Raw genomic sequence first — 72089 nt, 5'->3', positions numbered from 1 at the left:
TTTTCCTTGATTTATACATTAAACACCAATTATATTCAAAATTTGAAGATGTCTGCTGTAAGTGCCTTAGAGTTTGATGATGATGTCAGTGATTGACAAAATTAAGAAATTTTACTAGTTATATGTCTAAAAGAATAAATATACCGTGTCCATCAAACCCTGCTTGGTATCTGAAAATCTAGGCTATTAAATCAACAACGGTGGTCGAAAATGGCTTGAACTGCTTCGAGAAAAGAATGAGCACTGCCGTTCCCCCAGATAGTATCTAAAAAGTGAACTCATATTCTACTTAATTAAAAAGATGTTCTATGTGATTTGTTTGACGACAACAACGTTAGGAGGAAAACAATGATTGATCTTTGATAATTTAATAATACATTTGACCGGTCATGTGTGATAACGGATACTTATCTTATAATTTACGCAACACAAAAGAAAGGAGGACGACCAGTACATAGATGGGAAGATGATACAAGGAGAGCAGCTAACACTATGGCTTCGATAAGCTATAGAGGATGTTAGAGGAGGCCTATGGCCAAGACGAGGGTGTAAAATAGAAATTAACCGGCTTGCCGATTAGTTATTAGTTTTTGTTGTACTTCAAATTTTGATGTACAGCAATAAAGGCTATAAGATATTATTATTATTTATTACACTTATAAGTAGTATCTGAATAGCACAATACTTAAAATTAACAAATCACTAAATAGCCAAATCCAAAGTACTCAAAGACATAACTTTCTTAGAATAATGATTTATGATTTCATGCGGATTTGGTAAGTTGGATCAAAGGACAATCAAAACAAAATATTTATAAAATAAGTAATAATGGAATTAAAAAAAAACATTCAAACATTATCAAGAAGCTTATAAAGAAGTTAATTTGAATAATGCTTGCTGTCAATAAGTCGACCACACCGTACTACCATCATTTAGTGAAAAATAAGTCAAGTATAATCAAATGGCAGTTTCTCGTAATTAATACAAATAATTGAATTCAAAATAATGTGTTGGTGGAAACAGAAGGTTTTACACATATTTTTTTTGTTTTCTTTCCAACAATAACCAGTAGAATAGAAACTTGAATAGTTTTCCTATTCCTTGAATATTCTAGAGTATTGAATGAATGTTGAAATGTCACACATTTTATTTTAATTTGATCAACTATCAATGGTTGGTTATCTGTTAGTCCGCGTCAATAGAGAATGTCGGGTGAAATATATTGAAACGGCCACAGTTGTATTATGGACAATACACAAAGAACAGTTCGGTTGTTGCTAAACACTTTTAACTTAAAAACTAAATACATTAACGCGAATAAATTGTCTTAAGGATAAAATTAGTATAGGATAATATACTTTGTTAGTAATACTTTGACTTGAAACAGTTCACAATACGCACCAACACTCACTAAAACAAAAATAATATTGAGGATGTAACTAATTAATAAAATTGGCAGCAATGTAACCAAATTCAAGGATACTGCAAAACCCAAGTGAAACAAAGAAGCAAACGAAACATCAGACGAACGGCCGATTTAAAATTCTCACGAAATTCAAAATTTATAAAATAAAAAATGTATTTCTAACAATTCATTAAAGGTGTTTTTTAATTTGATAAATCACTTATTTTTGATTTACTTTAAGAAATATCTCGTACTTTATCTGGCCAAGTACTAGATAATGTAATTCGCTGTTCAATAACAGTTATAAAGATAAGTTATATATTAAAGTATTGTAGACACAGATTGTAGTGTCTTACACTTGAGCATTCGGTGTCTAGGAGTCAAAGTCAAAAATCATTTATTCATATTGGTAACACAATATACATTTATGAACGTCAATAAAAAAGAAATACACATTAAATGCTTCTAATTTTAGATTTACTGCCAGTTCTCAAATCAAGGGCGTAGAACGGGAGAGAAGAACTGGTAAGAAACGCTCCGCCACTCTTTTTAATCGCCAAGTTCTTTTTGTATTACACAACGTTTGTAAGGAGCTGCAACCATAACACCATATTCCACATGACATCAGCAGGAGGCATGGTGAAATAGGAGCACGCACTTGCATTCACGTGGGAACAACACGCTAATACATAGTCAAAATTAACTAACATCACCGCATACACGAATTCAAGTACGACCAGTCACCACAAGTAGCACCCGTTCACGAGTATCATGCATGGCCAGCCATCGGCCTCCTCGCCATATTTTACGGAGAGAGAGAACCCGACGCATGGACAAGGATTTCAGGACATCAAGTTAAGTTCCAAGCCACGACGGCGTATTTATTTACATAAATAAAAATAAACTAAAATAGCATTTATCAAGTAATACATATCAGTATAATACTTAAATATGTAATATATAATCAGGATAACATTAAACCTATGTCGATATGGTTAACAGTCTTGCACTTGCCTTTCATCCTCGCCACCGTTTTCCAATCCTTCTCCGCTATACCTATTATTCCATCTTCCCAGGTTTCTGCTGATTGTCCTCTCTTTTTTCTTCCAACTGGGCCATACCTATTGAGAGTCTTTTTGATCCATGCATCACAAAAGCCAGTCCATATCCACTTAAACTTTTTGTATGTGTTATCTATGACTGTGTTTTGTATGACGTCTGTTATCGTCTTCGTAACTTTTAACCTAAGAATAGAACGCTCTATAGCCCTTTGGCATCTTAGCGCATTATTGTAATACATATTTGTATAAATGAGACGTTCAAACTGTTCGTACTTAAACTGTGTTCGTTTGATGTAACTGGACTTATTAATAGGATTGGTTCAGCACTACAGTTTCTCCATCATTGTTAGAGCGCTTTCAGTTGGCTTAAATATACTGGAGAATTCTCGAGGCCAATTTTGGCATCCACGTGCATGCCTCTATCGCTATGGGTATATTTTACTTTGATAATATATTTGGCCTATATTGCTTTAAGATATTTTAATAATATTATTACATTATAACTGAACATAATATAAGTACTAAAAACACGAAACAAAAACAAAATTAACTAATTTTATATGCTTACAAAATACAATAAAACATGACGTTACAAATTTCACACACATACAATCAATTATCTTAATATATAAAAATTACGCGTCACGTTGTATCTCCTCCATGGACTTCTAAATTACTTAAGCGATTTCAATGAAATTTGCGTATGCAGTTTGATCTAACTTAAAAGATAGGATAGCTTACATATATATATATGTAAGCTATCCTATCTAAAATTCTACTGTACGTCTATATGTCACTGAAATCCATTCTGGACCGATTTGGATGACTTTTTATGTATGCGTTTAGGTGGAGCCCTGGATAGTTTAGATTCACAAATCAGCCCGGCAGGTGGCGCTACAGTCGGTACTTTCATACTTTGTTTAATATCCTAATCGCTTGAGATATCGCAGGGCAATGTATAATGTTTAAAGAACTTTATTTCCCATTACAAAATTGTATTTTATTTACATGAGAAACTTAATATTATGTATATACGAGCGAGATACACGTCCCAATTTTAGTCCACTAGATTCACTCTGACATGTATTTTTAATGCCCTTTTGAATTTGTTAAACGCGCTAATATTGCTAATTTTAGGTGGTAATTGATAAAATTGTTGCAGACCCTCATACCTAATTGACCTCTTATGTATGTGGGGTCCGCTAGTATTATATAAAAATTACATACAAAACATATATAAAAAAGAAAAACATTGTTAATGAAGTAATTGTCATTTATTGTGTTATTAGCGAACAGTTACTTTGATTAAAGTTATACCCGAAAGTCACCGCAAAAATCCACACAGTTCTGATTTTTATTTACTAACACCGTTTCGGTTATACACTTTAGCTGTATATATAGTACAAATAAAAGTATAGGGAAATAACAGATAAGAACCAAAAGTGCAAAACTACATAAGATATATAGTTATTTATACAAAACGAATAAAACAAAGTAAATAAATTATAACATATGTAAGAAATGATAGGGACAATTATAAAAATACATTTTTTTCAGTATCTTTTAAAAGTCTTCAGTTATTACGTAATTAGGTAAATAAATATCACAAGTATTTTATGTTTTAAATAACATTGTTTTGGCCTATTCGAAGCTTTTGTCTGCGAGAAGTCCTTTAGACTTTTGATGATCGGTCAGTTAGTCACTGACAAAATTAAGAATTATCACTAGTTATTATTCTTAAACTACTGGTACAAATTGAAATTTGAACAAACTGTTGATTTTATAAAATATTTTCTTGGTAACTGAATTGTTGAATTCTAACTTCTAAGTCAGCCAATTTTAAATTTAAACTAAATGTATTGATTTGTGGTTCATCAAATAATTCATATTTTTAAATATCATAAATGTCGCGGGACACAGTCGCCATATAGTTGAGTTAAATTATCAACTAAGTAACACCAACATGAAATAATCATCTCTTTATTCTAAGTATATTTGAGTGTTGGCTTCAGCGTCTGTCTTACATTCCCGAGGTCGTAGGTTTGAACCACAGCTGTGCAATAATGGACTTTCTGACTATCTCAATTTTATTTATATAGAAATATAATTTATGTACTATTTAGATTACAAAAATAAGAGTCCCTTAACAATTCTTATATTAAGTTGAATTAAATACGAAATATATTTGTTTAACTATAATTTAATCAGGAGGTTCGATACAAAACACAGTTCCCTAGTCCAGATCGTCTTATTAATATTTATTAGGATAATAATAAATATAGTTTGGTAACTAACAAATATAATATATTGCAAAAACTTTAGTTATAATTGAATGTGTAATGAAGTGAATAGTTTCAGAGTTTTGTTCAGTGAATCGAATACACTTTGAATAGTGTGAAACTGTGAGTCATTGGACCATTTCAAAGTATTAAAATTAACGGAATGTCTCAGGGCTTGGGGATAAATATAGTTAAGCAACTCCTGCTTTCATTCAAAATCATTTATTCATTTTGGTAACACAATGTACACATAGAAATACATAGGTCAGGGGTTTGACGTAGAGGGATCTTCCCAAAGCTATCGGGCATCACCACGATAATTAAGTGCTTGAAGGAGTCTTGGCCACTTTGAGAGGAAGCTAGAAATGAATAAGACAGATAATTATTTCTAATTATTATATTCATTGCTCTTACATATTAATTACGACTACACATATATAAAACACTGTACATATATGAAACATGTATAAAATATTGGAACAACCGCGTACCGCCGTATCAGAGATTGGTCCATGTATGATTAAATGAAGGAATTTAGTTTAAAAAAATCACAAAGTGTTAAGTTTGTATGGTGATTTCGTGGTGTTAGACGAAGGAAGCTTCGTAAGGCTTACAGTAAAACAGCGGCGCTACAACTCTATTTACGTCTCTGCCTCAGATTTCTGTATCGGTTTTTGACAAATAGTCAATCTTAAAGGCAAGTTAGTGATCAGTGCCTGACATTCGTCATCGACTTTAAGGGTCTAAGGCAAGCCGGTTTCCTAACGATGTTTTCTTTCACCGTTCGAGCGAATGTTAAATGTGCATATAGAAAGAAAGTCAATTGATGAACAACCGGGCATCGAATCTACGACTTCAGGGCTGAAGCCACTAGGAGAGCACTGCTATCTTTGGTTTGCAGCGTCCACAAGTTTTGAAAGCCGTTCATTCTGCACAAACGCTGTTAAAGATGATAACGGCTAGATTTCATAGTTCATACCTATTACCTATCCAGGCTTTCAACTAGCATTAGGCCACGTACATAATGACGTCACGTGCGCGCATTCAAAGACCCTAACTTATGAACAGTAATCCTCCCATTTTGGGACCCTGTCTGAATTTTCTTAGGAATTTATTTGAAAAATCTCTTTGGAACAATACGTGATCGGCGTTTTGATTTGTGAGGTGTGAAAATCAATTATAAAACGGGGTTTACCCTAAAGGAACATTCGGCTCAAATCCAATTTTGGGAGTCATATTTAGTGATAAGACTCCATATATCATCTTTAAAGCCTAGTATATTATTATTTTGCGTTGTATTAAAAATAGAAGTGAAACGTGGGCGGACGCTTATTTTCTTAGAAACTCATTACAGCTTCTTATTTCTAAGAGAGTTTCGCCATCGTACATCGGGGTAGAATAAGAAATACCAACCGTATCACCTCGATCCGTCGTTCCATAACTGAGAGTTTTTTTAAGGCTGTTTATGCCGCGCACCACCACTATATAGAACCAGCTGCCCAATAAGGTATTTGCGAACCAATTTAAACTAAACTAATACCGGCAACGTACTCGCGAGCTCACTGGCATTGAGGGTGTCTATGGGCGGTATATCTAATCATTTTAATGTTTTTAATCTCTTCAAAAATGTACTTGCTTTTTTGTGATTCTTATCGTACGTTTATTTTACATTTGACATACGTCGAAAGGGAACTCTCAATTGTACAAGCGAAACCTAGGTTCACATGAGCACTACAGATATTAAATCAACTACATCTAAGTAGATTAAAGTAGTCGGAGTTGGTACCGCTATATACAATACCGTGGCACGTAGTAAACACTCCAATAGTTCAATTTTCATGTGTAGTAGTATATACATAGTATTGTCTTTTGTTAATACAGTGTCACCGTGACCACGCACGCTGTAAAGCATGCGAAACGTCGGAAAGAAAATATTAGGTATACTAAAACTTATAATTATTATAAGTTTATATAATATATACATAGCTTCAATCCAGTTAAAAAGTGTTTTCTTTCAATAGTATATACATGTTATTTTGTTTATAACACATCGACACTTTTGATCGACATCTATTTATCGTTACTCGTACGTAAGTTTGCGTGCATGCAAGTAACCTGGGAGTGGTACGTTTAGTCAGTGCGCTTGGTGGCTCATTAGGATGCACGTATGTTAAATTCCTTATATTATTTTGTAATCATATCAAAACATAAAATTAATTTTAAGTCATGGCTATTGAATCTACCATACATGTGTGTATGTGAGAATCTTCTTGGTATCACAGAATAGCATCAATAAGAAGCACTGAAATTTGATGTAATTACTTAGAATCGCTGTAAAAGAAAAGCCTTCATTATAGAGGCCTTTAATGAGGATACTGTAATGCTAGTCTCAAATGGCCTACATGGATACAGTAACTGGATAGGTTTTCATTTTTTTCATTTATGTTACAGGAAGCAGTCGGGCGGGAGGCTAGTCTGATGTTATGTGAGACCGCCCATGGACATTTACATTCCCAGAATGCACGCAACTGCATTGCCAGCCTTTTAAGATTTGGTACGTTTTTTTCTTGAAGGACCCTAAGTCAAATTGGTTAGGAAATACTTCAGTGGTCAGCTGGTTTATTTTGTTTTTGTATCTGCTCGATGTCCATGCATGTCAAGAATTATATTCAAATATTTCGCTTCTTCAACCATACATACACACATCATAATACAATACTATACAGTATACTTTGTTACTTTTAAAATCAAGCACTGTATACAAATATTATGAGCACTTATAGGCAAACACAAATGACATAAAAAACATCGATTCAGAAATTATAAAAAAAAGAATTTATTGAGGGAAGCAACTATGGATATCCAGATCTAGCTCGTTTATCTGAATGCTCAATCTTGTTATCGGTGAGCTTCGGCCAAAACACGATTTTCTGAAATAAGCACGTGATTCTAGCAATGAGCATGTTTGTTTCGAGGGAAATCGAACCCAGTATCAGTTATCTATAACAGCTAACTATAAAGATCAACTAATTAATATTTTACCCTAAACAGAATTGTTCCTGAAGATAAACTTCAAAGGCATTTCAGTTGTTTCATATTTTAAAATGTTTACACTCCACTCAAAACAGAAAGTTTTGTTTCAAATACTCAAGTACGTACTTGAGTCAGAGATTTCCTGTTTTGGAGTGAATTATGTACTAGCCGGAAGTTTTTGTTAAGTTTTTCAGTGGAGATTTATTTAGACATTATAATGAAAATTACTAAAATTAATTATTAAGGTTAAAACGGGAAGTAACTAATAAAACGACCGTCTCTTGTCTGTTTTCTTTTAAAGTACTTTAATCTAGAATTAATTAATTTGTCTCATTGTATCAAATAAATACATATTTTAAAGCATAGCCTGGATAATAAGCCTGATTAGGAATTGATTAAGTCAAAATTAAATACGTAAAGTGTAACCTTTAAGGTATTCTATAAATAGTATTTATAGAAAGCTCCTAAAGCGTATTGAGATATAGTAGACGTTGCACAAAGTTGTGGTGTTAGAAAACCAATAAAAAAAACGATAAGTATTTGTGATCGATTAAACTTACACATGGTCAAGAACAACGGCTGGTCTGAAAACCCTGATGCCTGGACAGGCTAGTAAAGATAGATTACATTATATACGGTTGCCAGATGAATGAGATATTTTAATAATTAAGTTTATAACCTCAAAGGTAATACAATAAAGGTATAAAAGGTATACCTTTTACTCTACATACACTCACGCACTACGGATTATTGAATGATATTAAATGAAATGTCTTTTAATAATGGTACAGAGAATGCCAGTTGGCATGAACACAAAAATATTGGTGGTTCGTTCTGTGCTTCCATCACATAACTTGTACAACATTTGATTTGTGATTGTACAACGTATCACAAGCTTTCAAATATAAACGTAGAATGGAGAAGATCTTAGCATGACTAGACTTCTCTTTCTTCGCCACTCTTGTGAGTTAAAAGACATGTACATTTTTATCTTTGTTTGAGTTAACTGTGTTAATGTATGCTTTCTGACTATTTGGCTCCCTTTATATAATAATTGTTTTTTAGTAATGAACAATTCGAATAAGCTCTTGTAATACAAATGAAATAAATAGTGATAAATCTTTTGCTCTGTAGCTGCTCGCAACGAGATGCAACAATTACACCATGTTCTTTTTTAATGGAATGAAACCTCGGCTTGGGCCGTGGTGGGGTGTTCGTGTGGGGGGCAGGACGGGAACTCACTGGAGTGAGCGAGGTCTTCTACTTGGTACTTGTTGTTTTTTAATGTTATTTGAATTTAGATATTTTCTAATAGCTTAAATTTTCCATTAGCTAACATGGGTGGTTCATTCTACAGGCTTCTGTTGCTGGGAAGGCGTAGTAAATGATGCTTTTATCAACGGGTTAGGATGGCTTCGACGAAGTGGAAGCCAACTTTATTAATCGGGCTTTAGTAGAAGTCATTTCTAAAACGAATAAATCTCATAATATACGTACAGCCACAGGGTTCACAATTTTAATTAATACAATACGAATTCAGTCATTATTATTTATCTAGTTCACGTAAATTAGATAACATAAATTATTAAGGAATCATCGGACGGCCTTTTCGTTGCAAGCAACCACTTCCAGGCAAGTATGGAAAAAGAAAAAAGATACTATCGATAAACAAAAAACTAAATAACGGATAACACTTTAGAATTATACAATTACAAAACTAACATCTTAAAAAAACTAATAACTAATTTTAAGAGTCGTGAACTTTGTTTGGTTCATAATGCAGAAAAAAATAGTGTAATAACAAGTCACGGTCGGCAATGCACTCGCGAGCGTTCTGGCAATGTGTGTCCATCGGCGGAACGGTACCATTTATCAGATGAGCCTGAGCTGCCTTTTCTGCTTTAACAAAAAACTGGTTAAAAGATGTTGGATTTCTGGATTTCTGCCACCTGTATAAAGGTATCTATTATAGCGTGGGTGAGTTTAGACCTTAAGTTTTAAAAACAATTGTAAAAAACTGTTATTATGATTGTATGATGATATTTTTATATGGCTGAGTGTGGGGGGTTTATCGATCTGAATATAACAGTGTTTTTGTATATAAACTTTGCATAATGATTTTGAAAACAATACTGACTTCGTATTATCGCAAATAATTATGAGGATATGACGAAAATAACAAAAGCGCATCTAGTAATGTTTGTCAACGTAAAAGGACTTAATAGATGTAATGGTCGGTGAAACGTTTAGCTATTCCTTCTTTTGCAATTACAGTTGTACTAAGAAAGATTTACTCTAAATAAACAATTTGACTACGAAATCTAGAAGAAAATCTTTTTCTATTTGTTAAAGAATGCAAAACAAAAACTAAATTTCAGAATTAAATCTCCAGACAGTCACGACCGCTGTAGTCATATAGTTTTATAAAAATACAATCAGTGGTTACTGTATATTGATCATTTGTCATAGAAGGGAATTACATGAACAGCCTGTGATTGGCACACGACGACGCCTTTGTAACTACGGCAAGCCGGTTTTCTAACGATGTTTCTCGTCGCCGTTCGAGCAAATCTTAAATGCGCACCTTGAAAGAAAGTTCATTGGTACACAGTCGGGGACTGAACCTACGATCTCAAGGATGAGAGTAGCACGGTGTATCGACTAGAGTAACACTGCTGCATTATTAAACAGCAATTTATTTTACCAATAATATCAATAAAATAATTAACGAGTCACGGCAAACAAATTTACTTGACAAAATATTATTTGACTTTGATAGGGATATTTTTAAGTACATTTTATCATGATTTGACAAAATACCAATGTTGCTACGAGTTGTAGAAAGATTCGTTACAAGTTCGTTAGAAATAGTATCTAATATGATGTGTACAAAATTGGAGGCGGCTTTCTCTACGACTGAGGACCCATCTCAAAATAATATAATAGTATATATCATTCTTTATATTTAAACTAAATGTAGAAAATGGCTTAAATGATTACCTATTATTATTAATTAATTCTGGGATGTATGCATGAACGCTTATAATGATAATAATTTATTTATACAATCTGAAGTTTGCATATTATGCCACACATAATGGCTTGCAAAATCGTCTTAAAAGATAGAATTCTAAATAGAAGTCACAATAACATTATGAGTCACAAAATTATAGTCAATTCTTATATTATCTTATGACATTATTAAAATATATTGTACGTTTCTAATGAATATGAATTATTCCTAGGTACCTCGTTAATCAGAATAATTTTTGGGGCACTTTTAGCTGTGTTTAATATCAACTATGCATTTTACAAAACCTCATTTTGAACAGCGCACCCAAATTTAAGCCTTGACTTGTTAGGGCTATCGCGGAATATGCTTATGAGTCTTCAGAATATCCAAAGCGCAAAATCATCTGCATCATATGCTCATCACCTCAGACTTTCACATCATAACACAGCACAGCCGCATTAGGTATTACGTAATTAATATTTTTTATTGATTACACCTTTAAAGTAAAACTGCTTGCTAAGGCCTATTACAATACAAATGAATATTTAAACGATCCTAGTGCTTGGAGGTGAAATGCTCCAGTATAAAGGTGTAACACGACTGAATCTCTCAGCTGCATTTCCAGACTCTGGGGCGATCGTCAACATCCACGACTGTATTAATGTAAAGTGGGAACAAACCGTGATCCATGTGGTATCAAATTATTTCAGTATAATTAGTATTATTATTATTTTCTTATGTAGCCAAGTTTACATTTCAAGGATCGTCATGCTCGCTTTAATGTCATTGAATGTGGCGGCGTCCATGCCACGGGTTGTCTCTCTCCCTAAAATATGGCGAGGGGGCTGATGGCTGGCCATGCGTGATACTCGTGAACGGGTGCTACTTGTGGTGATTACTCGTACTTGAATTCGTCTATTCGGTGATATGTGTTATTTCGATTACGTGTTCGCGTGTTGTTCCTACGAGAATGTAAGTGCGTGCTCCTATTTTACCATGCCTCCGACTGATAGAGGATCTTTGACAATCTGAGACAAATTTGTTACGATGTCATGTGGAACATGGTGTAATGGTTGCAGCTCCTTACAAATGTTGTTTAAAAGAAAAAAACTTGGCTATTAAAAAGATTGGCGGAGAGTTTATTGCCAGCTCTTCTCTTCCGTTCTCGTTAATTGTAAAATTAGAAACATCTTATATATACATTTATGTCTTTAACGTTTATAAATGTATATTGTGTTACCTATATTAATAAATGATTTTGAATTTTAGTCGTCTATTTTTAATTTTCTGCCCAGTAATCGAACCGAGACAAACACACTGTTTTGGGAACCATTTACTTTATCGTAAAAATTTAAGTTACATCGTTATTTGTATACTAAAGTAATCGATAGGCAACGCCATTACTAAGGCATTTAATGTATATATTATTTTTTTGGACGTTCATAAATGTACATTATGCTACCTATATGATTAAATTATTTTTGACTTTGAATTTTCAGAAATATTCGTTTTAATATATTATGTTTTCGATCTTAGGCTATATGTGTAGTAAATATGTATTTTGGGGTATATAATTTATATTAGCTGTTGGGACATGAAATAATAATATGTAAGGAATATTCTTTGTCTCGAATTCACATATATTTTTAAAGGTCTTCACGCACTGATTCACAAAGGTGTCTTTTGTATTTAAGGCCTAATATTTCACTCACACAATTCGTACCGATTTAACTTTAACGGAGAAAAAGGCCTAGTTAATAACGGCGCAGTGTGACTTTTATTTAGTTGAGGGATTCCGTAGCTGATATATTTCTCTGGGAAAGTAAAAGATGATTATATGATGCCATCTAAGAACAAAACTTCGATAGAGTAAATTTCATTTTTTACATGACGTGGAACGAAAACTCCATAAAGAAGTTGAATTTTGAATTAAAGTTACAAATGCATAAAACATGTTTCCTACAAAAGCAAAGTTTAGGCAATAACGAAAGTGTAATAAGTCGGAGAAGTGGCCGGCTTCTTTCATTAAATTTTATTTATTTTTCAAAATTAGGGTATTAGCTTAGTACTTCAAGGATAGTGTTATTATTTCTAAGAGTAAATAAATAATTATTTTTTGGTTACGAAAATCGAAAGGAAGCCGTATTGAAGTTTTTGGTCAACCTCTTTAACCAAGCTAAATCAGAGTCGCGTGTAATTCTCATTGAGTTTCCTTCTCTTCTTAAAACGAGTTTTCTTTTGAACATCAGCTTTTATAACGGGTCCCCAAAAACACTCCTTTGTGCTCCTCTGAAATATTAATAACTTCAAAGTTTCGAAGCCCTTCGCATGAATCCGCAAGTTTATTAAAAACGGGGGCCGAAACGAGATTTTTGACGCCATACAAAAATGGGTTAGCTTTGAATAAATAATTACTCTGAGACTTTAAAAGTGTAATTATATTTGTTATAAACCATTTACATTATATTTGAGTGATGTTTAAGAGCTCGAACCTACAATATCTTACTCGTATAGAGAAATAAAAATGGCGAGGACACCGACCGATGTGTCAGGCACAGAAGAACTTCTTAACTTTAGTAAGCAAAATAAGTAATAAGGTAATAAATAGGTATTAATACCTGCACTTTTGTAAAAAATATTGTACGTATCCTTATTTTCTTAGCGAATCAATTTTACACGAATTTTTATTTTATATAGTTTATTTTCTAATAATTTGATAACACCATGTACACAACTAACTTATCTTAAATTTTCTCTCAGTGAACGTAGTTCTTTGAGAAATAAAGTGTCTTTGAACAGAAAAGGCATTAGTAATAAAATTTAAAAAAGCGAATTTTTCCTTTCGAATAGTAAATAAGTTTACATTGAAAATGGAGAAGTAAAGAACTAAAGAACTAAAACTTTTTTAAGAACTATTGATTACTAGTGAACTAAAAGTGAATGATACCACTATGTGGAACCAGCTGCCCACTGAAGTATTTCCGAACCAATCCGACTTAGGGTCCTTTAAGAGAAGAGATCAGATGCGCCTCCTGCCTATATAAAAAAAGAAGTTACTTATTTTCACTTTGAAATTGTTGACATAAATCAAGAACGGCGAACGCTTACAAAAATTATGAATAAAATAGGAATATAAAGTTCAAACTGAATTTAAAATTCTTTAATCCATTCAATAAAATTTCCAGAAATAACTGAAAATACGGAAGTCGATATAGAAATATTGAGACTAATCTTATAAATGGGCCCTATAAAAATAGATTGCGATACGATAGGATGAGATTGCTTGACCGCGGGAAAGGAATTTAGAATAGAAAAGTTATTTTAAAAATTTTCCCTGCCACTGGTAACTTTAATATAAATATAAGTATTAGTTTGTGTGCTTATTTTCAAAACCTAGTCGTTGGTTCGGTACTCGTACATGCTCTGTTTAAGGTCGCCCCCCCCCCCTACTATGAGCGTGCTATAAACGTGTCAGGCACGTAAAGGAACCGTAATCCGCATGTCGTCATGTACAGATTACAAATATTTTTTTAGATATCATTTGATAAATAATTGGGATCAATGGGTAATTACACGCCAAACTCGTCAAGCGAGTATGCTTACCTTACCGTAACCACGTACAAATTACTTAAAGAGGTCTATTAAGTATGAGGGTTTGCTATTAATTAATAAATGATCGTCGAAAATTTGTAATACTAGCGTGTTTAACCAATTTAAAGGCTTCAGAGTGAGACTCATCTCTGGCGTCTCTGGGATCGTCTGTTCGATCCTCGGCTGTACTCCAATGGACTTTCTTTCTATGTGCGTATTTACAATACGCTCGAAAGGTGAATGAACGACAGTTGACAGCGTGTGTCAGGCACAGGAGGATCACTTGCCTATTAGATTGACAAAAGGTCACAAAACAGACACAGAAATCTGAGGACCTATAAAGGTTGTAGCGCCACCGACTTTTATATTTATTTAATAAACTTTTATTTTTTTATTATTATTGTAACTGTATGTACTGTATAATAATATTTTTTATTATTATTGTAAACTGATAGATTCTACTATCTATCTACTTCTATCAATACTAATACTAGGAAAGTCAGTTGTCAGTTTTAAATCAAAAGAACACGTTTAATAGATTATAAGCAAATATCCTCCGGGATCGAATCTACGACCTCAGCCTATTATCTCCCAGGGAAGGACCCCCACAGGGACACCGGTCTTGTGAAGAGGACCATGAAAGACTTCCAGCCGTCAAGGTGCTTAGTGTTATGCCGTCTTCACGGTCCGGTCTTACAATGTACGCCACGCTTGAAGCCTTCGTAAGAAATACATGTTTTTGTTCATAGATATCTTAATCTTATTAATAAAAGCAAAAATTAACAAAATAAGAACCTTCTTTGATTATTGTCAGTAATTCAAAGGCGTTCTATTTCTATACTAGACATTTATGAATTTTTATAAAAGGCAACACAGCTTTTATTAAAATACTTTTTTACCAATTACTGGTGTGTACCAAGCGGAGCCACGTGCCAGGATAAGGGCATAAACAACGGTGACCCGTATTAGCTGGGACTATGCCAAATACGCAATAAGCAAAGTTCGCCTATTTGTTTACCATAGAAGAATTGTAAACAGTTGCTCCAATTCTGATTATAAGAGGTAAAAATTAAAACTAAAAAGTATTTAAGACATCGTTAACTTAAGCGAATTGAATATTTATTAAATTATTTAAAAAAACAAATTCAATTTTATCCATTTTTTTAAACAAGCAATATTTATTTACTTAAAGTAGTATATCTCATAAACTAATCGTACGATAGTTGTCAAATATATACAATATACACGTTACTTTTGAAGGTTAGGACTAACTAAAAACCATATTAATTTAATACTAGCAGCGCCATCTCTGTGTCAGCCTACGAACTTTACAGCCCACCTAATACATATTACACGTAACAATATTGATATGACAAAAATATTAGCTATACTATTTTAAAATTCAAGGTTTTTAGATTCAATGAATATTGATACTGTGTAAACATATTTATTATTATAGTAGTTATAGCATATACAATTATGCCTGCGATTCATTTTACCGTTTCGCCTTATTTTCACCGTTCACGCATGAAAAGTAAAGTGTTTTACGTATGGTATGTATCAAGGCCCTATCCCAGCACGAATTGCTGTGTCAGTGTCTCGGGGTGGAGTGCGGTACGCAATGGAGAGCTAGAGCGCTGAGGCGCGCCGGCCCGTAATAACAATTAGTTATGTAAAATATTAAATTAATGTAATTTTATCAATTTTTTTTTCTGAAATGGATTACTTGGCTTGCGATAAAATATCGTGTAAATTTCAAAATCGTGTTCTATATATAGATTTTCGTCATAAAATGAATTCAAAGTGTCAAAAATTCGCAATGTTTGTTGTTTTTCTATCGAGGGAAGTTATTTAAATCGTGTATCGATCTTTCAAAATGGATACATAAACTACTCAACTCAAACTCAATATTACAATAAATGGAAAGAAACAATGTACTTTTTTGGAATTACCGACCGGCCGACCGGCCCGTAACAAACAATAATAAGGTAATTTTAACCATTACATTTTAATTCAATAATTAATTAATAACAATATTTCCAGTCGTTATGTCAATTTTATTAATTAATTCCTTTCCAGAATCACTACATAAAAATCTGACTAATACCTTAAAAGCTTCTACATTCTTTATTTGTTTCTTCTTTTATTTTATATCGCACAAGTAACAAATATAATGATAACTTTAAAGATGCTTGTCACGAGCATCAATAACAGGATCGTACATTTTTACCTATCACCATCACCTTCATTATCTTCTCTTTATATTTCATTAGTTAACTTCCATTTCGCCGCTTCGGTGGGCGGAGAAATTGTGTTCCTCCGTAACATATATTTTTGTATCTTAAGTTTAAAAAATAATGGTTGTTTGTAAATTCGTTTACGGACTATAGTTTAACACAAAGAAGGATTGAATCTTCGAACGCATAGGCCAATCGAGTCGAAGACAGGTAGATGCGGCGCAAGCGTACAATAAGCGTAACGGGACGATGAGCGTAACGTAAATTACTTTAAATGTTTGCGGTATTAAAGATATCCGAGGCCTTTTTAAGCGTTAAAGGTTACTGTCAGGCGTTTAAATATCTATATACCGTTACTATTATACTGTATTTGTCAATAATTGTGCTGTAGCTCGAACTAGTTGTTCATTTCTGGGTTATAATTGTTTAATTAAAGATATAATAAGCAAGTTTGTTTGCTAATTAAATTCCTTGATTAGGAGTTAGAACACAAAGTGCGACGGCGAAGGCCTAGGTTATTTGCGATACTAAGAGCAAGAACCAGTCTGTTGCACAGATCCCCGTTATCAAAGACGTCGTGCCTAAGGAATATATTTTATTTAATGTTTCTCCACTTTATCGTATCGGCATAGTCTGTAAGGATAATGTATGTGTTTCTGTAATAAATATATAAAATATTATTTACAATATTTCGTAACTGTAATTATCAGGAACGAGAAGTTTACTTGAAGTTCTCGATAAACTAAAACTAAGTCTGTAGGTACTTATACAACTTAATAATTTGTTTAAAATACTTATACATATTGGCAGAGATTTCATGGAAGTTCTAGATTTGACGAAAAATTATTTTCAATAAAAAATCATAATGTATTTAATAACGTTTTATCATATATTCGTATTATTTACATTAATTACATTTTTCATTAGTCATGAGTAACAAATCTTAAACTGTTGGCAGTAAACCCCAACGTTACAAACTTTTAAGTCTGGGCCTCAGATTTCTGTATCTGTTTCGTGACCTTCAAAAGCGATCAGAAACGTTTTCACCAACACGCCGTCGATTTTTGGGTCTTAACCATAGTTTATCTATCATGTTTTCCAACTGTACGAGTGCGTGTTAAATGCGCACGTAGTCTATTGGTGAACAGCCGGGGTTCAGAACTACGAACTCTGAAATGAGCACGCTGAACTAGGCCAACACTGCTGGCATTATACTTAAAAAGAATAGGCTAGGTATATCATATGAAATCGAGTCAATTGTATTCTTAATACACTTCGCAAAGGTAATTTAGTTCTACTAACAGATTTCAGTCTGTTAGTTGAGCTATTTGGTTTAAATTTACCCGTCAAGCAATTTAAATGTGTGTGGACACAGTCGACACAGACACGTTAGACGCTCCTGGTTTCACTGTCATCTTCTCCTCTCTTGGGACACGTTTGGGGCTGAACCAGATCTTCTGTAAGGCGCACGCTGGGGCTTCAACAAATAGATGGAGTGGTAATGATGCAAGATACGTGGTGCATACGATGCCTGCGTATAGCATAATCTGAAAATTGAAAATATCATATGTAGATGTATAATTACAGTCGTACCTCGATTTACGATCGGCTGCTCGTGTGTATCTCAAAACACTACGAGCAGCCGAGCGAGCGATATTTTGGTTTGAGATGAGAGCAAGAGTTGAGATAAGAGGAATCACACTACACAAACAGTTTCTCTCACTTCAGACTAGACCTCAGTGTATTTGTTTATTTCCTATGTTCTCGAAGCATTTTTGATAAGTTGCGATCGCGTTTTTAACTTTTTGTAATGTGTGTAAGATGGGTCCGAAGAAGATGATGTCTATTACAAGCCTGACAACATTTTCTTATTCCAAAACACTTATAAAAACAACAACTTGTGAGGTGGTGTTTTAGCAGCTGGAACAGATTAATGGCATTTCGATTAACTTTAATCGGGAAAATTGCTTTGAGATCCGACCAATTCCACGCACGAGCAAAGTTACGAAACAAAATAAACACGTATGTCGAGCTTCCACTGTATGTACATATTTACGCCTGTTTACAAGTCACTGACCGTAGAAGATGGGCACAGATATACTCATAGATATGTCAGGGAATATTCGGATTATCAGGAAATGATTTGATCCATTCAATTGAGCGTTAATTTTTAGTGTGGCTTTGGTTAGTAATTGAGATTTCTTGTATTACCTTTAAGAATCATAATATATTTTGATTAAATTTGTTTTGTTATTACTTAATTGTTTCATAGTTTGGAATCATTACTTAACAAATAAAAATACGAATATTTTTACGACTAATCAAAGCAGACCAAATGCCTCAAGTGGGGCATTGACTTTAGATGGTGCGTTCAGGGATCTCAGGGCAGTTCTGATTGAGTATTTAGTCGAGCATTGTGGTGATGAGATTTTAGATCGAGATTGTGATTCAAAGAAATAAAGGTGCCCTTAACCTAATTGTTATTCCAGATTTTTTTCTCGCACTCTTGACGCCCACTAAATTCACTAATGACGATTGATGGAGTAACAATATTTCTCCGATATGTAAAATAGTTTATAATAATTTATTTGACTTCCTCGAAAATAAATCGATTTCGTCAAAGCACTTATACTGGGTACTAATTCTTCACTTCAAGATTCTCAAGACCACGAGACTTCTCTTTGTTGCGATTTCTAGTTGATGCAAGAATTCCTGCAAGACTGATCAAAATAAAATAAAGACATTTGTGTTTAAATATAATTAATTATTGAGAAACTGCAACCCGAATCCAATCACTTTCGTAGCTAAGCGTTTGAAGTCTTCAACTTTAAGGCTAAAGCTGTGACTCCGGGTAAGGCAATAACATATTATCACTCACATTATTTAGAAGTGCAATTAACATTTATAAATATTGTGTCAACTGCACGTAAAAACGTTCATTTCTTTTTTTTATATATACTATACTAGTTTTCATTCTGTGTGTATAGCATGCTGTAAATTGTGTTTAAAGTAAATGCATAACAAATATTAGATGTCAAATAACAGTGGTTATACTTCAAGTTAAATTTGAAACCGTAAATATGGATGTAAAATTAGGTGGGTTTGCAAAAATGGAGACGACAATAGCAATTTATTTAATTATGATAGGCCAAACCATTACACAAATCATACTTAAACAAAACGCAATTTCTTTTAAATTAATGTAATGATATAACTTTTTATTTAGAACACCATTGAATTGGGATGATACTAATTGTGTGGACACGTTAGCCCAGCCATAAAATAATAAACGGCTCAAATATAACAGTCATTCCAACATTGATTTTGTTCCCTTTGTGGTAGAGAGACACTTGGGCCCTGGGGTTCAAATGCGCTTAGTAAAGATTAAAGTTGGTGCCTGGTATATAGTATCGGTGACCGCAGAGCTGGTGCTTTATTCGTTGAGATAAGTATCGCAATATAGCGAGGAAATGCTGCTAGCGTTAAAGGTACACTGCCACAGGGACAATTTTTTTTAATTTGTGTCAATTTCCCATTCACATCGTTCATGATTAATTCCTATCATATCACTCAATGGACAAAATACCTAAATAGAAACGCTCAAAAGTGAAGTTCATTCAGTCAACTTTAATCTTATCCCGACATCAGAAATCTTGAATCGCTCCCTCTCGGGAGTTCTATTCAGCGAATAACCATCTTATTTGCGTATTGTATTGCTTAAACATTGTATTATTAAGATGGTATCAGATTTCTCGGTTTAAGAATTGTATTCTTAAATCTTTCCGAGGAATGTTATTTAAAGTTTTCCAGATTTCTAGTAATGGAGTACCCATTAGAGAAGGATTAAAGAGAAGTTAGAGTATTATATTTATTGTCCTTTTGAATTTTTTAAATGCCTTGTTGAACCCCGAAGGCCTATCTTAAGGGCGTGTGAAGGGCTGTGGTGTTTTTAGTGGGTAGGGTCTATGCATAGCAGTAGGCTTTAAGTGTAAACCCAGCCCCACAGGCCCCGTGTCAAGCTCGGTAACGATGGCGAAAACCTGCCTAAGCGCATTCTCACTTCATTAAAAAAAATGCTTATAAATATATTTATTGTAAATTATGTCTATATAATGTCTGAAGAAACTAAATATAACATAATATGGAAAAGATGAAAATACGGAAGAAAATAAATATAATACAACTATATGGAAAAGACTAAGGTGAAGAACATAAGTTAAGATATAGAAGCAAACGAATCGAGAATGAAATCCATATATTGAGAGGTTTGGAAGAAACTGGAGGAGGTCTTTACCAAGTAGGAGTTCCGATCAATAGTACTATAGAAAGTTACTGCAACTACTAATAATATACTCTAAACAATTGATTGGAAATAAACAGGCGTTATTTTTACTATTTAAGCGTAACAAAAACATTAGTAAATAATTGTATTAAAACTAGTACTACTTTCTATCACTCTTACTTCGAAGGCTTTTCAACTATGGTATATGGTATATGGTACTATGTTCAAAACGAACAAACAACTTTCCTTCTCAGTGAATACATTTCCGTATCTTTCTACGAATTCACTACATCCGGCTGCATCTGCCCTATTCTTGTGTACTATCTGGATGTTTTTTATTTAATTTCTGTTCCTTTGTTGACCACATCATATATAATACTATATCTATGGTACGTAACAAACTCTTTTATCTAAAATATATGACAATTTAGGTGCAACATAAATCTCACAAAAAATCATACATACAATTTAAATATGAACAAGATTAAATTAAATACCAGAAATTTTTGGTAAGCAGGAGAAAAGCTCCCAGCAAAATAGTGGATAAGGTACTTAGGTGGATAGACAGGCACTTAATAACGCCAACTTCAAAACAGTCCAGTACCGAATATATCCAGCTCCGGATACGTAATGTTTAATCCGTTATAATCGCGAAGAATTCGAAAGAGAGATGCCTGAACTTCTAAGCTGATTTTGCAGACTGAATTCAGAAAAATTTGCTAATTTTAGACCTTGGTAATAAGTGAGGTACAACAATTTCAATGTCTCATAAGAGGGCACTGTTCAGGCACGGCTTTGATATGAGTTGAATTGACTTGCGAACCGGTAGTAAATGTAAATTTAGAATCAATTTAACATTTTTTTTGTTGACGTTCATAAGTGTACTTGTTTACTAATAAAGTTATTTTGATTTTAGGCGCTTTAGGTAACTAAGTAGACTTCTTTAACTTACGGCGGTATAGTCTGTGGCGTAAAAGGAGCGCCTCATTTGACCGCCATAGGTCCTTAGTACAGTAGCGTGGACCAACATAGCGCAGTAAGACATTCTGCCGAGTGGCTGCAATGGACCCCATTCTACGGAGCTAACGTAGATCTCTGAAAATAGTTGAATTAGTTGGTGAATATACAATTAACTCTGATATAAGAGCCAAAAGACTTCTTGGTTATACAGAAATAATTTTAAACATTTAAGGTATAATCTACATTTTAAATTTGAAATGTGTGTGTGTTGATATTGTAATTGGCCTTGGCTCATCATTATGATGAGAAACAAAATAATTAAATAAACACTAAACAAGGCATTCATAGAACAAAAAATTACACGTCAATTGGCTCCTCCTTTTTGAAGTCGATTAATAAAAGCCTTTAAATTTCCTAAACATTGTTAAAACCGTTTCCCAGTTATTAAGGCCTCGACCAAAAGCAATTTATTTTACTTGTAAATAAAAAATGGGATTTATTTGGTGAACTCAGAGCTCTGCGCGAAATAAATAAACGCGTTAACATACAAGCTGAAGACACAGGGCGTGTGAATACGTTAAACGAACGCGGACGAAATTAGGGTGGTTATAGTCTAGACGTTTCCAAAGCGTCACGAAACTTTGTTCAAAAAGTTAAGGATAAATGAATCAATCTAATGTCTCATCGTATTTTTTTTACGGCCATTGCTTTTTTTAAAGTTATAACAACATTTTTCTTTTTCAGTCTTCGTTGTCCCATTCACTGTTTACTTATATTTAAATACTTTTGCTTTGTTCCATTAGTTTTGTCTATGTAACTATATGTCTCATGTAATTTTGCTCTTCAGGCACATTAAATCACTCGTGTATTTGAGACAAGCTTTCGTTTTTTTAGGTGTAAAGCAAGCCGGTTTCCTCACGATGTTTTCCTTCACTGTTGGAGTGAATGTTAAATGTGCGCATCGACAGAACCTCGTCCTCAGCGGTGACAGTCGCACGCTGAAGCGACCAGGCCAACATTGCTCTATAAGTTCAATAAATAATTTCATCAACATTTTCTGCAATTAATTTTAAAACATCGTTTTTGAGCCTAGTTTACAACTACCCTAGATGCATTGAACGCAAGACCGAAAATCCTTCGTCCGCATTTTTATTGTTATCCAGGATCCCGAGTAATCCCGCTATCTTTCGCACGGGAATCGAACCCTTATGTTAAACGGTACGTGTTTGAGGCTAATATAAATTGCTGTATTATGTCAGTTAGGGCGTGGATTTACTGAATAAGATTTAAGGGAATGTACTGAACCGTGTTCTATGAGCTTAAAGTGAAGCTGATACGAAAAGTTTAGTAAAAAGAAAGCTAGACTAGGCGGTCATATTTTAATTCTTTTCCAATATTTCATTATATGGGACTTTCCTATGTAAAGCCAGTCCAAAAGTATTGCCGTATAGTGGATAACCTTTAAAACTAATATATTGTATATTTAAGATGTCAACCATCAAATTGGTGTCTATTCGATTACGCGTTGTCAAATTCCTGGATATTGTGAGTGTAAGTTAAAATGACGAAAATTTATTTTTGTATATAACTACACTTAAATAAGTAAATATAGGCTTTATTGACAATCTTGTAGGTTACATTTTATCTTATTTCTACTTAATTATTAACGAAATTTTGTTAAAGTAAATGTAAATATTATCATATTATTTCCTATTAGACACCGGTTTCTTGATCGTCTTACTTTCAGCATAGGCCTCCCCAAGTGTTCTTCACCAAGTTCTATCTCTTGCTTTCCTCATCCATGTCGCTCCTGCCACCTTTTTAATATCATCTTACCATCTACGATGTTGTCAACCTTCACTTCTCGTTTTATGTCTAGGGTACCATTCCATAACTTCTTTGGTCCATTTTTCGCATTACTTCGTATTTATACATTCATCATACATTTCCATTTTAGTTGTATGATTCGGTATTTTATATCTATAATTTTAGTATGTTTTCTTATTGTTGATAATCGAATATATATCGAGTAGAAGAAGTATTTCTTTCCATTCGGTGTTGACAAGTTTCTAGTGTTTGAATATTTTTGTTTGTGGAACTCCATGTCTGATATCAGTAAGTCATGGCAGGCAATACATTTTATACATGTATTAAATATTTTCTTATTGGTTTTGTTTGTTATAATCGGGTTTTTCATGATCTCTATAATCTAATACTAGACTTAGACTAACTATACTTAGTGTTGCTTAAATCAGTTATATAGCACTCCCGCAGCAGATTTTTTTTTACGTAAGTAATTTGATACTTCACTGTCCCAAATAAAAAGCTTGTAACTGCTTGAAAAATGTCGTTTTATTTTTCGGGGAATTAATATACTATATGTGCTTATATAAATAGCTGCTTTTAGTAAAGATTTCTCAAAATAATTCAACAAGCGCTTTATTTACAACACTATTCAACAATGTGACTAGTGTCTCAATTTCTAGACATAATATTAAACGTACAAAATTTTGTCGTTGGTTTTCGCAAATAATTCCATATTTTAATTATTTAATAAAACATAATCTAAGATATAAAGCGCAATTTTGAATGTTGCATATTATTTTATAAATTTCTAGGAGGGTGATTCATAATAGACTCGGCAGATCGTGACATTAGATTCTCTTTTGTATCGCTTAGGTTATGCTAGAGGCATTTTGATTAGATTTTTGCCAATTTTATTTGTAACATTATGGGCCTTACCTGGCTTATTGTTCCCATACTAATTCTCTTTATCCTTACGACATACAATTGAGAGGCACACAATTCATATTCAGGATATATTGCGGCGAGGTATGTACGCAGGGATTATTATGTTCTTTGTGTTAATTTTTTTGTTATATTGTCTTTTTATATTTTAAGTAAACCAATTCCACTTAGCTCCCGTCAATAAAAGAGCGTTCAGTATTCAGAGTGATCGTAGGGAGCGGCATCACTTAGTGAGCCGAGTGAGACTGTAAAAAAATTACGTTAAATTATATTAACAATTATTTTATATACTTACTGTTACATTTATAGAAGCATCCGATAATGAAAATGCATATCGCAAACGCAAAGAAGTTCTGATTCAAAGCGTTAAAAATGGCCGATTCGAAAGCGGTCGCCTCTCGGTGATGGAGATCCCAGCCCATCAACACCGTCCCAAATGCAATGGGAATAGAGATGAAGAACAGGGCCTTTAGAAACTGGAAAATTTTATTTATTATGTTTTTATGTATGTGTTGGAGGTTCAAGCATAGCTCCTTCCACCTGGATGGTCAAGGTGTTTAAATTGAATTTTGGCATCGTTCTCAAAAATAGCCTAGAAAGATCTTTATATTCCTTTTTACTTGATACATTTAGATTACCTTGACTATCTTGGATTACCAAGGTCAATCCATAATATTAAAACGTTTGTATATTTTAGTACATATTAGTTTATTGTGGTACATTCATAGGATGGTATCTCAGAGATGGGAGAAGAATGCCATCACATAACTCTTTCTTTGATTAAATTTTTTCCTTCGACGACGATCAGCTGGAATGAAGGAGAAGATCAAGCCGTGAAATGACTAAACGAGTGGAGACAACGAAGCCTATGTCGGAAGACATCCTGGCTACTGATAACTAATGTGCTATAAAAAATATATTTAAAATGTATGTGATGGCTTCGGTTAAAATTATGTTAATATATGGATTTTTTAGGGAATACAGGCTTTTATTATTATTGATATTATGCATTATGTAGTCCATTATATTTTGTTAAAATGTATGTATTATATTGATATGGAGTCCCAACCCAAGGTATAATCAATTTCAAGGTCTGTTGTAACTATGATGATTTCGTAAAAATAATCCCTTTAATAAATAAATCTGCTGAGAAATGTTGGCCTAAACGCGTTCTTAACTTCTCTTAAAGCGCTTCTTAACTCTGAGACCGTACGTTCGAATCATCACTGTTCACAAATTTTACATTCTAAGTAAGCATTTAACACTCGTATAGCGAAGGAATTTTTTTCAAGTTTACCAGCATTAGATCCATATATTCGACTGCGGCATTTCTTATTGAAGTATTTTAGCTCACAACTAACATGAATTTGTATTTAACATTTGTTTGAGAAATTCTTGTTTTGCACGTATCACGTAGAAGCACTGAATTGTTTTCGATGATTTTGTTACACCCTCCCTCGCGAGGGCGCTGCTTAGACCCTTTCGGGGCGTATGCCCCCTTTGGATGGTGTGCTGGTCCGCGCCCTGCTAATACAGGGCGGTACGGGGGCGGCCCTTGATGAGGGCAACCGACTGGATTGTTATTCACATCATTTATATAATTACGTATAGGGATCACTTGGTAAAAGGTCAGCTTTATAAACTGTATATTTAAGTTACTAATATAATCGTGAAAGGTATAGCTCACCCAAGATTCGCCCAGATTCCACTTGTTGTTCTGCGCTCGATGATAGAACCACGCAGTCAGCACGCCAAGATGATACCCAGCCCAGTTGCCCTGGGCCGACACATATGCGTGGTAAAACGTGTAGTTGAAACCAAATATATTACGGATCGATCTGGAATGAAAAAAAGCATTATAAAAGGACGGCAATACACTGACTAAAATGGATGTCTATGGGCTGCAGTGAATGCCTTTGTACTTTTACTGAATTTGTCTACAAATAATTACCTTTAAAGCTATATAAAGCCACTTTTAAAACCATTGCAGTCATACATAGCACTGAGAGAAATGATAAAATTCTCAACGAAAATGAAAAGAATTAAATGTCGTGATTTAAAATAGATTTTTTGTAAAATCTTTCTAATTATTTTTTTACAAGCGATATAAAAGGATGCTCACCAGATGCCAGAGGACTCACGAATGCGTTGCCGGTATTTTAATTGGTACGCTCTTTTCTTGAAGGACCCAATTCGAATTGGTTCGGAAATACTTCAGTGGGCTGGTTCCACATAGTGGGTACGCGACAACAACTGCCTTAAAAAACGCTCAGTTGTGGACCGACGAGCGTCGAGGTTATACGGGTATAAGGAGTTTCGTATTCTGCCCCGACGTCCAATGATAAACTCAGCTGAATCCCTCAAAAGCCGACAACACACCTACTTATATGGGTGTCCATGGGATGCTATAACTGCCCATTTTGGGCGTCCCGTAGGATGGTTCCCCCACTACCGTATAAAATTTTTTTAAAGTCAGTACTCACTCAGGGAATATGCTGACGCGTATAGGCAGCAAATCCATGAAATAACTCTGCAGGAATGGTATCAATAAACTCACTACCATAACCCCACTTAAGACCGGTACTCCGGATCTTGGCCAGCGCCAGATGATAAGCATCACTACCATTGTCATCAGGAATAGCTGCGTGTCTGTTCCCAAGTACCTAACCACAAAAATATAGATCATTTTTTTATTACACCTTAACATACATATGTATATCTATATTAATACTAGCTGGCCTGATAGACGTAATTTTTCCATTAAAACATATTTCTTAATTATAAGTTGATATGCTTTACAATAAAATGTAGGTTCCAAGCTCTTACATAACAAAACTTACTAACATACAAAATAAAAATGATTAAAATATTACTAATAATTAAATAAATAAATAAAACTATGCAAAAGCTGGCTGGTTGTTGAATTGTGACAATTAAGATACAAACATTAAAACAAATAAAAAACAATGGTCAAATATTGCGGTCAATCACCCAGATATAAAAAAAAACAGTTTATGGCGTATTAACGAATATACATAAAAAATAACAAAAAACCCAAGCCGTGTCACGTAGGAGTTCCTCACGAGAATTTTTTGGATACAATTTAAAGTTTGGTTGATCGCGCTCATCTTAAGAACTATTTCGAATTGAAGACTATTTAAATGTTGAATCGTTTTTATTGAGAAAAGCTACAGATAAACAGGCGCACAGTTTATTACCAAATTAATTATTATTATTATTGAATTACACTGCATCATATACAACACAAACCTATATGAAGGCAACTCAAAAAACGCACTTTCTTCGCCCAACGTTTTTCTCCTTGGTAGGCCTTTCATCTTTAACCACTTAAAAACTACATTTTCACTCATATTACATACATTCACTAAAAATCTTAAACAACATCTTGTCAACCTGTCTTATCCTGATGCACAAAATATTGTTATTGTACAAATATAGTTTAATTATATATTGTGTTACGTAGAAACTATTGTCAAGTACAGTTATTATCAAAAGGAAGAGACTGGCTGCCCACAACACAGGAAATCCTAATGTTGTGTAATTATAAAGTATTTATTTCTTCCTTTTATTATAATATATTGTATGCAGATAAGAAAAAATATAAGGTATGGCGAAGTTTATAAAAATAAAAAAAGACTCCTGCGCCACGGGTTAGTTAGTTATAAAACAATCAAATTATTAGGAATGTTGTTGAAAATAATATACATTTCTTGAAAATATAGAAGAAATAACAACGACATGAAATCATAAAATTATAATAATATTAATTTGTACCATGCAAGACATTTAAACAAATGTTAGTACAGTTCTTAGGAAACGTTATTTATTGACATAAACATTTGCGTAATTTTACGTGCGATTTGGATTTGGGTTTAATGTTTGCTAACATTGTCCTTATTCTAGCTTACTTAATTTTCTCGAAGGTTCTACATTAGAAAGTCTAATGCGGTAACATGCATTTTCTTTTTAAAATGCGTTGTTACAAAATCCAGCCCATACATTTATGTTTACTTTACAGCCCACCATTTTTAATATATTGGCTCAAAAGAAAACTTTTATATGATAATTTAGGCACACAGATTTCCAGCGTATCCGATAAACAAAGTAAAAAACTTCAATTGCTGATTGAGCCATATTTTTTATAGTATGATGTTAAGTGATCGACACTTACATTGCCAGAGATTATTGAAGGATCTTAAGGCGAGTTAGTTCGGAAATACTTCAGTTGGGTGCTGGTTCCACATAGTGGTGGTGCACGGCATAAAGTGCCCTTAGAAGCGCTCAGTTGTGGAATGACGGACGTCGTCAGCCTCCTGTGCTATCTTGTCAAATTATTAGGTCTTAGGCAAGCGGTTTCCTTACGATGTTTTTCTTCATCGTTCGAGCCACTGTTAAGTGCGCACATAGACAGAAAGTCCATTGGTGCACAGCTGTGGATGGTACCTACGACCTGAGAGATGAGAGACGACGCTGAAGCCACTAGGCCAACACTGCTCACAACTATTAGAACTACTGTTGCTACTTACCAAGCCTGAGGGAGGCACAGATTCTCAAATGGGAACACATTTGGCATAAGTATAACCAATTGCCACCAATTCATCCTGCAGATGTCTCGCTCACGCTTGACCACCGCGTCCCACATAGGACCAGATCCCAAATGGGGTACCCAGGTCATTGCCAGACCCATTACTACGAGAACAGCTGGCATTAATCTAGAAAAAACATTTTTTTTTTCACATTTTGGTACACTTATGCTGTATTAATAATGTTTATTTTATGATAGGGGTCAACGATTATAAAAGCTCCCAATAAGTCTCAAGCTAAACGACTTTAGGAATTAGAGTTGCATCAAGATAGTAATAAAGTTAGTAGTAGTAATAGATGTATTTAAGTTACCGGAGCCAACGATTAACAATAGCCATAGGCACAGTCTTCAAACTGAACTCGTGAGTTTCAGCATATGTCAACATTTTGTAGGCCATCAAAAATCCTCCCATCACAAAGAATATTTGGACTATGATGCGAGCGTTGAACAGGAGAGATTTGAAGAAATCGTCGTATGACTGAAAATAATGCTGTGTAATTATGCTAAATTCTAATCTAACATAACATGATTTGTGAATAGTTACCGGCAAATGAAGCGCTAAGGACGAAATATTAATTTAAAGGATTTAAAATTAATGTTTAATAGATCATAAATCTAAAAAAATAAAACCAATATCAGTTCCAGTACCAATTCAGTTTTTGACTAAATAAGTCTGCCATAATAAATAGATTCTCAATAGCAATGCTAAGTTTTCAAATATAGCCGAAAACAAATTAAATTTGATTACTAAGCATTAATTTGTTTCCATACAAATTGTCCCTTTAATGAAAATTTCAGGTACAAACATTAAAACACCACACATTAACAGGAATCGACAATGTTTAGCACAGTGTGTCGCCGCAAATTAAATCGTGGTTGAGATTAAATGATTCGTGATAACTGCTGTAACGTGAAATCTATGTAGTGTGTTATAGCTGAGTTTTCGATGCGATAACTCTGGGGTCTGCGGTAGAAAGTGACCGATTTGGAATCGCATTTTCTTCCCCAAAAACAGATTAAACGCCACCAGCGCTACAAAGAAAAATCAAAACTAATTAGGGTAAAAACCACCTTCACCGGGAAAGGTTAACTTCGTACTTCGCTCACTCCAGTAAGCTTCCGTCCTGCCGTTCAGGTGATTAACTATTCTGCAATGGCACAAGCTGAGGCCCGAGTCCCTCCAGCCCTTGCGCTTGCCCATTCCGGCTGAACTATGCTCGTCAAAACAGTCTGACCTGAGCTGTCAAGGCCTTTGACATCAGCGAGATTCTACTTTCCGAGTAATACAGATCAACTGTACCGGTATTTTAAATCCTCCAATGAGGCTTGCGGGATGTCCATAAAAAGCCCATGCACACTCACATATTGTGTTGCCAACCAATGAGGGAGGAATGCGGTGTTTTGGTCTAAAGGTCTTTTACCTTTGACCTTTGCAGGTAAGTATCCTTGCGCATTTGGAGAAAAAAACTATTTTGTCATAAGGCGAAAATTTAAATACCACGTTAATGAATTTCCATACCATTTTGTATCCCTCACATTACGTTAGAAATTAATTTTCATAGAACTTTGTAACACGCTCTCGGCAACGACGACACAGATTGTTATCGTGAAAAGCTCTGACGTCCCGTTAAGGTATAGTATAAAGTTGATTTTGCTATCTGCTTTATCTGATCTTTATATGGGAGTAGTGACAAGCTATATTTTGTAGTCCAGAGCAGTTTAGTGGCTGTGGACTCTCATCTTGTAGGTTGTAAGTTCGATCCTCGGCTGTGCACCAATAGATCCACATGCTTTGCTTTCTATGTGCGTATTCAAGATTCGCTCGTTCGAGGAAGAAATATATTATTAGGAAACCGGCTTGTCTTAGATACCTAAACACATTTATATTTTTATTATATCATTATGCCCTTTTTTGACAAAGGCTTCCTCCAAATCCCGCCATTCCTAGATAGGAAGATGCAGATGCACTGTGTCACTATCAGCCAAGTATCATTTGCAGTTACCTTAATCTTGTCTACTCATCTTCTAAATTTTCTTCCTCTTTTGCGTTTATTGCACCTTGCGTTTAGTACGTTCTGACTCCAATTTTTTGTTCCTCTTGCCATGTGCCATACCCATTTCCATTTATTTATTTTGGCTCGCAGAAACAGACACTTTCGACAGGGACACGGATTAAGGGAAGCTGTTACCGTGTCTCCCGTCCATGGCTAGGAGATGGGGCTGTTGGTATTTAGTGGATTCCTTTGCACCTCACGGACCGACCCCACAATCCTCAAGTCACTTGAGAATGTTAACCAGGTTCCGTTTGCCGACCCCTGAGCGGATTTTCCAACAATAATATAAAGTTAAGTCAAAATATGAATAATGAAATGAAAGTATAAATATGTCCTCCCCAAGCCCCACATTGGGTTAAAAGACTTATGGAAATTATTTAATAAATAGCGTAAAAAAATAAGAGTATTTTTATCATATTTTTAATATAGGGATATATTCTATAATCTTTATCAAAGCAAAGTTTTATCTTCTGAGTATATTTTTACTTGTAAGTATGTTAGTCAATGAGATTTATTTATTCAAGTTTACCACATAATAGATTATAACGGTATATATAACAAACTCTCTTATCTATAATGAATGACAATTTAGGTAAACACATATGTTAATAAAAATTGCAATTAAAATATATAAAAAATAAAAAAGTGCCAGACATTTTTGTTTTGCGGTAAAAACCATTTTACAATATAGTAATTCATACCTAGCAAAATTATTTGCATTTGCCTTTAATTATTTATACATTAATTGAATGTAATTGTGTTCAAACAAGGCTTTTAACCATTGATTTAGCAAATTTCAATAAGGTGAATGCACCAGTGAATATAATGTCAATGATCTTTTACCTTTAATAAATGTTAGGCATTTAATTTGTAAAAGATTTATTATGTTTTAGTGCTAGCTTCCTCAGTCCATTGATAATAGGATATTCTCAAATATTTTATATTATAACATAGGGCAAACGGGCAAACGGGCACAAGGCACCTGATTTTAAGAGATATTTATGATTCCCATGTACACATTGCCAGAAGGCTCGCAAGTGCGTTGCCGGCTTTTTAAGAATTGGTACGATCTTTTCTTGAAGGACCCTTAGTGGAATTGGTTCGGAAATACTTCTGTAATATATATATACCTATGTTTTAAATCCCGAAACTTTTTGGTCATCTTTTTTGCTATCACTGATGTTATTTAAGACAAGACAAAGAGAACTGAAGTATAACTCAATTTTTTTTATTAATTTGGTTCAATCACTCACTTAAGCTTCTATGATATTTTTTCTTTATAGGCATGGAAGTATGACCTTGACACACTTCTAAGACGTGACAGTTTTCTCACAGTGTCTCCATGGTATATATGGAATTCTAACGCACGACTATCACATTTACGACGGACGCATCAGTAAGTATGCATAGTATCTTACTTCCACTAACAAACTATACATTGACACAAATTAATGAATATTAAGATGTACAAATATACAACTTTTAAATTAAAAAATAAAGAACCAAATACACGTATTAAATTTAACTTTACACGTAGCTCGCATAACACTAATCATACACATTTACTTAAAATCAGATATATTATTTATATATAAATATGACATATATGTTTTTATCGACAGTAAACTTCGTTAAACCTAAGCTATCTCTGACGAATTAGGATTACCGAAGTATTACCATGGAGCCAAATAAAAAACCTAAGATTTCGTCTCTTAAAGAATTTCAAGACTCATAAATCCACTTTATATCGTTGAATCTAAGCCTAGAGGCCTATCCTTTGACTATCTTAAGAAAATACTAAACTTCAGTATTCCCAAGTCGCCATAAAATTGTGATGTATATCTATGGCTTTATCCATTTTGACGGCTGTCCCAAAGGATTTGTAGACAAGTAAAGACTTGAGGCAACTGTTGTCGAAGTTAAACGTATTGTTATTTTGAAATGTTTTGGCGGTAATTTTGCAGGTAGCTCGGGTGGCTGATGCTCATCATCTTCACCTTCTATATTCAATTCCTATTAATCCCAAAACTATCGCTCATCTTTAAAAAGAATGTAATTTTCTCAGTCCTTTATGACTGTATGTTACGCTCCTCAATTAGTTTAGGATGTCCGCCATTAAGTTGTGGAACACACTCCCCGACTCTATACGATTGGCTACCTCTTTTAAAAGTCTTCTTTACCATACCCTGCTTAATCGTGACTCATGTAATTAATGTATTTTTTAAAGAAATCACTTTAAATGTGTAAGAGTTATTTTAATAAAAGACAATACTATTAATGTATTTTCTTATTCTTTTGTATTGCATTGTAATTCTAGTCTAGTTTTATTTTTAATATACTATTTGTTTATTTTGTTACGCACTTCTTGAACTGTACCCTTAATATTGTTTTGTTTTTTACTAGGTTGCCTGGAAGTTTTCTAAGTTGTGTAACTGTTAATAGTCGGTGCAAAGCCAATAATTATGGGTATATAAATGTTTATGTATGTATGTGTATGTATGTTTATGTATAATGTAATACAAAAAAAATCGAATAATGTAAATCATTCTCGACTCCGTTTGAACACATAAAACATTTCATCAAAATATGTCCAGCCGTTTCGGAGTTTAATTACGAACACATGTACAATGGATTTATATAAATACCAGCCATTTATATGCTGTATAGATATATAAAATGTCGTGTTATGTGTTGTACTAATAAGATCGCGTTTTTTTGTGTACGATAGTGTCATAAAATCAGTGAAATTTTAGACGAATTCTAAAGTATTGTACTATTTCAATTAACACCGCAAAGTCATTGTGCAGTATTTGAAAATTTTTACTGTGATAGTCACGAGAAACTGACAGGAATTGAGATGTGTCAATTATCCTGTTAAAGTGCGACAATAATCGACGAAACACTTCGTTGATAAACTGCCTAGTTTTTGACAATCAGCATTCTTTATGACACATAAAACCACTTCTGCCTGACACATCTCTGAATATATCATTGAATACGAAAACTATTCAAATACGTTCTGTATATTTTGTGAACAGTTTTAAAAAGAGGAATACATTCCTTTTTCCTTCTGATTTCGCGATTTCAAAGACTTAATTTTCGATCATCTATAGATTGGAATAGAGACTGGCCAAGACGCCAAGGTCGTTTCGTCCGATGCACATGCAACTGCAGAATCGGTAACGCAACACCGGCAGGCCTACTTTTGTAATGTTGTTATTATCAAACCATTTATACGCTAAACTAGAATTAGAATGTCTATATAAATAAAAATGATCGCAACATAATATGTTTCTAAACGCAGCTCGGCCAGACGAATTCAAGTATTTTCTTTATTTATGCCTTGTATTCTGGGAAAGGTTTTTATGGAGAGAAGAATTAAAACAAATATAATCATTATTCTGTTGATTCTACTTCTTAGTAAAATTCTTACTTCGAGAAAATGTTTTGTATAAGCTGCTTATGATTCGAAATGATATTTGCGATGTTATCCCGAGACCTCTAGTTTTTGATATAGTAAAATATAAATAATAATAATGCTTAATATACTCAAATAATTACAATTATTAAATATTTAATTTACTTTTGGGAGTCACGATACGAATGTAAAGGCTTTGTCCTTATATTCAAGAAATATAGATTTTAACAGACATTGTTTGTGTATTCAATTGACAAGATGAATTATATAATAAGATAGTATAGGTACTTACGTTTTCAATGAATTCTGGATTCTCTGTGTAGCCATAACCAATGAAGATCATGGAATGAAGACCGAGGATCATTGCCATTGTATAAAACCTATGAAGACAAATTATATTCATTATTATCTTTACTATATTAAACTTCTGTATGCGTACAGGAACAGTGTTGGCCTATTGGCTTAAGGGTGCGGCTCTCATCCTTGAGGTCGTAGGTTCATTCATAACGTTCGCTCGAACGGTACAACATCGTGAAGAAACCGGCTTGCATTAGACCCAGAAAGTTGACGGCGTGAGTCAGGCACTCATGGCTGATACCATTATTACAAATTATCATGAAACAGATACAGAAGGCCCAGACGTAAAAAGGTTTTAACGTCACTGATAATTTTATACGTACCATAGCCTACACGCCGGATGGTAAAAAAACAGCAAAGGCCATGAAATAATCGATAAAATATGAGAATGGAAGAGTTATATCATGATAAATATTATTCGATATTTGTATACACATAAAAATGTATAATTGTAAGGGGGAACCCACAATTGAACGTTAATTGTGAGAGGGTGCAACTACACTGATTGTCCATTATGTTCAGCTCACAGCTCTGTAGTTAAAATTAGATCGTCAGACCTAAATAACGTACGAGCATGTCCGTCAATGTGTCAATAATAAAAGTTTTCTTTTGTTGCCCTAAATCAACGTCAATAAAACTTATTATATACGTTATGAATGCCCAGATATTTAATAATTTGGATATATGTCTTTGATTACTAGAAGAGACGAAATGATCACGCGTTTCGTTCAGGCTTACGATACGAACTTTCCGCTTGAAACAATAAAACAAGCAATCACGAAACGCGCCCTACGTTTCGATTGATTGTAATTGGTCAAAAGTATTTCTAGTCCATTACGCGTCGTGACATGGACGTTATGTGTATGTCCGTTTGGGCGAACACATGAACACTGTTTTTTACACTTCTGATTTAAGTTTGTGAAAAGTTATCTATCTGTATAGTATGGAAAATGGATAAGGGAAAAATGATGAGAGTAAATTTTTACAAGTTCTATCTTGTTACGCGATAGAAGTATAACTTCTCACGCGTGTACATAAGTAGGTACACACAAATGTTTTTTACGATTGTCCCCTATAAATCCTATCAGTGACGCAATGAGGCAGATCTGTGAAGCAAGACAACAGTGGAGTGTCAAATAAAAAAATATATAGGGGATATTTCTAGAAAGGGACTTTATTTGCTTTAACTCAGTTTGGTGGAATTGGCATCCCCCGCCGGGCCTGGTAGACAACAACTCCGAAAATATCCTCATGATTTGGTTAGAGCCCGGCGGGACCCGTCTTCAAAATTCCACCCGTATCACCTCGACGTCTGCCGTTCCACGACTGAGCGTTTTATAGCGTAGGCAATATTTGCCGCGCGCCACCGCTATGTGGAACCAGCTGCTCACTGAAGTATTTCCGAACCAATTCAACTTAGGGTCGTTCAAGAAAAGAGCGTACCAATTCTTAAAAGGCCGGCAACGCATTCGCGAGCCCTCTGGCATTGAGAGTGTCCATGGGCGGCAGTATCACATAACATCAGATGAGCCTCCTGCCAGTTTTCGCCCTGTTCTATAAAAAAGAAAAAAAAACCCTTGTGCTTCTTAGTGACATATTTGACAATTCTATGGCAGATTTTTTCCAGCTGCGATCAAGTCGCACCTGACTCTTTCGTTATTAACTTATATTAGGTGCAATCGATTATATTATTCGCGGTATCGTATTCGGTTTTAAACGTATGACTTATTCACCTCATAGCTTGAAAACATTTGAAAATTCCTCCATCAGCACTGCCGCCATACTTTAAAGCTTTCCAATTTTTCTGGATACAAAATGCTAACAAGTATCTGTTACCTAAAAGAAAAAAATGAAGAAATATAACAGATTTAGCCAAGAAACAAAAGCTTTTACTTTATTATTTATTTATAATTGTACTTAAGGGACTTAAAAAAAATTATTGCTTATTTTCGAAATTTTATTAGCTTTCTGAAATACTCAATCCGCTCATTTCCACTTAAGAATATGTTTGTAAGCCTTTTAATAAATTTATATTAATAATTGCAAGACAGTTTAAGCATGCTTTACAGATGAAATCACAAACAATAGAAATTATATTTGTAAGCTACCCCTATAATAACTATAAATCGTTTATTTGAAAAGAAAGCGCGGTGTCTTCAGATAAATGAATTAAAAAAAACGCACAATCAGCCATATAAAAATATACATGCAAATGTTATATAAATATAAAAATATACGTCAAAACGTCTGGTCTATATAAAGGTACATTCCCCTTGAAAGCATTATATGTAAATGTGTTCATACACATATATATTGTAGATTAATCTTCTAAGCCCATGTCAACAGAATTATTAATAGTTCATCAAAGTCATTTGGGAGTCAACAAGGATGTAATTAAACGTCATTGACAAATTGATTTGGCTTTAACCACATTAAAGGTCGAAGGTAGACATAAAACTTATATAATCGAAATACAATACTCAGTGCTAAAAAGACTTAAGTTTCATTTCTAAATGTTACCCTCAGAGTCAAGACTTAAGTATAACTTCCGTATATCAAATGTTATCATCATTCTTAACTTACAGAAGTCACACTTAGCCTAAGAAGTTTGACTAAGAAGTCTGGACTCCTGGAATGAATCCTTCATCCTTTTTTACATATTTTTTACGTTTGTTCAATAGTTTTGTAGGTCGGAAAAGTCCAACCTAAGCTCTTTTAAGTAGTAGTATCCTTCCTAGTCTGGAACTTACCTCTTTCTTGTGGAGGCCAGAAGAAGTAGTAAGCGGAACAACCAAGGTTCACGAATAAGACCAGAAGTATTAACAGACCAATGATGATATCCAGCCAGTCTATTGGTAGACGGTCTTTCTGAGTTTTGCAGTAACGAACTGATAGTGACTCCACCTAGAAAATATTTCTTATTAACCAGCGCTACGGATATTAAAGCACCGTGGTAGAGACATAATAATTATTAAACTGTCTGATGGCTGGATTAGTTATTTTAATATTTTCTTATGTGACAGTAGACCAATGAACCGTCGGTCACTTAACAAAATTGCTACTTACAGATCATAGACACATGTGAGGCGAGGATGCTTACGTTGTGTTGCCACTCTTTATGGTATACACTTTTATTCAATATATTTTGAAAGAGTATATTAATTCAATTATATTAAAAATACTGCAGATGCACAGTGCTCGCTTACCAAGCGAGTACACAATCAGAAATAATGGCGGCCAATAGTGCTCGGCGCTACTACCCTCAACAAAATATAAATTAATAATTTCTAGAAAAATAATATGAATTATACTTTTATCCACATTTATATCTTTCAGTTTTGTTGAAATTATATACAACATAACACCTTTTAAACGGCTATAATCACGAATATATGTTCTGTTAGAAAATGAAGTGAAGTACAAATATTTTTTTACATACATTTCTATAATATGCAACGGATTTGCTAAATTTTAGCTTTTCAATATGAATTGATAAATAGAAAATTAAAATAAATTTTAGAAGTTTGGTCCCTGTGGCAGTGTACCTTCAATGCTGGCAGCATTTCCTTGCTGTATTGCGATACTTATTGGTTGAACGAGGAAAGCACCAGCTCTCAGAGCTGGTCACTGGTACTATCTACTAGGTACCATCTTAAGTTTTTAATTAACGCTTGTGCACTTGAACCCCACGGCCCAAAGTCTCCCAATGGGCACAAAATCCAAGTTCAAGAAACGACTCGTATATTTGAGCCGTTTTCCGCCTCTGCGGAAATAACTTAGTTTTGGAACTTACCTGCAACCCATATCCTTTATGTATACTCCTATTAAAGCATTCTCTCAATGTATCCACTGTCAAATCGGTAATATTCGCGTGTGTTAAATTCAACCCACAGTGTTGTGTTCCACACACGCCACGGTGTAGTTTTGAGTGCTTATAGTTTCTATAATATAGCGACGAGTAATTCTGCAAAATATAGTTAATTTTAGACAGTTACAGTACATTATATCTCAAGGGGAGATATATATGCTAAGTGCCTATATCGTCTATCTATCTCTTCGATGCTATAGTGTAGTATAGATACTACAGGTAGGTAGGTAGACCTAGAGCCTATAATGTTCTCGTTGCTGTACATATGTAATTATTGTCAAATAAATAATAAAGTACTAAATATGTATTTGTGGGTCTTAAGAATAAACGTCACAAGACTGATAAAGGTTAGGTTATCAATCAATTAGTAAGCATACTTATACGAATTTTATTTTCATCTGGTTATTTACTAACGTAAAATATAATGTTGCGCTATATAATCCTCGTACATCCAATACGTAAGCTGTTTAATCTAATACAAAGCATCTACTTAATAAAAACTAGGATTAAGAAAGATGATTAAAAATAAATTATAATGAAATAGATGAATTTGATATTTTAAATATAGCGGTAATTATTTATACAATTTAGGCTAAATTGTACAGTGAAACGTCGTGAAACAGATATCAGTCGATACGCCATAATAATCAGCATAATATAGTATTATAATATTTACTTTTATATACTGGTACAATGGTGTATCATCTTCCAGAAGTTCCATATCCACAATGCAGTATACTGCTTCAGGGTCCTTTAGGCATTTGTCGAAGTCGTCCAATTCGGAGAGGGCTGGCATGGATTGGTAATCGAATACATCACGGAGTTCTGGAAAACAGATTTGTGCATTCATAAATATTTTATAAGTCTAGTATAGACATAAAACCCTAAGGTACTTTTATTTAAAGTAAAGTAAAGTGATGAAGAAAAACACTACATGCTATTAAAAGTTTTATTTTTGTTGTTAAAAAGAGGTTAATGGCATCTCATAATTCTGATTGTAAGTCTAGGAGCGAGTTGACTTGTCATCTGTCAAATAAGGAGTGATACACACTATTTGACAGTTACACTTGTCTCCTGGTAATAGATATACATTATATATACATTTGTGGAAACTCGTCGTTTCTTTTCAGAAAATTGTTGCCCATTTCTGTTACCACACGTAAATGTTTTGTTGTCGTTTACAATTTATGCTTTTAATAATGTTGTAGTCTTTATCGTCATTGAGTGTATTGCAAAAATTCGGTCACACTGCCCGGAAGCCACAATCTTGAAATACTAATAATAATCAAGAAAGTGGAGCCACAACCTTGAAATACTTATAATAATCGAGAAAGTGGAGGGTATGATATGCATGACACATGAGGGTATGTATGACACATATCACAAGACCTGGGTACTAAGATCTCTAGCATTCTCTTAAATGGAGATCGTCTGAAATTAAAGCAGCAGTGCATTAATCTGAGACAACGGTGTCGGCAGCATCACGACACTCAGTGAGCAAGCGATGTTAGGAAGACAGAATTCTTAAAGCAGTGTGTAATTTAAGTATACCTACAGTTTTACTTTCACACACTGTGGCAACTAAATAACAGGTTTTATCGGAAATGCAACTATTACTATGAGAGTTAAATGCAGTCAATGCAACGAATCGCATTAGAGTTATGTTGTAAGAATAATTAGCGGACGAAAACTGCATATAATTTACTAAGAAACATTATAAGCGATAGTTTTTGTTTCGTTGTAGATTATAAGTACGATGAAACTTAGGTAAAAATGACATATTTTTTGTCCTTTGTCATTTGTTTGACGAAAAACATACTTTAATGTTAGATAATATAAAGTAAAATACGAGTTCGGTGACGGTTGTTGTAGATATTTTATAATATATTATAATGTTAAATGAAACACTTTGTTTGGAGCTGGGTAACAACTAACTTTAATAATTGTTTTATGTTAATATGAGCTTGGCTTATTTACCGGATCCTAAATCTATAAATACAGTCGACCCATTGGACATTATCGGAAACGAGAATGTTAAATTACAATTTATGAGTGTGTAAAAAATTAAAAGGCTTATTGTTTATATATTATATTAAGTGTTTCGCACACTTGAAACCAAAAATTAATTAAACCATTTGGTTTTCTATTCATTAATTTTTTTTCAATTACTATTACAATGTAGATTAGAGCATTGTATTTTTTTGTTGAAACTAAAGATCTATAATTTTATTAAAACATTTCCGACAAAAGTAAGTGGTTAAAAGCACATTCTTACCAAGTTCAGGTTTTTATAACATTTTAATTATTATATCTTTTTAATAATATTTTTTATGGTGTAAAAGAGCTGGTACAATCTAAAGTTTGCATATTCTACCACACGTAGATGCAGATTTGTCTTAAAAGGAATTTTACATATAAATTATATACAATATGAGTCATATCATTACAGTCAATTGTTATATTATTTGTAGTGATAAAAAACTGTAGTAGAATCGTTTAATGTTTTTGGCAAATTGATTGCCATACAAAAACTGTTTTTCCTGTAAAATTCCAGATTAAGTTTTATTTTTGTTAGATATTGTATTTGGTACTACACGAAAGCTACATGCAAGTAGATCCAATATTATTGTGGTACTATATAATATGAATTATTAAAGGCATGGTAAACGGATGACCGTTGGTAGAATTGTTTTAGATTATTACTTCAAATTTAAATTTTAATTGTAAGCCTGAAAATAGTATATTATTGGATATATAAGTAATATAATAGGAAGTATAAGTACACAAACGTTGTATCACAGGAGTGCTACTGGGTGTAATCAGTGGACTGGAGAAGTTCGAAGTCTAACATAGAAAAATATTTCTTTTTTTATAGAATGCCATCGAAAGAAATACGAAATACGATTATAGCGGTCATACAATTTATACAATTTTTGTATTACGATTTGTCTTTAGCCTAAAATAGGCTTACATAGGCTTAGACATGCGTAGAAATTAAGAAATACGATATAGGAAAAACGTTTACATAATTGTGTACATTTCAATCCAGTTTTAAGTTTCGACAGCGCTAGGAACGTTAACGTTAGGAATTGCAATACCTGTTTCGCGAATTGCTCCTATTACAAACTCTCAATTCATCTAGTATAAAGTGTAACAGTTAAATGTAAGTTTGTTAGAATTAAATAAAGTCAAACAAGTATAGAGCAGACCGAGTATCACAATCTTTTTTTTGATATCCGAGGTGGGAATGGGCACTCGACCTACACCAGAATGTCTGCTATTCAGAGAGGATGGGTATTTCTGGGTAAAAATACCCACTAAAACCACCTCGAGTAGTTCCTACAAAGCCGCGTTAGAGAGGCTCCGGGGTCGCATTATGCTCAAAAACCTTCAGTGCAGTTCACTACTTAGGATGTAGGAGATGGGCATATTTTCTCCTATTTACTCGTCTTCTTAGCCTAGGACGCTATAGTGCTCTCAATCTCGTTCTGCCTTCTATAGCTTGCTCACAGTAGGATGCCAATGCATTCCAGAACTCGTCTCTACCGATCATTTTTTTGGACAACACAAGGAAAAGCAAGGTTTCAAGTATTACCCATTACAGAACAAAGATTATGACGAGAGTGGCGTTCAATCATCCAACGCATGCTGTGTCGTGTCATTATTTGCGCCACAAGATCACCTAGCAAATAAGGGTCTTAACAATTTATTTGTTTTCCTATGCACGAAATCCCTGATCTTTGTACTAATTTTAAATGTGAACGGTGATATTGAACAAAATATTTGATATACTAAGTTTTTTAAAAAACATTTGTTCAATTTATAAACTTCAATTTTATTTCGAAATACTTTTATTTTGCATGTTAATGGTGATAAGCCTTGATTTAAAACATTATTATATTATTCATAAAAGCATATATTAAGTGTAGTCATAATATTGTCATTAATCTTGAATCATAATAACTATTGGTAATTTATATTGATATTTTTTATTTGATTGACGTATGTAAATAATTATTTTATACCAAACAATATTGCAGGTTAACCTAGCCAGCTGTAATTTATATAATGTTATCGAGGTTTTATAACTGTAATCATAAAACCGATTTTTTATAGATAATTGCTCTCCCTAAAATAATATCCTTCGGGGTGCGATAAGACGTCCTTTTGGTTTATTGATTTTATTTTGATCAAAAGCCTTATTCGATAACGAAATGGATTGGTAATTCGAGCTATGACATTTTGTGGCGTGATGATAGGCCAGTATGCACTCGCGAGCCTTCTGGAAATGAGTGTTCATGGGCGACACTCGCTTCACTTTAGGTGGGAATGCTGCCCGTTAGAACCCTGTTGTATAAAAATAATAATATATATCGATTTCAATTTTGAATACGGATCAACTAATTGCTCCAATGATCGAACTCTCTATAAGAATCCAAAAGTTAAAAGTTCTAATCATATTAATTTATCTTTGCATTAATAAAACTTTTTAAAATTGATTAATATAAACGCGGTTTTTATTAATATTTTTTGTTCTTGACGGCTACTCTCTAATAAGCAGGTCACATAATAGGCTACATGTGTGTAGGCGTACAAGTGCATTATTCCCTATCTTCCATACTCCCGTAGGATAGATATGCGGGACGGTATTTCCAGCTGCACCGACAGCTGTACACGTAAAAGAACTCATTTATCATAGTATAAATTTAACAAAGACAACATTGTATCAATAGGGACAGAAAAATAAACACAATAGAGATGATAAGGCTTCGCTTTATAGCACCCTCTAGGTACAAGAAAGTGAAAGTAAAGAACTTAAATGCATAAGAAAATACATGAGAATTATATTTGATGTTTTGTTAAATTAATAACCCTAGGGGTTTACGTAAACACTCAACGTATATAAAAAAGTGACAAGAAGTGTTCCGATAGACAGAATACCCTTAAATAATACACTAGAATACCAGTCATATGACTGGAATCCATTAATGGACTGTTATAAATTATGAAAAAAATATTAAATTTATAACTTTACATTCAATTGACTGGAATTTGGGTCTTAGGCAAACCTTAAAGAGTGTATTAACGCAAATTTGCAAACGGTGACGCTAAAATAATAATTGTACCGTTTTGAAAATGGAACGCATTTTGAAATCTAAAGAATATTATTATTAGCGTGCCTAATAATAATATTCTTTAGATGCGTTCGAGTGTCAGCGTGTTCAAATATCAGCGCTAAATTAATCTTAATTGCAAAATACTTTTACGTACCAGTTCCATTTTGTGCGAAGACACTCACAGCACAAAGTAGTAGCAACCACATTTTAGGGAAGCCTATCACAGACTGAACAACAAGTAAGCGAACGATACTAACGCAATAGCTGCTACAATCTCCGCAGTTTAGTAGCAAGCCCACATCGTACCGGGAAGTCTTGAATTCGAATAATCCCAATCGGTAGACAGAGATACCAGACAGAGGTCCTTACTTATCTCCCCCTTCCTTTCTCATAACATCATACAAGCTCGTTGTTTTTCGAGACGTACGAGCAGGTCTACCAGCCCTTACGATCCACACTCGTGGTAGTAGTTAAACCCACTTAAACTCAACCTGACCCACTGTATGTAAATATTACCTTAATTCCTGGGAGAGATCGTTTTTCAGCCAAATTATATATACTGGGTTTCTAGTTATTTGATTTATACAAACATTCATAAATATATAGTTAAAATAACTAGTTAAGCACATATTCATTGCTTTATTAATCGCATGAATTGCATTTTTAATCTAATGACAATAGTTAATAAAAAGTAACAGATGGCGCCAATTCACGCGTAACTACAGATTAGTAATACGCACAGACTATAAAAATATCGCTTTCTTTCTAGTAATTTTTTTTAAAACTCCTTGGTACTACAAACTTCGTGAAAACACCTTTTGTATTGTGATAAACACTTATAACAATGTTTCTTTTAAATGATTATGTATTAATGAGTTTTGTTTCAGAGAGAACTGCAGTGTCGCTGATGTTCTAAATTCGGAAATATCCGACATTATTATGTTAGAAAATTAGACAAAATCACTTAATTTTGCAGCAAAAATAATTGGAACTCAATATAAATTATAATTATGAATAAGATTTCAAATATTAATTGAAAACTGATAATATTACAAAATAGTGTCCTTTTATAACAAGGCAAGAAAGAAATTGACTAAATGCAACCAAAACAAATACAATTTAAAATGCGATATTTTTTCGAGTCCTTTTTATCATCTTCAATTTTCAAATGTAATAAATTTTTCGATTATTCGTATGTGTTACGTTATAAACAAACACTTAATCCTATCGCATATTAACTATAACCATTAGGTTACATCAACAAGGTTTTATGATAAATTCACAAGAGCTCAAACAAAATTTTAAAATTATTTATTTTACTGTTGAAATATTCACACATATGAATACGGCGACATGGAAAAAGTTATGATTTATTTTACCAAAAATTACATAAGTCTGCAAATAGTCTAATGGCACACATACACTACTTCAAAATGGCAACACCATTTTAAATGATTTTTTCTTAATCGGTAGGTCTGCGTTATTAATAGTTATAGGTTATTAACTATTTTTATAGACCTAAGTAACCTACCCCATCTTTTTATTTATTAGAAAAAAATATCCCTTTTAACACCCATTTTAACATTACGTACATAACACCGGTACCCACTAAAATGCGTGTCCATGGGCTGCGATGACTGCCCATGGGCTTCCCGTAGGGTCGTTTGCGCCACTATTCTATTTTAAAAAAATCATACCCTCACTTGCACACCATCACACAACACAGCCGAAATAGTAATTAGTGAACTAAATGTTTGAACATTTTATGTATTCCATCTTTAACTATATCGATAGTAAAATTGTTTCTTGTAGTTAATTATATTAGTTATAGGTGTAAATAATAAATACATGAAATAACAAGTAAACTTTATTTCGTATACGGAAAAACTAGCCTGTTTTCGAGCCAAATATCACAACAGCCAAATAGCACTAAAGGCTGACTGACCTACTCGTCCTTGAATCAAAAATCGTAGAAATGCAGGCAACCTGCTGCAACTTAGACATCATTATCATACCACTGCACTGAAGGCTATTCAATCAAAAGTATGTACCTTTTTTATTTTTTATGTAATGGGAGGCAAACGGGCAGGAGGCTCACCTGATATAAAGTGACACCGCCCCCCAGGGACACTTACATTGCCAGAGGGCTCGTAAGTGCGTTGCCGGCCTTTCAAGAGTTGGTACGCTCTTTTATTGAAGGACCGTAAGTCGAATTGGTTCGGAAATACTTCCATACTTGTGACTTTAAATGTAGTGAACTTATAGAATGTACCCTAATCTATATAACAAAAAAACAATGATGAAAGAAAACACCCTATAAAAGTAAATAAGGATGTATAAATCCACTCACGTCCATTGGGCAACGAAATTTTCACATTTATAATGTAGGTTAGAAATAAAAACTAGTTTTATTAGCCGCGACAAGACTAGCGCGAAGCCGGAAAATTAGCGAGCCTTATGCCGTTTCCTAAAGTAACATTAACACGCGTTATTAATATATTTAATTAACTTTTTCGATGTTATTTTTATAATATGGTGAGGTTCAACGTTTATATGTAACTCGTGTTCATCCGTGTGCTTATTTTGTTAATGACGCTGCCAATGGTTTTTTCCTTTCTATGTGCGCATCACAACTCTTGTGCGGTAAATAAAGGTTAGGACACTGTTTATAACAAAAACATTGTTATGCATCAAACTTAAAAATCGATGGAATATCTTCGTTCGCGCGCCCACTCATCTTTTCCTGGGTGGTCCCTTTCTTTGTGTTGTCTTTTATGTCCACCTGTTGAGTGTTGATTAAGTTTTGTCTGTTGTCGGTGTCGGTTATACAGATACATTAATCTGTGTTGTATCCAGTTGTACCAACTACAGTTGCAAGATTTTTGCAAGTTCTTCTCGTCCATTGTAATCCTTTTTGTTTGAGAACTGGTAGAAAATTAAACGTTTAAGTGTATAATAACTTAAAGGAATATACAGGTCACTCAAATAGGGCGTTGCAGCCCATGGACTCCCAGCTCCCTTCTTCAGCACCAGAAGTGCAGATACAAGCAGGGTAAAAATGTTCTATTTAAAAACGATCCCATGATTCGGTTAGGAAGGGATGAGCTTCCGGGAGCCCCACACACACGAAATGGAAATCGACACACTCGGGTAAATGAAAACTATTAATTGCTGAAAGTTAAGAGTTCGCCGATTTCAAACGCATCGGCGCAGACAGTGTGTACCCAGCATAACAAGAGGAGTAATGACTAATGAAGCAATGTGCGATCGCAACGGTACGACACGCTCCGCTGCGTTTGTTTGAACATTTTTCTTCATTCTGACATAATTTGTTTGATTTTTTTTTATTTATTCTATTTGACCTCAATATTAAGACGAAATAAGCCGACTTCGATTATTTTCTTGTGAAACATTGTGAGACAAAAGTCAATTTTTTTATTCTGTGAAAATAATTGTTTAAAATAAATATAAATACAATAGTTTATTGTATTATAATGCTATTAAGAAATAAGTATACGTTAGTATTACAATATGCTAAAAAGCAAGAAAAACTCAAAAGATGGCGCATTATTTAATCAAAGTACGACATTATTTTACGCTACGTAATTATGATACAATTGTGTGGTTATGTGTTTCATTTATTTATTTTTTATTATGTACAATTTCAGTTCAGATTTAATTTATTAGTAACTGCTCCTGTGAAATTCGTTTCGGCTTAACATTTTTCTATACTACCTCATGGAGTCTCTCCGCTTTTCCGAAATAAAAAACTTTAATTTTTTTCTCCATAAAGACCTTCCTCAGATTTCAAAGAAAAAGTGAATTTCATTACAGGCAGTGTACCTTTAATGAAATTCGCTGTATTGCGATAATTATTCGTTAAGCATTAGCTTTGGGAGCACCGACACTATCTAACAGTCACCAACTAAATCTTTTATCGTTAGCGCCTATGCACTTGAACCCCATGGCCCAACAGTCTACTCCTAAGGGAACAAAACTAAAGTTGGCGGAAATATTCTTATGTTTGAGCCATAAGCGGCTCAAATATAATATTTTCCACCTGCCTTGCAGCCGCGCTAGTGCTTGTTCCAGGAAGGTAAGACGGGGCTAACGTGTACACACAAGTAACGAATTAAATCGTTTTATAATATGTAAAAAGTTTACTCCACAGTAATGTATGCTAATCGTCAATTGCCTAGTTCCGCGATGAAAATATATACATATAGCTATCATATCTCTTTCTCTATGATCACATAACAAATATAAGCAATTTGAAATGTGATAATGTGTTGTTCTTATAGTTCCATCTCCTTTCGAAGATTGGCGATCATCGTGGCTACTTATATTGGATGCCACGCTTCTGAACAGTAACTTGGAGCTTTGAACCATTGCCTAAGATTCTTCACCTAAGACGTGATGCTGCTTTGCCTTGAATGATTAGTGGTAAGATTTTTTGGTGTAACGAGAGTTATGTAACCTATTTTAGTTAATAACTAGACACGCAAAACAAATGTTTTCAATTTGAAGCTCATCCTTTAGTTTTTCCCACACTCTATGTCCAATAGGTCTATTATATTGATATTGAAGTGTCACTTAGATTTAAGAACTCTTGAATAAGTCAAGTTAGTTTTTGTTAATTCAGCATCGCAACTTTATTTATGTAAGTTATAACCTTATGTTTTAAACGATTATAGCCAGATGATACAGCTTTAAACAAAGAGTTTCATTTATATCAACCTCCCACTAGCAACCGCCACCGAATTGAACTCGAGACCGTATCCGAAATACTCCAGTTTTCTCTTCCCAACGATCATACGCATTGCTTTTTTCTTCTGATCCTCTCCAGCACGGTTGTAATTCCTATGCGACCTGTCCGTGTGTAATAATGAGTTTATATAGAAATAGATGAAGAATTTTCTTTTTATTATATTATTTCCTTTACTTCTAAAAGCTTGCCAATACTCGGCACAATGATACATTGATACAAGAAAAATAAAATACAAAAATGCTCAATATGGATATCGGTGACTTTTGGCCAGAACGCGTTCTTCTGAAAGTAGGGACAAATTAGAAAGCTCAAACAATACCACCTGTCTGCCGTCTTGTTCGTTTACGTGTAACATTGGAAATTTAAATTTAAGCCATAAGTTTCCTTTTCCACTTTAATTCTATTCCGCAAAAACCTATTTCCCTCACGAATTCGATTCGGTTTTACCAAAAAAAATTGGCAGAACGAAATTTCTCTTGGGTGCAATTATCTTAATAATGTTTTTTCTTTGTCTTTTGGGAATTCATCCTGATCCGTCCTTCAGGACACCGCTTATAAGAACAGTACTATTATTTCGCTCTTATTTTTTCGTGTAATCAATTCTAAAAAGCAGACAATGTGATGTATTCGCGAGGCTGATTGAGGACTTTAACTGAAAGGCTGGTAATGGTGGCTGGTGATCGACCATAATAGTTACTATACTTCAAAAGATCACCTTCCCATTGGACTTGTGTATGCAAGGCTTCAAGCAAGGGAGTTTTATCTGAAGAAAAATAACTAACGCTATAACCTTTTCGGGTCTAGGCCTCAGCCGTCATCAGCATCTTGTGCCTGACTATGTTTACCTTCGCCTTTGAGTGAAATTAAATCGCACATAGACAAAAAGTCCATTGGTACACAGCCGGGAATCGAACCTGTGGCCGGTAACACCCTTCTGGCAATGTATCATGGGTATCTATTATATACAAAAATACGTTCCAAATTTCAAATAACATTTGTTTACTTTAGATTAACGTTTTAGGAAGTTTTTTTCACAGTAACCATAAAATCGCTGACAAACTATAACGTCCTTTGGGCCGAATCAGGCTTATAATTGCTTTTCAACCCTCCAACGGTCACGTACAATATAACGAGTCATTCGGGTCGGTAATAACCACATGTATAGAAATAATTTTAAAAATATTTTCTTGCATAGAATGATCATAAAGTCAAGGTCAAGCAAATTAATGTACATACTTGTCTATAATAAAGTGTTAGGGCAGAGTTATAAGTAAAATAATATTTAAAAGAACTGTTCCTCAAAAACTTACAATAATTTTCCTATTTTTTAATTAAAATATTTTGGAATGAATCAGACCATAAAGTCCTTCTCCTTTATATATAAGCGCACCATAAATTACTATGTCATGTATTCACTGAATTGAATTGTTATTATATCAAAGATCTTAATATCAAATTCGGTCAAGTGATAAAGTTCACTTCAGCGGTTTGGTTTGCATTATTAATTGTACTAATTTAGTTGATTGACTAATACAGATAATGATCTACTTGAAATAATATATTAATTACATTTGTGCGTGAATTTATTTTACGCATAACATACCTATACGTATACGTATTGAACAATATTTTTTCTTATATGTATTGATTGATCTTTGGAATTAAATTAGTTAAACGATTTTATAAAATGTACTATAATATCTTTCATTTATCACCTTATATCTTGTGCTTTAAGCCAGATTTTATTATACCTAGGTAACACTGAAAATGTTTTGAAAATGAAATAAGGCTTAATGTAGAACGTTGTCAATACTTTTATTGTATTTCAAAGTTATCTCCGTTCCTCTCTACACATCGTCAGTGTACGGTAAGCAGTGGTAGGCAGTGGGCCCATTCCTTCTTAGCGGTCTCTTCTATGGCATTTTCGTACGCTTTCACCGCATCTTCAGGGCTCGTAAAGCGAATACCTCGAATCTTATCTTTAGTTCTTGGGAATAAATGAAAGTTGTAGGGCGTCAGGACAGGACTGTATGCCGGATGACTCATTATCTCGAAACCTGCCATAGTCAAATATTTAACGTTGTGCGGAGTGCGCTGAAGCATTATCGTGGTGAAGGAGGATCCTGCCTTGAGGGCGCTGCTGTAGAATTTTTACCAAGATAACAGGTAAACAGCGATTGACATACTGACAGTCTGCAGTAACGGGTAGTATATATATATATATATGGACCTAATGTCCATACATAATTGAAATTGGCGTTTTGCCATACTTGCACATCAAATATCTCCTCTTTGATTAGAAACTCCAAATTAAATTCTTTACAGCTCTTTACTCGTGCATTTGTTTTTCAAAGACCATGATTAATTTCATTTATTTACGTGGCCTCTTTCTCTTTCCCTCTTTCATTCCCTCTCGCCTAAGAGAGGAGTTATTATTGTGGCATTAGTGGGACATATACAATATGCAATTCAGTAGACGTTTTTTTACTGATAGGGCCCCATCAAAAGAAATTGCCACGGCCCCCAGGAGGTATAGTTACACCACTGATGAGATATAAACTTTATTAATTTGAAATATAAACTTTATTAGATTTAGATATAATCTTTATTAACTTGAGATATAAACTTTAATAGATTTAGATATACACTTTATTAACTAAGAGCGTATCAATTCTTGAAAGGCTGGAAACGCACTTGCGAGTCTTCTGGCAATGTGAGCGTGCATGGGCGGCGGTATCCATTAACATCAGGTGATCCTCATGCCCGTTTGCCTCCTATTACATAAATAATAAGTTCACGAATGGAGTGAAGCAAATCGACTACCGCGTTACATTACTCAACCGGCAAAATTATGAGGGATTTTAAATCGAATCATTACCTGTGATGTAAAGTGGATCCTGTACGATAATCGTAAGCGCTCAGTGTGGTGCCAAAGCCCAGTCATATGGTCCCACAGTTTTTTAAGTAGGCTAGCTAGCGAGCCGTGAAACAAATGTTACTAATTTAGCATAGGAAAAAAAAATTAAAAAGATTACAATAAAGTTATTTTCACTTCAACTAATTTAAATGCATATGCAATACGTTCTAATGTGACTTTAATACATACCCTCAGTATTTAAACAAAAGGTATATTATGGAGTTCGTTAGAGATTTTTAGTAAATGCACACTCTTCAGTGTTATGCATGTGGAGGAACGACGGTGGTGGAAAGTTAGACAGATCGAGTACCTTCCCTTTAGATTGGAGGAATGGTAGTTCTGTCTAACTACTGACCAGTTGGCCCAAAGGCGGTTGAGGTCGAAAAGTTGTGTTATAAGAATATACTGGACGGAAACCAATTTGGCTTAGATCAATTGACAACACATTAAATGATAGAAAATGGTAATCATGAGATACATAATATAATTATTTATTTTTATAATCTAGTTAGATAGTTATCTGTCTGGGATACACATATATTTTTCTCAATTATCTTGTAGCAACAACTCTCGACGTCGCTGGACCTTTTGGGGCTATTGCAAATTCTGTGTGTTTTAGTGCTACAATAAATTTCATTGATTTATGTTTGCGTGTGTATATTAACGATCATGTTAACTGCACACATATAAATCCATTAGTACACAGCTGCGTTTAGAATTATCTGGGGGCACGGTAGTAAGCCCGCAATGTCCAGCAAAAAACCGACACGGCCTTCCTTTTCTCGAAGCCAGTTCAGGCCATTTTCGACCGCCTTTTGTTTTTTACATAATATTTATTAACAACATTAACCTAAGCCATATTTTTGTACAAAATGAGAAACCTTAATAAAAGAAACGAAACAACATTAGCCTTAATTTTGTGGTTAAACTTTTAATTGAAATTTCAAAACATTAATTGCAGACCGAGTTGCGAAATTAAATATTGTACTATAATAAACATTTATTTAGTTATAATAAAAATATTTATAGCTATATGTGACTAAGCATTCGAGTAGCTTATCATTTTTCATACAGGTGTTAAAATTTTAGGACGCACTAGAATACTAAGCGCGTCTTAGGGCACTAAAGGTCACTATAGTTCGACCACGGCGAATTGCGCCTTTTTAATATAAACATAAGTTTTAAAAAAAATCGTGTTTTCTATGGAAGTAAATTTGCCACAGAAATAGAAGCCCTTGTTCCGTCATCTGAAAGGGTCCCACTAGAAGCAGAGTACATATTAAATACCTGTAGCTTTGTGTGTTTACGTACGTGCGACTCCAACCCCTGAGGTCGTATGTACGATCTCTGGATATGCACCAATGGACTTTCTTTCTATATACGCATTTAACATTCGCTTAAACGGTGAAGTAAGACATCGCCTAAGACACAAAAAGTCAACGTCGTGTGTCAAAAGAAGCTGATCACCTAGTTGCCTATTAGATTGACAAAAGATCGTGAAATATGATAACTAAAAAGATTGTAGCGCTGTAAGATTTGTTGTACATTTATTTTTGACATTGTATGACCGTTTACGTTGTCAAACTCATAGTACACAGGTCGTTGAAGTTAATAAACTTCAACTGTAAACTATTTGTTTCGCGGTTTAAATGAAATAACTTTAAACCGAGATCGTTTTAGTTTCTACCTATTGGTTAACTTAAACGGTTTGTTCATTTGCAACGTAACTGATTGTTTTATGTGCTGTATTTTTTAATTGGTTAAATGTACGTTAGGTTTTTGATTTAGAAATAATGTAATTACATAGCATTGATTATTGTTTATATATAAATACGAATTGAACATTTTGATAGAGGTTTATAGAAATAAGTTGAGGTCGAATGTGAATCATTCATTCAAACTTAATTTTCAGCTTACAATACACGGGTGTGCGATGAGTGTGCGATATTTTCCTTTCAGATGAAAACAAGATTTGAGTTACGAGGAATCACATACTACACACAACACTGTCAGTTTCTCCCACCTCAGACTAGACCTTTAATATTCTTTGATCAAATTTTTTTATAGAACAGGGGGCAAACTGGCAGGAGGCTCGTCGAATGTTAAGTGATACCGCCGACCAGGGACACCCTCAATGTCAGAGGGCTGCCGAGTACGTTGCCGGCCTTTTAAGAATTGTTACGCTCTTTTCTTGAAGTACCCTTAGACGATTTGGTTCGGAAATACTTCAAACTGCCTTAAAAAAACGCTCAGTTGTTGAACTACGGACGTCGAGATCATACGTTTGAATTTCGTGTTCTGCCTCGACGTCGGATGATGATTAATCCGAATATCTGCTCTGAACACTTTCCATGGTAAATTCGGTAAAGGCTGCAAATGTCTACACATCGCCAAAGGATCAAGCCGCTCGGAAAGGGATTGATCGTCAACGATTCTAACTGCTGTACCAGCCACCAGCTGTATTGGAAAACTCCTAACCAGCTCCTAATTAAAAATAAATAATACCAACAGTTCTTAACATTCAAACAAGTAAGAATGGTATTATAATCTGAAAAGACAGGTTAGAAAGGTTACTGACAAAAATAATTCGAATATTGTTTCTAAATACACAGATAGATTCACATTTTTAAATAAAACAGAATCGTATGCAGTCTTAATTTTGAGAGTAATTCATTAAAATTCATCGCTCTACGGCCACAAAGGGAATGGGACGTTTGATCTCAAAGGATATTTGAAAAAATCTTATTTTTTTAACTCCGTTTAAACTCGTATGAGCTCGCACAATTTATATGGAAATGTAGGAACTATTTTTTTAAGACGCTAGGTTTATAAAATATTGCGCTAGCTTTTGCCAAGTGTTTTAATCGATTTTTACAGGAATAGTCATGTTTCAGAGTAACAAGATCTTTGTGAGTTCTTTAGTTATTAATTTATTTAAAAGTAACGTATATTATAGAAATAATATGTTTCGTTTTATTACCGCGCCAACTTTGCCACGGAAGCGCTACGAATATAGAACTAATATCGAAATCATAATAAGTATTTTTTATATATTTTAAATAATTTTATTTATTGTAATTGTTATATTTTCGTTTTGTTCAGGGTATATTGATGTGACTCTAAGATAGTATGGGTCCACTGAAAATCAGTGTTGCTGGTAACTTAAATCAGAGTTGAGCGCATTTTTGAAAAAAGGGATTGTGTTTATATTTCTTTACGTATACGTATGTACCCTTTTATCAAATAAATGTATTTTTCTTTCTTTTATTTCGAGATTGCTGTAGCTTTTTGATATCCGGGACAGGTCTTAGAAGTCCAAAGAACATGGCAGGGATACATTTTTAAACCATGTTCTCAAATTATATAATTTGAAGTAAAAACTAGATCATACAAGAAAAGAAAACATTTATTCAGCAAAATTATGACTTACTTTAGGAGTAATTATATAGAAATAATATTAAAATAAATGTATCTTAGTAAGTTACGAGGCTAAATGTTGGCCAGTCGACATTTGCTGCGCCAGAAGCCCAGGTAATTTAACAAAATGATTTATGGTTTTTAATTGTGAAAATAATGATAAAATAATGAATATATGGTGATGCAATGACGTGATGCAACTCAGAGTGGCAAGTAACTGACATCAACAGTGTATCATGAGGATATTTCCGGAGTATTTGTCGTCAAGACGCCAAGCTTTTTAAGTCCTTTTTATGAAAACATCTGCCTAGCTTCTCGAAAAAATTCTAAATTATAAATAAAAAAATTCCACAACCAGCAATTCTCTGAATCTATTTCTATTACTACTTAGTTCTAACAGAGTATAAAGCACATCCAGAACGAGCCTTAGCGCCATCTAGGACTCCTGTATGCAATCAAATATATTTACGACGGGACTTAATAGATCAGTATAATATTTGTTTTATTCAATGAATTTACCAATACGGTAAAATAGAAAGTTAACTTTATATTCAAATTGTTATCCCTGTTCCGATAAAGTACGTGTTTTAATCCCATAAATAAATAATTGTAATAGAGAGCAAAGGGAAATTTCCCATGGGCTGTAAATTTTGTTTTGGAAAAATTTCTTGCCTTTTAAATCAAGCTACTTTGAATAAGATTTTACATTAGAAATATATTATGAAAGCTATTCCTTTATCGCCATAGAGCACCTGGGTTGGAAACACAGAGAAAGACACGTACTGCCAAATGGAGGGCTTGTTTGGTTAGGCAATATTTTTGTATCTGTCACACGGCAACTAATAAAACTGGGAATGTTTTTACGAAAGCTATGTTGGCCTAGGCTTGAACGGTTTTCGACGAAGATTTTTTTCTATCTAAATACCCATAACACTTCCTAGTACGGTGAAGAAACTTTGAAAGATTTACTTTACAATGCAATCTTTTGGATGGATTTGCAAGGGTTTAAATCATGATTTTAACCCTTATGAAAATAAATACGCTATTGATTTGTTCTGATTTTATTTTACTTAATATTTTGGAAGACTTTATTTACTTTTAATAATAGAAACGTTTTATTTATTTATTAAGAAGATTTACAGCACAATACAGAAATAGATGTATATATATGTCATATTTTTTTAAATAAGTAGGAACATATAAATTATTTTGGTTGCAGAACAAAAAAGAAAAAAGAAAATTGAATTAGTTGGCAATGGATCATCCATTATGATCGAAATAATTTTGTGTCAACGCTCTCCTTGCTGTCACGACACATGAAATATATATATTATACATATATATTCTTACAAAATCCAAGCCAAATACCTCGTGCAACGATGTGCACTTTTAATTTTTTTCTTAGTATAAGTCTACAATTATAAATAACTTAACTGATTGTTATGTTGATGTTCTTATTATATGACATTATCTAAATGTTTATTTTATCTATTCTGTTTAGGCTAGATTGTAAATTATTTTAAATCTAGCTTAACTGTTACTGTTGGGTAAATAATTATTCTTCATTAATTCATTCTACGATTATATTTTTCTAAGACTGGTAAAAAACTGTTTAGCTCTTGTTAAGTTGTTTCAAAATTTAAACCCCCTAAAATCTAAGAGATATATAGACTGTTTATACGTTATGGCGCAAAAATGATACAATCTACTCCGTATCGCGGATGTTACACCGGAAGCTGTCGGAAGTGGGCTTATCTCTGTCTCATTTATGCGTTTGGTACAAGGTGCGAGCGAGACGCACTATTCATTTGTTTTAATGGTATATCCGTTGCCATAGAGACATGTAATCTGGTTAATGCTCTGTATTGTCCTTAGAATTACTATTGTGAATATAAAACATTGTATTCTGAAAGTAGATTAGTTTATGGTAGAATTTTTTTAGAAAAAAACGTGTGTACACGCGTTTGAAGTTATACTTCTTTGTATAACGGATACAGACGTGAATATAATATAATATTATTTACGTGAATCGTAGCTGTCTTCATTTTACTAGTAACTTCAAGTTGATAAATAACAATTTAAAATATATTTATATAGCTATCGATATAAGACAAAAGAACACTAAAGTTTATCTCTCTCGGTTATGGGGTATTGCTGATGATAGCAAAGTTGTCATTCGGCTTTATGAGGCAGCGGTTTACCCTAGGCAGAACGTTGAGAGTACATTAACAATTTAAAATAAAGAACATAAGCTATAAGTTTAAGTTATAGATCAGGAGCCATTAGCAATTCAGGTACTCAACATAATGTTCAAAATTGCTAAGCGGAATTTACAAGGCGCGTTATATTACACCTCTTGAAAAAATAACCTTATTTGAACCATTTAAAACTGATGAACAACTAATAAGCATAGAATACACTTTAGAAATTATCATGATTTTATGTAATTTAACACAATGGGCAAAAAAGAAGTTCAACAATAAATAAAGACGCTGGTACTTTATAAGGTAAACGCAAATCTAATATAGAAATGCCTTAAATTTCAATCTAAATGCTTATCTAATACCAGCAGAGTGTGTCATTACAAAAGCAAATGGATGCACAAAGCGCAATACGATCGAAACTAGAGAAGAATGGAGGATAGGTTTAAAGATGGACACAAAGGATTTTTTTTCCTTTTTTTATTTAGCACCCTTAAATCAAAAAAATTTAAAGAATTTGGCAGACATTTTGCCATTATCCCGCCTTATGTTAAGTGAGATGCGGCTTATCGGTGATCACGCCTGTCCAGGAGTAACCTATTTAACCGCTGCTTAAATGAACCCATAATAAACTAAGGACAAACTAGGGACAAGGAGTTCCGTTCAAGATTTTACAAGAAATGTCGATCCAAATTGTGCAGTGCAGCATCTGGGGATGTCCACTACGTCTGGGTCAAACTCCAGCGTGCTTCTAGATGAGCGGTGTATGAAAGAATGACGGAATCTGGTTATGTTGTTCCATGGAGCATTCTCCAGAGTGCAATCTGTAGAAGATTTAACGGCAGGTAACTGAACTGAGATGGTAAGAGTTGAGATTATAGACGAAGATTCACACGTTGAGTGCCTTTATGACTGATGAGAATCTTCGTCTACAATTCGCTTGACCTGCCATTTAGGCATCCGAGGGACTCAGATGACATTTGACAGCACCAGTGATATTATGGGATCACACTTGCAGCTGAGTTTTATCATCAGACGTCGAGGCAGAATACGAAATTACACGCGTATTACCTCGTCCAACATTCAACAGGCGTTGTTCTAGGCAATATTTGTCGCAACACCACTATGTGGAACCAGCTGCCCACTCAAGTATTTCCGAACCATATCGACTTAGTCCTTAGGTCCTTCAAGAAAAGAGCGTACCAATTTTTAAAAGGCCGGACGCACTCGCGACCCCTACGTGAGGCAACAGAGTATTCATGGGCGGCGGTATCACTTAACATCTTCCTTCCCGTTTGCCCCCTGTTCTATAAAAAAAATCATTTATTTGGTATTTGATGCACATAGTGTTATACATGTACAGCATTGTAAGCAACTAACAAAAAAAACAAACCTAATTTACTAGTTGTATTGTGTCTGAGTTCCATTGAATTGCAAATTGGTCAATGGCTTACGGAGTCTGTTTCACTGTCGTCAATTATTATGCCTGGTTTCTATATTATAAATAACCGTCGTAATTACAAATAATATGATTTTTATTCTCTGGATTTAACAGTCTTTATAATACGTAATTTATTTTAAATTTTAGAATTCTAGTTGATGAACTTCGAATGTAAATTTCTTGGTCCGGAAGTGGTTGTGACTACATCATACCCCGTATTATTAATCTTTACATAATGTTTTGAATCTTCCACTGACAAACATGGGCTTATAACTCGATCGACTTATCTTGTGTATTTAGGACAATCACTTTGTTACGCTAAAACTTTTCAAATTTCCCAACCGCATTAAAAGCGCCTGCATAATTAATTCTGTTTTCATAAATACAAGATTGCTTCTTTTTAATTTATAATCTTGTTGACACTTTCATACATCGTTTTTTCGGAGTTTTATGTAGTCTCTTACTGTCAAATCGTGTTTGCATTGCCATGATTAGACAGTCAAGTTTACGATGTAGCTGCTGAGGATATTCATTATAAGAAATGTCAAATTATACAAGTTACAGCGTCCATGCGTCGGGTTGTCTCTCTACCTAAAGTATGGCGAGGGGGGCCGATGGCTGGCCATGCGTGATACTCGTGAACGGGTGCTACTTGTGGTGACTGATCGTACTTGAATTCGTGTATGCTATGTATTCGTGTATGTTAGTTATTTTTGACTATGTATTTGCGTGTTGTTCCCACGAGAATGTGAAAAGAAAGTGCGTGCTCTATGCCTCCTGCTGATGTCATGTGGAACATGGTGTAATGGTTGCAGCTCCTTTCAAACGTTGTGTAATACAAAAAAAACTTGGCGATGAAAAAGAGTGGCGGAGAGTTTATTGCCAGTTCTTCTCTTCCGTTCTACGCCCTTGATTTGATAATTGGCAGTAAGAGTAAACTCTAAGCCACTTATTTTGATCGACAAGTGTTTTGTTTTACAAAATGTTTGTAAGGAGGTTGCAGCTCCTTCCACACTATGCTCCACATGACATCTTAAGTAATTAATAGTTACTTAATAATAAAAAAATACAAAGATTTGTCCACTATCAACAGTAGGCATCGGAACATTCGTGGAAACAACACGCAATATATTATAACACTAATTCACCAATTCAAATGGTTTTCCTTTTCAATCTTCTCATTAGGCCCGTGATGTCAAGGAGTTTAATAGCCTCGACATTCGGCGAAAGCCTTCGTCCATGAGTTTCAGTAATCTATGTTATTCTTCTGGCTTCGTATTTCAAATAGAACTAAGAGCGAGTACAATCTTTAAGAAGATATATGTTAACAAAAATAATTATTAGTTAGGCCTAGAAAAACTTGTGTGTGTTTAAATTCAAATATAGGTTTATTTTATTTGTGATAGCTAATTAATTATTAGAATTGGAGTCTAGGCTAAATTCATAAGTCAAAGAAATAAAACATGCTTTATTTTGAATTGATTGAATTTAAACTGACAATCTATTTACACATCTATGCAAATATAGATAAGTGTTCTTGTAGTTTAGCAACTTCCTGAGTTTGATTCCGGACGATACAATAATTGGTTTTATTAGGTAATCCACAAATGATCAACAGTATTAACCATCAACTAACTAATATATATTTCCAAAAAGACAAAAGCATACTATAATATTTCTCGTCCAAAATTTCATAATTAAAGTTTATATCATGCTTCCCTAATATCAGAGCTTAATTTCGCTATTAGCCGTATAGCTGGTACGATAGCGTTTAGCTAAACTTGTTAGGGAATAGTTAAGCTGGTATATATGGAATTTATTATATGTTGTAATACACGATATGATTTATTGTTTGTAAACCAATTTTAGTAATTCTACTGAAATATACAATAAATACAGGTAAAACAACACGTGTTTATAATATAAACTATGGCGCTATAACTTTTGAGGTCTGGACCTCAGTTTTATTTATCTGTTTCATGATCATTTCTCAGTCTAATTGGCTATTTACTTTTCGGGTCTAAGGCCTGCCGGTTTACTCAAGTTGTGTTCCTTCAACGTACATGCGATGTATGTATGTTGCAGTGAAGATGGAATGGACTGTTTCATTGGCGCACAGGCGGAGTTTTTTGTTAGTATATACGTCGCAGCCAATTAGTTTAACTAACCGTTCAATCAACAGCCAAGCCGCATTTATAAACAGCGCCATTTAACTAGCGGCCTGAATGATATTCAGCCGTAGCATTTGTTACGACATTAAACAAACTGGCTGGCTAATGCTTAGGCCATTCTTACAATAGGATGACCATGTGACAGATATAAAAATGATTAAAAATCTGACATCTATTACTGTTGGGAATCATGAGCCGTATTGACAGTTTGGAAAGTTTCCGCGTTAGGTGGCAGAGAGTGGAACTAAATTGAAATGAACAGGCTAGGTAAGTAATTAAACGTCATCAATTCAAGTTAATTAATATTTGCCTAGCTGTTTGCTCAAATGGCTGAATATTATTTAGGCTGCCAGTTAAACGGAGCAGTTTAGTAAAGAAGGCTAATGAAGCTCGTTGGCTGCGACATATACACTTTTACTAGCACTCGTTTAACTAAAGCACTTTATTCAATCTCCCAAATTGTATTTATGCTGATAACAGCTGCCAACAGTAGGTGCTCCTACTGCATGACACACGACATGCCGGTTTCCTCGGGTCGTTTATCTTCATTGTTCGAGTTGTATTGCATAAAATTTAGAAACACATATCTATAGACGTAGAGACAGGTTTCGAGGCACGGCTTTCGTGTTTGACAGTGCACAGTTAAGTGACATTACCCACTGTAGGCATTTGTTTAATTTATAAAGTTAATATTCTGTTAGTGACAAATATATGTTGGAGATATGGAAAAACAGTGTCACTTTTTTTGAATATTTAACTGTCTTTTAATTTAAGACAATTATTTCCTAAAACCAATTGATTATTCAGAACATGTACTCTTATTACGAACCTATTTCAACCTATGACATCGAGTAAGCTTTAAGTTTCCACGTGACCCCAACGGTAAACATATTTTGCTTATTCAATTTATAGAAAATTCGTAAAATGACCTCGTAACGGAACCTTATTGGAATAAAAACAAGGTGGTAATATACACTATGCTAATGAATGGGTTACTATCATTTTAATATAGCTATCTGACTATTATAGACTCTCTAACAATAAAAGATGCGCTGTGTTGGCCTAGTGCCTTCAGCATGCGACTCTCATCCCTGAGGTCGTAGGTTCGATCACCGGCTGTGCACCAATGGATTTCTTTCTGTGCGCATTTAATATTCGCTTTACCTTGAAGGAAAACATCGTGAGGAAACCGACATGTCTTAGACCCAAAAAGAAATGTATAATAAAATGCAATCATTGTATTATATGTATTCATGTCTATGATAATAAAAGTCTTTCGTTAAACTTTATCTAATTTAACTTTATTTAACCAATTTCTGTAGATAAAGTAGATCATTTTTCGGAAAATAAAGACATTTCACTTTCACAACAAGAAGTTTCACTTCTTACGTGTGTTCTGTGTACACAAGTACACGCACACATTTTTATACAGATTAAAACTTATTAAATTTTAACAATTAAGAAAGAAAACTAAAATAACAGTAAAAAGCGAGTTCTCTGTTGAACAAATCAAAGTTGGAGGAAATATTATTGTATTGTGGCGTCTATTATAAACTAAGAAAAATTCAATCTTTAAAAAATCAACTACCGCTACGAAAAAGACTATACTAACCGAGATTAATACACAAAATATCCATATAATAAATACATATAAAAATTCCCAAAATTCAAAACAATAAAAATCCGAACCTATTGACATGTTCTGATTGTAGCGGAAAACAAAAGAAAAGTTTGAATCCGGCTTCCGAGTTGATACTTTGATTGTTGAAAAGAATTTTCTGACGCATTTCACTGTGTTTTTGGACTAGCCTGTAATTTTCGAGCCAGTCCAGAGCCACCGACACGTGAAATTTAAATTATATACCCCTGTGGGCCAAACTGAATAACACGTTTAGTTATATTTAGCCCATGGGCGCCTATTTAGTCTGTTTTGCCAGCGTTTGGGGAAGTACGTTTTGAATAATTGATACCACAGTGTGCTAGTTGACAAAAGGAACTGTTTGGTAAAGCGAATAGTGGAAGAGTTCCAGCCACAGTGTGGCTGATATCTCGGTTTGTGTGGTGTGAAGGATTATATTTTTACTAGCGATAGTAACTAAAACAAACAACTACCCCACTGAACTCCCCTAAAACCGCGAAGGACAATGAATTTTTATATTCTGTTATTTCGATTCGATTTTGCAATTTAAGGATAATTATTATTACTGCACGTTCACAAAGAATATTATTTTGCCGATATCAAAAGAAAGGAACTAATTAACCATTTTTGTCACTTTTAAACCAATTAAAAAAAGTAAATTTTATATATTAAATTAAATTCGGAGTGAGCCATTAATTCCTGTCAAGCGCTGGCTTTTCGTCCAATGACCGAGATTCCGGCGTGTCTCGTAGCCTCCTCGATTCTTACGGGCATTCTTGGGTCACAGATTAAGGAACGTGGTAACTAAATAAAATCTTTATTATTCATTTAAAATATACATATGAAATAAATACTGGAAGCGCATCTTACGTAACAAGAAGTGCTTGTCTAGCTGGAACGTGCGACTATCACGGTTTGAAATATTTCTTTCTATGTACGTTTGTCCACATCGTGAGGAACCTAGCATGCCTTAGACTCTGAAAGCCGGCGACGGGTGTCAGGCAGAGAAGGTAGAATATTTTTTTTTATTTTATATCCCACGGGGCAAACGGGCTCATCTAACTTTAAGTTATATCGCCACCAATAGAGTTTCACATTGCCATATCGCAACTACGTTGCCGGGCTTTTAAGAACTGCCGATCTGAACGATCTTTTCTTTCCTCCTTACTTTCTTACCTATTACGATATTATGATTACGAAACAAATGCAGATAACCGAGGCTAAAAGAAAGGGTTCGTGCGTAACATTACTTTTTAAGTAGTAATGTTACCAAAAAAAAGAGTGCGACTTTACATGACTTACCTGGCGTGTCAAGATAACTTTAAAAATGAAATAGGCAGAAACCTTTCTGCCCTATGCCCCATTGGGAAATTACAGTATGAACAACCAACTATTTTTAAACCAATAAAAAGTTAAAAAGACTTGTATTTTTTGTAATTTTCCAATTTCCTTAGCTATTATTCAAATGTGTAGTGACTAATATTTACAGTCTGTGGCATCACGACTTACCAAATAAGATCTTTGGAGTTGCTCTTTAGCATTTACCGAAGCAAATCGCACAGGATACTTGCTTAAATTGCAAATTAATTTAGTTCAATTCGCCACGGGCTTTAATGTCGTTCCGAGTTAACCCATTGGGACGTTCTTAATGCATTTAAGATTAATGAAAAATATAAAGGAAACAATATCAATACTAATATTATGAGGGATTTGCGTTATGTGTTTGTAACTAGTGGATTTAATTCGTTTAGAACCTTAGTTATATAGGCTATATCTATATTAAAAAAAGCCTTTCAGATTTCTGCAACTGTTTCATGATTATTTGTCAATATAATCGACAAGTGGGTGACCCTCCAGTGTGTGACACACACCGTCGACTTTTTGGCTCTAAGGCACGTCAGTTTCTCCTTCACCGTACTAGCGAATGTTAAATGAGTAAATAGACAGATAGTCCATTGGTCCACAGCCGGAGATTGAACCTACGATCTCAGGTATGGGTGACGCATGCTAAAACCACTAGAACAACACTGCTGCTATGTATACTATATAATTAATAAATTAATTTTTTTAATTCTTGTCGTTGTAAAGTTTTTAAAAAAATGTCCAGCAAAGCCAGGACAGGCTAAACTCGGATAAACCTTATAGTGTACTACACTAAACGAAACATACAAATTGTTTTGTACATAACAGTATAATAATAAATTAATAAACAAAACTTACAAAAAACAACTGCAAGAAAATCTTGTTAGAGTAAAATTGTCATATATACGTTTGACCTATCTGATATCCGCACTGCGCTTCCTATGTATTAGTGTTTGTATGTGATGTTCACGTGTAATGTAATATTACGTTTGCGTAATATGTATTTTAACGATATTCCTTACAAAACTATTGAAGAAATTGTAAATATTGATATATTTATGAAACAGATATGTGTGTAGTTTACTCACTGATGTTATCTGTTATTGTGATATCTCCTTTCGGAGGTTGACGGCCAGAATGGCTACGTAAATTTTTAATTACGCGCTTCTGAACAGTGACTGGGAGCTTTGAACCATTGCCTAAGATTCGTCACCACAACGTGATGTGGCCTTGAGTGATTACTTGAAAAGGCTCGTATTTGATGTTAAGACGAGTTCGAAATATTTAAGTTTATTTTTCTTAACTGTCATGACCATGATATTATACTCTACCCGAGTAGAGATAGATTTTTAATATCATAATTTATTTAAAATGTAAGTAATGTTCCGAAAAATGTAAAGACGTAACTGACTGTAACGCGTACTGTTAGCCACATCACCTTTAAACAGTGTACACACAATGTACAAGAGATTTGCGGACACAATCTCTAAGGATTTAGTTGTAACAATTTGTACCAAGATAGAGTTATCATGCATGTATGTTATGTATAGGTATAGGTACTATATGTTTAACTTAGTATTAAACTTGGGTTCACCACAAGTTTGACTGTACAGTTTCCAACGTTGCTTATCACAGCACACTGCAGCATACAATATTCTTAAGCTACATAGTAATAATAGTAAAGATTGATAAATAGAAAATTAAAACATGTGTTATATTTGGTCCCTTTGGCAGTGTACCTGCCTGCGATAATTATTCTTAGCATATATTTCAATTAAAATTTTCATCAGTTACTAATATATAAAGAGTAAAAAAGATATTTGTTAATTGTCAACTCAACATTATCACGCAATTAATTTTTGTTTTCACTATTATGTATACTTTAAATTTAAAAGATAATTTCTCATTACGTTTACATTTGATACCAGAATTTACACTGTTTTTCTATAGAATAATAGGGCAAACCAGCCTACGAGACGCCCAAAGCAGTCATCGCAGCCTTTGAGTTTATACGTCTTGTACACTATGTTACCCAATTTTTTTATATCTGCAACGTAGTCGACATTGTTAAATGATGGTGATTGACAATGATTGAAATAGTTACTATTAATATTGCATAACTTATGGAAAATTTACAAAAATTTAGCCAATTTACATAAGTCCCCGCTGAACCATAAGAACATATCCTTATCTCCCAAACAATATATCGTATCAAACTTTAAATTGCTTTGTTCAACTCGAAGAAACGATTTAATCGACGACGAACCCATTTTCAGGTAATAACAAAAGTTATCCTTGTTTATCCTGTAACGAGTATATTAGGTATCTACTTCATCTAAAGTTTTGTATTAAAATTGCAATTTATTGTGTAATCAATTCTTCTCACATTATATAAGTTTGTTAATCAACCAGTCTTAGAATAATGGGGTCCGTTGCACTTTTCAGGTTACGAATGTTATTTTGAATAGAAATACTCTGTGTTTTCTTTTTGTTCTTCTTTATATCTGTGGATGGGTGTCACTGGTGGGTGAAATTATTACTATTTATTAGTCAGTTAGTCACACAATGCTTGTTCTAACATCGATGCGATCTACCTGCACTATTGTAAAATACAGACACCCGCAGCGCTGAATTTAATATTTAACAGTAGTACAAATAAAAACATACTTATTTGAACCTATACTACCCCATACTAGGAATATGCTTAGAATAACCTAAGAATAAGCAGATCATAATTTCTTACTTATAAACTCGTTACTACGTTGGTATATAACTATTCCCCGGACGTTGCCGGAAATCACATTCCGGCAACGTCCTGTTCGCAGAGCACTATCTTCCTTGGACATTCATAAGTCGAGCGGGCCGGATGGTATCCCTCCAATTGTGCTGCGTACTTGTGCTCCTGAGTTGGCTCCGGTCCTGACGCGCCTTTTCAGGTACCTGTACTCGCTCGGTACTGTCCCGAAGTGCTGGAAGACCGCTTCGATACATCCGATCCCTAAAAAAGGCGATCGCTCTGATCCATCCAACTATCGCCCAATAGCTATAACCTCCTTGTTCTCCAAAATAATGGTATCCATTATTATTGGCCAGCTCTTGAGGTATCTAGAGGGCCACCAGCTGATTAGCGATTATCAGTACGGCTTTCGTCGTGGTCGTTCGGCTGGTGACCTTCTAGTATACCTTACTCATAGATGGGCAGAGGCAATTGAGTCCAAGGCGGAGGCACTAGCGGTTAGTTTGGACATAGCGAAAGCCTTCGATCGGGTGTGGCACAAAGCACTGCTCTCGAAGCTTCCAGCCTACGGGCTTGCTGGCCGATCGGAGCATCAAGGTCGTCGTCGACGGAGCATGTTCCGACCTTAAACCCGTGAATGCTGGGGTCCCGCAAGGCTGTGTTCTATCCCCGACCCTGTTTCTTCTGCATATCAATGACATGTTGCAACTTAGCAACATTAATTGCTATGCGGACTACAGCACTGGGGATACACTTTACACTGGCCGGGCAGGTATTTCTCGGGCAGTTGTTGATGAGTACCGGAACAAACTTGTGTCTGAAGTCGAAACTCTACTAGGTGGAGTCTCGGACTGGGGACGGGGACTGTAGACTAAACCTAGTCCAATTTAACCCCAAGAAGACACAAGTTTGCGCGTTTTCCGCGAAAAAAATACCCTTTGTCGCTACTCCTTTTTTCGAAAACACTCTTCTTGAAGCCACAGCCAGCATCGGAATACTTGGCGTTGACATATCGAACGACGTTCAGTTTCGCGGTCATTTGGAGGGAAAGGTTAAATTAGCCTCCAAAAAGCTTGGTGTGCTCAGCAAGGCGAGACGGTACTTCACTCCGGGCCACCGCTAGCAACTCCATAAAGCGCAAATACGGCCCCACATGGAATACTGTTCTCACCTCTGGGCGGGGGCTCCCCAGTACCAGCTCCTTCCACTTGACCGTATCCAACGAAGAGCGGTTCGAATCGTCGATGACCAATCCCTCTCCAAGCGGCTCGATCCTTTGGCGTTGCGTAGAGATGTGGGGTCACTCTGCATCGTCTACCGCACTTACCATGGAGAGTGTTCAGAGGAGTTGTTCGGATTAATACCTGAAGCTGAGTTTCAGCATCGGACGTCGAGGCAAAATACAAAATTCCACTCGTATCACCTCGACGTCCGACGTTCCACGACTGAGCGTTTTTCAAGGCAATTTTTGCCGCGCACCACCGCTATGTGGAACCAGCTGCCCACTGAAGAATTTCCGAACCAATTCGACTTAGGGTCCTTCAAGAAAAGAGCGTACAAATTCTTAAAAGGCCGGCAACGCACTCGCGAGCCCTCTGGCATTGAGAGTGTCCATGGGTGGTCCTTAAACCTAGTATAACGTCGGCGTAATCTTCCAGTTTAAAGCAGCGTGTAATAACTGTAAGCGCCTTTCAGTATCTGGAATAATTACACGATTAAGTTTAGTTGCGCTAAGAGCTTTTTGTTAGTGTCGTCAAAGTAATGGAGTTAAGCAAATTGACAAATTGGATAATTAATCTTGTGTACGTTTTAACATGAGTTGCATCGGCTTAAATCTTTTTTTTTTAATGTAATAGCAGGCAAACGGGCAAGAGGCTCACCTGATGTGAAGCGATACCGCCGCCCATGGACACTCACATTGCCAGAAGGCTCGCAAGTGCGTTGCCGGCCTTTCAAGAATTGGTACGCTCTTTTCTTGAAGGACCCTAAGTCGAATTGGTTCGGAAATACTTCACTGGGCAGCTGGTTCCACATAGTGGTGGTGCGCGGCAAAAACTGCCTTAGAAAACGCTCAGTTGTGGAACGACGGACGTCGAGGTGATACGGATGGTATTTTGTATTTTACCTTTACGTCCGATAATGAAACTCAGCTGTGGGTATTAGACCGAACAACTCTTCTGAACACTCCCCATGGTAAATGCGGTAGAAGATGCAGAGGGACCCAACATCTCTACGCAACGCCAAGGGATCAAGCCGCACGGAAAGTGATTGGTCGTCGACGATTCGAACCGCTCTTCGTTGAATACGGTCTAGTGGAAGGAGCTGGTACTGGGGAGCCCCCGCCCAGAGGTGAGAACAGTATTCCATGTGGGGCCGTATTTGCGCTTTATAGAGTTGCAAGCCCGGAGTGAAGTACCTTCTCGCCTTGCTGAGAACACCAAGCTTTTTGGAGGCTAATTTAGCCTTCCCTTCCAAATGACCGCGAAACTGGACGTTATTCGATATTCCCAATATTCCGATGTTAGCTGAGGCTTTAAGGATAGTGCCTTCAAAGAGGGGAGTAGCGACAAAGGGAGTTTTTTAGCGGAAAACGCGCATACTTGTGTCTTCTTGGGTTTAAATTGGACTAGATTTAGTCTACCCCAGTCCGAGACTCCACGTAAAATAGTTTCGACTTCAGACACAAGTTTGTTCCGGCACTCATCAACAACAGCCCGAGAAATACCTGCCCGGCCCGTGTAAAAAGTATCCCCAGTGCTGTCGTCCGCATAGCAATGAAGGTTGCTAAGTTGCAACATATCATTAATATGCAGAATAAACAGGGTCGGGGATAGGAAACAGCCTTGTGGGACACCAGCATTGACGGGTTTAAGGTCGGAGCATGCTCCGTCGATGACGACCTTAATGCTCCGATCAGCGAGAAAGCTGGAAATCCAGTTGCATAATTTCTCGGGGAGCCCATAGGCTGGAAGCTTCGAGAGCAGTGCTCTATGCCATACCCGATCGAAGGCTTTCGCTATGTCCAAACTTATCGCCAGCGCCTCCCCCTTGGACTCAATTGCCTCTGCCCACCTATGTGTAAGGTATACAAGGAGGTCACCAGCTGAGCGACCACGACGAAATCCGTACTGAGAATCGCTAATCAGCTGGCTGCCCTCTAGATACCTCAAGAGCTGGCCGTTAATAATGGTTTCCATTATTTTGGAGAACAAGGAGGTTATTGCGATTGGGAGATAGTTGGATGGATCAGAGCGATCGCCTTTTTTAGGGATCGGATGTATCAAAGCTGTCTTCCAGCACTTCGGAACAGTGTTGAGGGAGTACAGGTACCGGAAAAGTCGCGTTAGGACCGGAGCCAACTCAGGAGCACAAGTACGCAGCACAATTGGGGGAATGCCATCAGGCCCGCTCAACTTATGGGGACTCGACGGATGTCCAGGGAAAATAAATGTTTACGGATAGCACGTTGCCGGAATGTAACTTCAGGCATCGTAGTATCACACCGCAATAATGTCGGTGGTTCCTTCCCCTAATCATCCAAAGTTGAGTTCGACGCAAAGAGACAGCCTAGAAGATAGGCCTTCTCTTTTGCAGTATGGGCCAGTGAGTCATCCTCCCTATGCAGAGGTGGAATAGAGGGCTGACAGAAATTCCCTTGGACAACTTTGGCAAGAGACCAAAAGGCTCGAGTTCCCGAAGGAAGGTGGGCTAATTTCTCACCAAACCTGGCAATATGCTCTGACTTTGCCTTAGCGATTTCCCGTTTGAAGGACCTACAGGCTGAATTGTATGCTTTTTTACGTTCGCCGATAGCCGCATCACAGGATGTCGCCGCTTCTGCCCAGGCTTTAAAGCATTCACGCTTACGGCGCAAAGCCTCTTTGCACGAACGCCTAAACCAAGGCTGGGACTTGCCGCCGACCGGCACTGCAGAGAATGGAATAAAAAGTTCCATGCCCTGCAGGACCACATCAGCGACAGAGTCAGCGACGGCATTCGGAGTACTCAACGAAAAGCAAATGGGCCCCCAAGGGTAGGACGCAAAAAAAGACCGCATCCCGTCCCAATCTGCTGACTTATAGTGCCACACACGGCGACAGCCCGCAAAGCTAGGCCGTAAAGGGCGCGTGAGCGGCACAATGCTCCGTACCACACAATGATCTGATGAACCCAATGGCGGGTCAACAGAGACTTGGTAGGTCTCCGGATGTGAAGTCAGCAGAAGGTCCAACAAAGAAGGTTTATGACCATCCACATCTGGTATTCGCGTAATCGCAGGGACCATTTGCGTCAAGTCGTAGGCTAAAGCAAAGTCGTGAAAGGATCTAAAGGGCGTTAAAATCGCCAAGTATCACGATTTCAGCGGTAGGAATCCTTTCGAGCAGGGAATCTGTAGCCATTTGGATCTGCTCAATGAGTCGGTCAGTTTCGGTATTTCCGCTATGGGACCTATACAGGCATGCGTAGAATCGCGGATGGTCATCGCAGTCCACGCGCAGCCAGAGATTAGATAGGTCCCTTCCTTCAAGCTTCCCGAGGCGACGAGAACAGATATCCTCTCGGACGTACGCGGAAACTCCAGCCCGCGGCACAAATGAATGTTGCAATTTGTACCCCGGGTAGGAGAGGTAAGAAGTATCAGCCGGGGAGGAAATCTGAGTCTCGGTAAGAAAGAGCAAGGCCGGCTTCGCAGTCTCTAAATGATAGTGGACAGCGTGGATGTTGGAGTTGAGCCCCCTAATATTTGTGAAGTCCACGGCGAGTGTGGATGGGGGTGCCTTTGTTGGATTGCTCTGTTTGCCCCGAGACCGATAATTTTTTTTTTAAAGAGCGCAGAATTGGCCCCCCCAGAATACGAAGGGCAGCCTGTGCGTCCACCACCGGGTGCTGAGTGTCCCGGTGGTGGACGCTCAGAGGGGGATTCTCCACCGCAAGCGCGTGTGGTACCCCCCTGGGGTAGATTCTGATTCTTCTGCACCTTCATATTTCTTGTAGAGGGGGGGTGGGGTCTGCTCCGGGAATCTTTCTCACCGCACGAAACACGAGTACAAGAAGGCGAACCTTTTGTATCACTTTACGCCGGTTTTCTGAAAGACAGTGGTACTGCCCCGGTCGTGCCTGCCCATTTGGCTGAAGCCAGGAGGCAACAGCATGGCACTCCCACTAGGAAGGGATTGACTGATTGCGCTGGTGAAATAACCTTTGTCACAGGTTATTTCACTAGTGGGCGATGGGGTCGTCACGTCCCGACGCCCTGAAATATGATGCAATAGGACGCCTCTGCTGCATACGGTGGGCGCCAGATATCCGCACTCGTCACCTACCGAACGCTACAACTATTACCGAGGCTAAGGGAAAAATTTGTGTTTAAAGTTTTAAATTGCGCTACTAATTGGCGCTGAGACAC

At 35.1% G+C, this 72089-nt stretch overlaps 1 protein-coding gene across 3 annotated transcripts; it reads right to left on the bottom strand.

Annotated features, from left to right (window-relative positions):
- Positions 1-13756: 13756 nt before the first annotated feature.
- Positions 13757-44287, bottom strand: LOC123710922 (O-acyltransferase like protein-like). Of its 3 annotated transcripts, XM_045663237.1 has the most exons (14): positions 44184-44287; positions 39589-39737; positions 38838-39008; positions 37795-37948; positions 36778-36880; positions 34980-35067; positions 29527-29693; positions 29157-29342; positions 27093-27272; positions 26297-26447; positions 24905-25085; positions 21854-21996; positions 17963-18166; positions 13757-13827 (listed from the first exon to the last, which is right to left on the bottom strand). In XM_045663237.1, exons 1-13 carry the CDS (start codon positions 44233-44235, stop codon positions 17975-17977), a joined length of 1917 nt encoding a protein of 638 aa, XP_045519193.1. In that variant the 5' UTR covers positions 44236-44287; the 3' UTR covers positions 13757-13827; positions 17963-17974. The 3 variants fall into 3 exon arrangements, with proteins under 3 accessions (XP_045519193.1, XP_045519191.1, XP_045519194.1); XM_045663235.1 differs by lacking the exon at positions 13757-13827 and having other exon boundaries at positions 17552-18166; XM_045663238.1 differs by lacking the exons at positions 13757-13827; positions 44184-44287 and adding an exon at positions 40468-40491 and having other exon boundaries at positions 17552-18166.
- Positions 44288-72089: the final 27802 nt, after the last annotated feature.

The sequence above is a fragment of the Pieris brassicae genome, chromosome 6 (assembly GCF_905147105.1).
Source record: "Pieris brassicae chromosome 6, ilPieBrab1.1, whole genome shotgun sequence".
Taxonomy (NCBI): domain Eukaryota; kingdom Metazoa; phylum Arthropoda; class Insecta; order Lepidoptera; family Pieridae; genus Pieris; species Pieris brassicae.
This window is presented reverse-complemented; position numbering and strand designations above follow the sequence as displayed.

Coding starts and splice junctions, on each gene's coding strand:
- LOC123710922 (XM_045663237.1), bottom strand. CDS start 44,235: ATGTGGTTGCTACTACTTTGTGCTGTGAGTGTCTTCGCACAAAATGGA. Junction 36,881..37,794: donor CTGGCCTCCACAAGAAAGAG/GTAAGTTCCAGA, acceptor TTTTTCTTTTAG/GTAACAGATACTTGTTAGCA. Junction 29,694..34,979: donor ATCCAGAATTCATTGAAAAC/GTAAGTACCTAT, acceptor CATTATTTTCAG/TCATACGACGATTTCTTCAA.